Below are 72,089 nucleotides of genomic sequence, written 5' to 3'. Positions count from 1 at the left end.
CTTTGCATACCACTGCACAGAGTTAAACACATATACAATATACATGAGCCTGAGAGTAATAGGGACTATATAGTCACAGTTGCAGTGCAAATAGTTTCCAGAACAGGCATGGCTGTAATGACAAAAATAAACTGACAGTGAGAAACAGACAGCGTGTTCTGGGACACTGCAAATTGATCACAAGTTCTTACCTCTCCCTGTACCTATCTCCTGGTGAGTGAAGCGACAGGCTGCGGGACCCCCACCGGATTACAGATCTCCGGACACATCATGACCCAGATAATGGACTGGCCATTCAGCCAGTCAGTGACTGGGACGGGACATTGTTCCAGCCACTGATTGGCTGAGCGGCCAGTCCATCAACCGGGACAAGCCTTTTCCCACGAGTCGTGACGTCATCACAACTTAGGGGGAAATGCCTTCTGGCGGGGGTCCCGATGCTGGTCCACCGTTCACTGTGGGCATATAATTATTATACTCATTTGCACAGGATCAGTGGTCTGTCTCATCCTCCATGTGGTCTGCCTCATCCTCCATGATTTGTTTTAAGTGTCCTTGTTGTTTTGACCTGTCGTAGGAGAAGACCGCAGCACGTCCACTCTCTGCTCTGAATTTAAAAGAAAGAGTCAGTCTTATAATGGGCTCCTATGGAGCCCAACTCTTTTTTTTTTTAAATCAGAGCGGGGAGAGGACGCGCTGTAGTCTTCTTCCAATCGGTACGTATCTGAGCACTCCGACCTGGACTGATCAAAACCTTTGACATGTCTCTAAGACATTTCAAATGTTTTGTATAATGACAGGTACCCTTTAATTCATAAGTGTGTTGTTTACTTTGGTTTATTATAGGGAATAGCTACCCTATGTAGGTCTTGTACCTATTGGGCTAATCTACCTGCTAAAGGGGGGTCCTACCTACCTACAGTGGGGCTCTAAACACAGGTGGGTCCTTCTTAATTACAGGAGAGACCTATCTTCTTACTTTCCTACCCACTGTAATTGTATAGGGGAGGCCATGGTACTATCTGGGGCACCATAGATGGAAGGGAATAGATGAGGATGGTACTGTATACACGTGCATGAGAAGCCTAAAGTGTCTGTCCGGCAATTTCCTCAGAGATGGAAAACTTCATCTGTGGTGAATGGAAAGGAGAATAATTCTGATCTAAGAAGTTGTTACTTGTAGTAACTGAATGTAACTGCAGTATAATCACTGTAAAGTTGGTATCTGCTACTGTATGCGTTAATATTGGTCTGTGTATAATAAGTGGTTTTGTTCAGTAACAATTTGGTGGTATTATTCACTCACTATGTGGTGGTAATATGCAGTGTCGGACTGGGGTCCCTGGGGCCCACCAGAGGAAATGATCCTTGGGGCCCACCAATATAGAACCAGTGAGACACGACATGCTGACCCGCTCCTTTCCTGGATTCCAATTGGGTTGATTGGTTCCCTTTAAAATGAGTCTTAGTGGTGATAGTGAATCATCAGTCTTATAGATTTCTACATCCAAAAAATCTGTATAATGTTTCCCCAAAAATAAGGGTAAATTGTATCCCCCACTGATTATATTTCCACAAAGGAGAACTTGAGGTACATAACATATACAGTCTCTGGCAGAGTGCCTTCCAATATGGCCAGAGCTGGGTCACTTGTGTTGGAATGGAGGTTGGTTGTAAAATGGAGCCACCCTTTTGGTAGTATTAGTGAACCACGTTGGATGGAAGTCTTTTAGAGTTATCTGGGCCGTCAATAAGCCACCACAGTGTGGATCACAGAATATACTGAGGGTATGTTGAGGAATTGCCCTGCAGTGTACTTTACCTTCAATAGTAAAGGTGATCAATCTTATTCTCCAGACAAAAATAAGCTCCTTGGCTTCACGACTCCCATCTGTCACCCTGTTCCCGTCCTGACTCCTAACAATCTACAGTCTGTGGTCCTCTCTGTTGATATCTTTACCACAGCTACCAACCTCATACTCAGGGAATTCCAGTCACAACTGCCTTTTTACATGGAGCTTAGTAGCACAGCTCCATCCCTTTCTAGGGTTTTTCACTAACGGATGTAATACACTAATCGTGCAACAACTGTATTCTACCAGCTGGTGGTGCTGTTGTCTAACTCCCTGAATGTGATGTGTGTACGTGGTGACCCATCTGTACCTCAGCTCATCTCTATAATACACATTATAACAGCTCCATGTTAATAAACATATACAGATACAATAAAGGCTCCACTCTCTGCTCTGTTCGTAATATACAGTCTGTGCATGGGCCGTATACTACAGACTGGACTTTGGACTCCAGGCATCATCATTCATTATGATGTCGGAAGCTCCAAAACTACGGCAATGACACAGCCATGTCAGTACAGTAGCACAAAGATTTAACTCTTTCCGATCTCACGGCATCGTAATGAACGATGATGCCAGGAGTTCCGAGGTCCAGGCCGTAGTATACGGCCCATGCACAGACTGTATAATACAAACATGGGCTGAGTTATAATGTGAGTGGTTTGGGTGGCCACCCAGGGCCCAAGGCTCCTGGGGTACCCATGGCTATCGAAACCTCATTATCAAACCTCATTATCAAACCACATTATCAAAGTGGCACTGTACATCACTCAAGGGCCCACCAGAGGATCCCCCAATAGGCTCCTGAGTGATGTGCCACAGGAGGCCATCTACTAATGGAGGAGTACTGAGGAAGCCATCTACTAAAAGAGAGAGGAACTACACAGGAAGCCATCAACTAAAGGGGGAACTACTTCCTTCCTGATGTTCTTCTTTGGGTGTTAACCACTTAACCGAGGGCTATTTTTTTTTTAAACTGGTCTTGTTTAATGTGCTAATAACTTTGTGAAACCCATCCAGGTGATTCTGAGATAATAATTCACATTTACAATATGTCTTCTCCATTTCAGCAACATTTTAGTTAAGGTCCTGTTTGTGCTTTTTAGTTCCTTAGCTGTTGTGAGTTTTCTATTGCACAACAGTGACACCTGCTGGGTGAGAGCAGTACTGACAGCCAGGAATCACCAGAATGTGGAATTGTATATTTATTTTCGAACAATCAAGCGACGAGCGAGAGATCGTTCATTGTGATCTTTCAACATGTTCTCAAATCGGCGTTGGTCGTTTGCTAAAAATTCGCAGATCGCTTTGTGTAAATAGTCTTTCACCAATTCACCTTATGTGTGAGATGGGCTTAAGCGATCTTAAAACGATTACAATAATTTTTCCAAACGAAATATCGTTCCGGCTAAACGCTGATCTTTATAAAAAACGAAACTTTCGATTGGGCGAATTATTGGTCCGTGTTAACGCACCATTATGCTGCGTTTAAACGGAAAGATTAGGCTAGGTTCACACTGCGTTTTGGCAATCCGTTTTTTTCATCCATTTCAAACTAATAAAAAAAGGGATGCATTTGTGTGCACCCGTTTTGATCCGTTTTTTCTTTGACTTCCATTGTAAAAAAAAAACGCATCCGTTTTTTTAACGGACACAAAAATAGTGTCAGCTGTTTTTGTGTCCGTTAAAAAAAAACGGATCCGTTTTTTTTTACAATGGTAGTCAATGGAAAAACGGATCAAAATGGATGCACACAAATGCATCCGTTTTTTGCAAAAAACGGATGAAAAAACCGGATTGCAAAAATGCAGTGTGAACCTAGCCTTATCATGCAAATTTGCACGATAACGATCGAATTCGAACGATAATCGTACGTGTAAACGCAGCGAACGATCAAGCGATGGGCGAGAAATCGCTCATTTTGATCTTACAACATGTTCTAAAATCGTTGTTCGCAAAAAATTCGCAGATCGTTTCGTTCACCGATTTTACCTATGTGCAAGATAGGCTTAAGCAATCGCAAAGATTTTTCTGTACGATATATCGTTCTGGCTGATCGTTATAAAAAAAAAATTGTTACTTCGAAATCGTTCATCGTATGGTCGGGCGAATTATAGTTCCATGTAAACGCAGCATAAGCCTGATCTATATACAGCAGGTGGAGGCCATTTATTATGGATGACACCTGCTGCTTAGCCTCATACCCTTCCTTGCCATGAATTACAGGGTGCCAGGGCTTGTTACGGCTGCTAGTCCGGGCATCTTGGCACTCCTAGCTAAAGGCAAGGTATACTAATGGAGACATCAAATTGTGATGCACTGCAACATAGTATTGCACTAAGCATGTCATTTAGAACTGACGGGAGACGGTGTTGGTTATATTATTAGTGGTGGTGACGTCAGCAAGTGCTTTATTGTGGTTGCAGGTAATTATGATTCTGTTCTTCCATTTTTCTATGCAGGGTCCTTGTAAAAGTAATGTATATTGGGTGTAATGTCTTCTACTGACCTCTAGTGGTTATTTGGTAAAATTACAGAGTAAGTAACTGTACTATGTTATACAGCTTTATATGCTCTGAGGGGATAGTCATCAATCCTCTCTCAGTGACGTCTAGAGGTAGTGACTGTAGAGACGTATTCAGAGAGTGTGGAGTCTGCCGAAAGCCTCGGCCATCGGGGCTTATACCCTGGGAAATGTGGCCACAACCCAGGATCAGCTATTCCTATCCATTTTGGTTCCTACAACAATCGTTTACTGCTCAAGTCTACCAAATCAGTAAGCCTGCAAGAATAAGAGTGTGTGACCGAGTGCCGTGGACCAAGGACCTAATGGGCTTGTGGCCGGGCCTGGTCAAATCAAATTCATCTTTATACTATGAATGTAGGTTTTAAATATTATCTCAACATTTTAATCCAATATTCTATGTGATGATTATATGTTAACATTCTATATTACAGCATGTTGACGAAGAATGTTTCGAATGTTATGTCAACCTTCTATGACAACATACTATGCCAACATTGTAAGCCTACATTCTATGTCAATATTCTAAGCCTTTTTTTATGTCACACCATCATAGAGCGCTTTCAGTTGTGCTCTATGGCGGTGTGAGGGGTCGCAGGGGGTTTGGAGCTTTGTCTGATGTTCTCTCTTTCCTTCCAGGATTTGGGGTCATGTGAGGGGTCGCAGAAGGTTATGCGCTGTGTCTGGTGTTCTCTCTTTTCTTCCAGTATTTGGGGTCATGTACGTGGTCGCAGGGGGTTTGCAGCTGTGTCTGATGTTTTCTCTTTCCTTCCAGTGTTTGGGGTCATGTGCGGGGTCGCAGAGGGTTTGGAGCTGTGTCTGATGTTCTCTCTTTCCTTCCAGTGTTTGGGGTCATGTGCGGGGTCGCAGAGGGTTTGGAGCTGTGTCTGATGTTCTCTCTTTCCTTCCAGTGTTTGGGGTCATGTGCGGGGTCGCAGAGGGTTTGCAGCTGTGTCTGATGTTCTCTCTTATTTTCCAGTGTTTGGGGATGTGTGAGGGGTCGCAGAGGGTTTGGAGCTTTGTCTGACGTTCTCTCTTTCCTTCCAGTGTTTGGGGTCATCTCTCAGGGACACTGGCGGAACTACCGCCGTAGCAGCCATAGCGGCTGCTACGGGGCCCCGCTGCATCAGGGGCCCGTGACGCGGGCCCCTGGAGCTGACATATCCTGCAGCACCCGGCGGCTGAGCATGCCTCCCGGGTGCTGTAGCCGGGGGCCGGTCCCGTGCTCCTCCCGACCCGGAGACTCCTTTCCCCAACCATAGAGAAAAGGAGTCACTGGGCCAGGAGGAGCACGGGACCGGTCCACAGCGCTCCTGTCACCCCCTGTCTGATGCGCGGCTGCCGTCTGATGCCGCGTCCTAGCCCCGGCAGCGCGCGTATCATAGAGTTCTGTGTGGGCTTGTGCTGCGGCCCCGACTTCCGGCACAGAGACGTGTGCCGGAAGTCGCGGCTACAGGCCCACACAGAACTCTATGATACGCGCGCTGCCGGGGCTAGGACGCGGCATCAGACGGCAGCCGCGCATCAGACAGGGGGTGACAGGAAGAAGGCTCGACGGGGGAGCGTGTTTTTAGGTGAGTTTTCTTTCTTTTTTTTAAACTTGCTTTTCTCGGGGGAGAAGGGGGCATCTATAAGGAAGGGGGGGGGGAGAAGAGAAGGGGGCATCTATAAGGAAGGGGGGGGGGGGAGAAGAGGAGGGGGCATCTATAAGGAAGGGGGGGGGGGAGAAGAGGAGGGGGCATCTATAAGGAAGGGGGGGGGGAGAAGAGGAGGGGGCATCTATAAGGGGGGGGAGGGGGCATCTATAAGGGGGGGGGAGGGGGCATCTATAAGGGGGGGGAGAAGGGGGCATCTATAAGGAAGGGGGAGAAGGGGGCATCTATAAGGAAGGGGGGAGGAGAGAAGGGGGCATCTATAAGGAAGGGGGGGGGAGAAGAGGAGGGGGCATCTATAAGGAAGGGGGGAGGGGAGAAGAGAAGGGGGCATGGGCATCTATAAGGAAGGGGGGGAGAAGAGGAGGGGGCATCTATAAGGAAGGGGGGAGAAGAGAAGGGGGCATCTATAAGGGGGGGGAGAAGGGGGCATCTATAAGGAAGGGGGGGGGGGAAAGAGGAGGGGGCATCTATAAGGAAGGGGGGAGGGGAGAAGAGAAGGGGGGAGGAGAGAAGGGGGCATCTATAAGGAAGGGGGGGAGGAGAGAAGGGGGCATCTATAAGGAAGGGGGGAGGGGAGAAGAGAAGGGGGCATCTATAAGGAAGGGGGGGGAGAAGAGGAGGGGGCATCTATAAGGAAGGGGGAGAAGAGAAGGGGGGCATGGGCATCTATAAGGAAGGGGGGGAGAAGAGGAGGGGGCATCTATAAGGAAGGGGGGAGAAGAGGAGGGGGCATCTATAAGGAAGGGGGGAGAAGAGGAGGGGGCATCTATAAGGAAGGGGGGAGAAGAGGAGGGGGCATCTATAAGGGGGGGAGAAGGGGGCATCTATAAGGAAGGGGGGAGGGGAGAAGAGAAGGGGGCATGGGCATCTATAAGGAAGGGGGGGAGAAGAGGAGGGGGCATCTATAAGGAAGGGGGGAGAAGAGGAGGGGGCATCTATAAGGAAGGGGGGAGAAGAGAAGGGGGCATCTATAGGGGGGGGAGAAGGGGGCATCTATAAGGAAGGGGGGAGGGGAGAAGAGAAGGGGGCATGGGCATCTATAAGGAAGGGGGGGAGAAGAGGAGGGGGCATCTATAAGGAAGGGGGGAGAAGAGGAGGGGGCATCTATAAGGGGGGGGGAGAAGGGGGCATCTATAAGGAAGGGGGGGAGAAGAGGAGGGGGCATCTATAAGGAAGGGGGGAGAAGAGGAGGGGGCATCTATAAGGAAGGGGGGAGAAGAGAAGGGGGCATCTATAAGGGGGGGGGGGAGAAGGGGGCATCTATAAGGAAGGGGGGAGAAGAGGAGGGGGCATGGGCATCTATAAGGAAGGGGGGAGGAGAGAAGGGGGCATCTATAAGGAAGGGGGGGGGGAGAAGAGGAGGGGGCATCTATAAGGAAGGGGGGGAGAAGAGGAGGGGGCATCTATAAGGAAGGGGGGAGAAGAGAAGGGGGCATCTATAAGGAAGGGGGGGAGAGGAGAAGGGGGCATCTATAAGGAAGGGGGGAGAGGGGGGCATCTATAAGGAAGGGGGGAGAGGGGGGCATCTATAAGGGAGGGGGGAGAGAGAGACCATCTATAAGGAAGGGGGGAGGGGGACATCTGTAAGGAAGGGGGGGGGGAGGGGGGCATCTATAAGGAAGGGGGGGGGAGAGGGCCATCTATAAGGGGGGGACACCATAGGGGGAGAGCAGGCCATCTATAAGGGGAGAACATAGGGGGAGAGGGGGACAACATAGGGGGAGAGGGGGATATAAACGTACAACATTGGGGGAGAGGGGAACATCTATAAGAGGACAATAAAGGGGGAAAGGGGGCCATCTATAAGGGGACAATATAGGGGAAGAGGGGGCCATCTATAGGGGGGGCAACATAGGGGACCATCTATAAGGAGACAACATGGGGGGGCATCTATAAGGGGGACAGCGGAGGGGGGCAACATAAGGAAGCTATCTATAAGGAGGGGCGACAGAGAGGAGGGCCATATACTAAAATGGGATCACATAGAGTCAGCCTACCCACTAAATGTGGGTGTAAAGGGGCCAATACAGATGTGCAGTTGTTAGAGATGAGGATGGTGACAGAGTGAGGAGACTAATATGTCTGTCTGGCAGATTCTGTGGATTCGTGGCTCGGAGAAGTTCTCATAACGGCCCAGGACAGATGGAAAAGAAAATGAAAAGGGAAGAACTCCGATCAGAGAAGACGTCTCCTGTAAGTCACCTGATGTAACTGCACTGTAATGTATATGGTGTATAGAGCCTGTGTAGAGCTGAGTGTGTTGATGGCATAGTGGTCGATCGAGAGGGGGGGGGGCGGGGGGGCCCCAATCAAAAGTTTGCTATGGGGCCCAGCCATTTCTAGTTACGCCCCTGCTCAGGGAGTCCACTATATAACCGGGATGGTCGGTTCTAATCTTTGCTTTCCACCGATTCCGTTATCTGACCGTCATCCGGACAGGATATTTGATATCTATTGTAATGAAGAGCATGTGGCGTCCTATCATGGATTGTTCCAACGCCGGAACACATTCGGGAAACGAGTAGAGTTTGATAAAAACATCTGTGAGATCATGTTGAAGAATGTGTCCTGGGAGGAAGACAAGAAGCTGCTGAAGATCAGGCTGCTGTATAGTAACCATAGTGTCCCCCAAATCCTAGAGCGAGCGTTCAACATCAGCGTCACCGGTGAGTGAGATAGGGGTCCCACATTACAGCATCATCCCTATGACCTGATAGAAACATGGTGGGACAATGACCCATATTGTTACAATGTATCAGTGTGAACAGATCCCTATTAGCGCAGCACAGATCCAATATATTGGAGACGACATGTGCTGATACACTGTAACAACACCAGAAGTATGAGCACCACTGTGTAAGGATAGGCTAGATAGGTGTTGTAGTTCCTCTTTGATGTCACATGGCAGGAGGGTGTCGCTAACCCAATGTCCCTCTCCTCATCAAGGTAATTATCCTCCAGCTAAAGCTGCAATGCCAATGTCAACCTTGGCTCTACCAGTATACCTCAGTGTATGCTGTTCAGCAGTGTTTAGCAGTGTGACACAGTTTAAGGCTGGGTTCACACTATGGGCCACATGTATCATCCGGCGAACGGATGATTTTCGGCGGAAAGTGCCGATTTGCGTATTTATTTATACGCAAATGGCCGATTTGCGAATAAAATATTTGCAAATCGGCACTTTCCGCCGAGTACGCCAGTGGGCGGAAAAGGGGCGGAAAAGGGGCGGAAAGTGGGCGGAACGGAGGGCGCGGACTCAGAGTCCACGCGATTTACCATCCGTTCCGCCAAAATGTACGCCGAAAACCTACTCCAGTCCTCAGCTGACGTAGGTTTTCGGCGGTGCGCAACGGCGCGCACGGGATTTATGTAAAGGCAGTCCGCCTCTACATAAATCTCCGTAGCGCCGGAGCTGCGGGGGCATTTTTACGCCCGGCGTAAAAAACGCCGGACTTAATAAATGCCTCCCTATGTATATTTCAGGCTGTATTTGGTCCTCATGTCAGGTCCTCATAGCAACCAAAACCAGGAGTGGATTAAAAACACAGAAAGGCTCTGTTCACACAATGGTGAAACTGAGTGGATGGCCGCCATATAACAGTAAATAACGGCCATTATTTCAATATAACAGCCGTTGTTCTAAAATAACAGCAAATATTTGCCATTATATGGCGGCCATCCACTCAATTACAACATAATGTGATCAGAGCCTTTCTGTGTTTTCAATCCACTCCTGGTTTTGGTTGCTATGAGGACCTGACATGAGGACCAAATACATCCTGAAATATACGTAGTGTGAACCCAGCCTAACCAGGGGTGATTGGTAATTGGACATTGTTAATCAGGAGGCCAGAGAAATGTTTATGTTTAGTTACATTACAAAGGCTCCTGAAGATAGGATTCAGGTACCTGAAGAAGTCACAGTCACAGTGTCTGCTGGTGCTATCTCTCACAATGCGCAAACGAAGAAGAAGTTTACTCGTGATATTAAGTACAGGATAAGATGACATCGTCATTCTTTTGCGTATTGGGAGAGAAAGCACAAAGAGATCAGAGAACTTGCTTTGATCGAGGACAGAAACTCGGCGTCTCCAGCACCCATGGGAAAATTCTGAAGTGGGAGTCTAAAATCACTATAAAATACCCAGGGTTTGGACACCTTGGAGGACACCTTGAAGGGCATCCTGGGTGGTAGCTTGGAGGTCTCTGAGCTTGGTGTCTCTTAGCACGCCGGATGCTAAGATCTATGGGAGAGATTCCTGGGGAGATCAAACTATTGGATGGATCTGGGCCTGGGGGACTGGAGTTCAGACTTGGTAGATATATTGCTGGCTGTTCATTATTATATTTTTGTATTCTTGTTATGGTAGATGGTTGGTTGTGATAACTGTGTTGGTTCAGTATTATTGATTTAGGGTTATTGTCTGATTATTTCTGTTCATTGTTTCATAATCTGTTTGGATTTGTGATGGGTTATTTGCTGTTGTATCTCTGTGGGATTCGTTATTGTTGATTTGTTGTTTTGTCTGTATGATTTCTGATCATTGCTTTATGTACTGTCTCATATTTGGGGTGGGTTAGTTTGTGCAGGATTTATGATTTTGTTGTTTGGTTATCTTTCATACTGTTCATTTGCCTTTATATATAATATAATTCCTTTTATTTATATGCGCTGTTGTTGTGTACTTTCTTTGCTGACCGTCCCCTAGAATTTACGTGGGAATATTATTATTGCTCAGTATTAGTACGCATTAATATTAATATTGTCAATAATCATATTTCTTACATGGGTATCGGGACACTGCACATTTGGAGATGGATTTTATGTTGTATTATTTCTTATTGATTTAATATCTTTCCAGATGATCCAGTCCTGAACAACACAATATCAGGAGGAAATACTGGGAAAAGTGCAGGTTTGTATAATAAAAGGATGAAGAGATGATAGATAGATGTAGCAGTATAATAGGCTCTGTAAGGTAGCGCCGATCTAGCAGATTGGCTGTAGTTTACATTGCTGATCGGGCCGTGTAATACGACCCTAATTCTAGAAGAACAGTTATTCTGTCTTATTTGCTCTGCTTCTCCACAGGACCCCAGGATTATTTGGCCGAATTTATACTACTCCTAACAAGTCTGGTGATTTGTATTCTCTGTGTAAGTAATCGATTATAGTAGTAGAATATAGGGCATTATAGAGCAGTAGTGGGCAGTGTAAGCTATAAATCAAACACAGGGGTTACATATAACACTTACTAGGACATTCAGCAGGGTCTATGTCTCCCAGTCACTCTCTCCCTCTGCTGTTAACACCACCTTCACCCTCCTCTCCATAGACTTCTTCAGCATGTACCTAATGCCTCAGTAAGCAAGCAGTACACCTCATCTTCTAAGTTGGACTTTTTTTTTGTGTGAATGATGAGTTTTTTCAGGAAAGAAGGTGAAAAGAAGGAGTCTGATAGGTATAGAAAGAAGCATTTTTTTTCTGGTAAGATATATTACAAAAAAATGTAATATTCACATGTCCCATTGATTCATGCAAAGTTTTATATAAAAATGTGGAGATCATTTCATTCTGTTTAAGTTTCTTATTTAAGTTTTATCACATTTACTTATTATTTAGGTTGAAACCTGAATGTGATCCAAGAAGAATTTAACCTCAACAATTCAAAAATTCTGTTCTCCTCTTAAAAGTTGACACAGGAGCCTAAGGAACCAGTTATAGGATTCTATTACTGTGGTGGATTTTGCTGTGCTCGCCCCTTGATTCATTGTTGGTCCGGTCCACCACAAGACCTAGACATCCTACAGCCCAAATTCTGGAGACACATCTGGACCCTTCCTAAACAAACCCTATGAGGTCAAATGGAGAACAGACCAACACAAAACTAACAGGGACGTAAATAATTTTCTGCTCAATTTTTATTTATATTATTATATTTAATATTATAGGGTATCATACTGTGTAGGGTATTATACTGTGCACTATGAACCAGGTCTGTATTTTTACTACAGAGGCCAAAGTCCTCCAGTCCAGCACCATAAGGAGTCAACCTTGGCGTGAAGCACAGTTGACCATTTGGGTAGAGGTCTAAGGGCACAAAGACCTCTTATGTCCAAAATGTCAAATGCAGCATTCCTAAGAGTAAAAAAAAAAAAAAATCAGATGATACAAAAAAAACAAAAAAACAAAATCAAACTTACTTAAAGGGGTACTCTGGATGAAACAAAAAAGTTTTTAATCTGGTGTCAGAAAGTTATATAGATTTGTAAATTATTTAAAAAAAAAACCAAAACAAAAAAAAAACCCTCCAGCATTCCAGTACTTATTAGCCGCTGTATGTCCTACAGGAAGTGGTGTATTCTTTCCAGTCCGACACAGTGCTCTCTGCTGCCACCTCTGTCCAAGTCAGGAACTGTCCAATCCAGTTTATTTATTTTTTTTTAAATTCCTCTGAAATACCCCTTTTAACCCCTTTATGTGTAAGCCATTTTTATTTTTTTTATCTACACCAATTGTTCTTTGTAACAACACTCTTCATATTTCCATTATACATGGTGTGAAACAGAAAAAAAAATATTTGTGAGGTGATTTTTTTTAATGTCAGGGTGGTATGGCTGCTGTGCCATTCACCATAGGATAAATTTGACATTATCCAAAAATCTGCAATTTTGCACTTTGTCTTTTTTGTGCTCATGCCGTTTACAGTGTCAGATCAGGAATTTAAAAGTTTGGGCAATTCTGCATGCAGTGATACCAAATATATATTTTTTAACATTTTTTTTTTTGAAAAATAGGAAAATGGGAATGATTTAATTTTTTTAAGGGATGATTTTTTTATTTTTTAAAAACATTTTATTGAAAAGTTTTTTAGTCCCTTTAGGGGACTTCTACTAGCAATACCTTGATTGCCCATAGAGGATAATCCAGTACCTGTAAACTACATTTATCCATCCCCAGGAGCCATAGAGGTCTTGGGATGTACAGACAGCAGATTGTCTCTCTGCAATCTTGTTATGGGGGGCTGAACCAGACCACTAGACCACCATGAAGGTATGGAAAGGCTATTTAAATTAAGCTGTCACTTTTGGCAGCTGCATCTAAATGGTTAAGTAGCCAGTATGGGCGATCACTCCATGCTGGCTATAAGGGAAGGCCCCCCACCAGATGATAGCATTACCCACCCTTCTTCAGTAAGATTTACAAACTCATATACACTAAGCACATACCTACTGGGGCTAATGTCATACTAAGCCAAGTAATTTATGGGAACTCTCTGTATACTTTGCATTCGTCCAATGCTGACCTCTTATTTGCCCAATAATGATGAAAATTAGTAGAGATGAATCCAGAGATACTTTGTTAACCCATAGGAATGGTAAAAGCCAAGTAGACTTGGATAAATTCTTGAGGAAAAGAAACAACTCTTCCATGACCAAGTGGAGAGCTTGGAAGGTGCCTGCTCTGTGTAATCATGTTCTCTGGAGTGTTTGCTGATTGATCTGTTCCCTATTCATGTACTACCAGAGCACGTCTCCAGATGGAAGATCAGTAGAACCAAAACAACCATCATAATATCTAAATAAAAGGTGGACGGTGACTACAGCCACACTGCAGCTAAGCATAGGAAAAGCGGACAAGAAGATGGAGTTTGTGGGGTGGTACCCAGAGGGAAATGTCATATACTAGTGAGAGAAGGCTAGTAATAGTGCTTCTCCTCATAACCACACACAGGATAGTCCTTCTCCTCATGTACAAATTAAGGGCCCTATTCCACGGGACGATTATCGTTCGCATAATCGTTAACAATAAACGATCTCAAACAACTACTATTGTGAACGGCCTGTAATCGTTCACCCATTTACATGGAAAGATGATCGTTACTTATGATCATACTTGCAGTCGTCTTGTCGTCGCTATTGCTTCTCAAGTACACACACAGGACAGTTCTGCTCCCAATGGACACACAGGACCGTGCTGCTTCTCATATACAAACAAAGGACACTGCTGCTCCTCATGTACAGACAAAGGACAGTGCTCCTCCTCAAGATCTCATAGGATGGCGCAGCTCCTCATTTACACACACAGGGTGATGCTACTCCTCATGTACACACACAACATTGATGCTCCTCACACATGGGAGAGTGCTGCTCCTCATGTACACACATGGGAAAGTGCTGCTCCTCATGTACACATAGAACATTGCTGCTCCTTATGTACACATAGAACATTGCTGCTCCTTATGTACACAAACAGGGCAGTGCTGCTCCTCAAGTACACACATTACGGTGCCGCTCCTCAGGTACACACAGGGCGGTGCAGATCCTCAGGTACACACAGGACGGTGCCTCTCCTCAGGTACTCACAGGACGGTGCCGCTCCTCAGGTACACACAGGACATTGCTGCACCTCATGTACACACAGGGCGGTGCAGATCCTCAGGTACACACAGGACGGTGCCGCTCCTCAGGTACACACAGGACATTGCTGCATCTCATGTACACACAGGGCGGTGCAGATCCTCAGGTACACACAGGACGGTGCCGCTCCTCAGGTACACACAGGGCGGTGCAGATCCTCAGGTTCACACAGGACGGTGCCTCTCCTCAGGTACTCACAGGACACTGCTGCACCTCATGTACACACAGGGCGGTGCAGATCCTCAGGTACACACAGGACGGTGCCGCTCCTCAGGTACACACAGGGTGGTGCAGAACCTCAGGTACACACAGGACGGTGCCTCTCCTCAGGTACTCACAGGATGGTGCCGCTCCTCAGGTACACACAGGACACTGCTGCACCTCATGTACACACAGGGCGGTGCAGATCCTCAGGTACACACAGGACGGTGCCGCTCCTCAGGTACACACAGGGCGGTCCTATTGTGACTCCTATAGCGCACTTATTTTTTCACTTACGGGGTCATATGTGGTGTAATTTTTTGCGTCATGATCTCTAGTTTTTATTAGTAAATTTTTTTTCTATATCAAACGTATTAATTGCTTTTTATAAATTTTTTTATACATAAAATGTCATTAAAAAAAAACAATCTCTGCGTTTTTTTACCGCTTTTTGTTCACACATTCACCGTGCAGGAACAATATTGTTTTTTTTAATAGATCGGACGACTACGCACGCTACGGTATATAATATGTTAATTAACTTTATTAGTTTTTATGTGTTTTATGTATGAAATGGGAAGGGGGGGTGATTTTCACTTTTATTGGGGGACGGGCTTTGGGGCATTGTGTAAAACATTTATTTATTTATTTTTTTATTTTACACTTTTATAGTCCCCTTAGGGAACTATCTTATACATACAATAGATCAGTAACACTTATCCCTGCTATGCCATAGTATTGCAGGGATCAGTGTTATCTGCGATCTTCTGATTCAGCCCGCCTGTGGCAGGCTGAATCAGAGGACCGAGCAGAAGACTGCAAGGAGGTAGGAAGAAGACCTCCGGCAGTCAGGAAAAGCGATCGGGACCCCCGCAGACACGCTGTGGGGGTCCCGATCGCTAAGTGACCGGAGATGCTCCGGTCACTTATACTTAAACGCCGCATTGGCGGCGCGATCGCAGCGTTTAAGGGGTTAATGGCGGGCGGCCGCGAGATCGCGGTCACCCGCCATTGAGTATGAGGGCCTGGCTGCAGATAGCAGCCGGTCCTCATGCACTATGGGGCGGGCTCAGCTCGTGAGCCTGCTCCGTAGCACGGGACCGCGCCAGGGCGTACATTTACGCCCTCCTGCCTTAAAGCCCAGGCAGCGGGGGCGTAAATGTACGCCCGATGTCCTTAAGGGGTTAAGTGGACGAACATCTCACAATGCTGAACCCCTGCTGGCCAAAGTCTAAGAAAAATATGATGGAGACAGCACTTCCAAGTGGAATTTAAAGTTTAATACACACCAGTACAACATTTCAGCATGGAGCCTTTTTCAAGCTTTTTCTTTTCTTTTTCTTTTTAAGTATTAAACAAAACCGTTTACTGTGACATAGTGTAAGGAAAGTATGCTAATAAATAATATGCATCAGTTTTCATTAACAAAACTAGTAGAGTGCCAAGTGTCATGACATTGAGATTTCACATATGATCAGGAAGCTGTAATATTCAGCCACAAGTCACTTTTCCTCCTTAAATTTGCAGTTGATATATGGAACATAATCCAGGAAAAGCCTCCAATCAGTGGCCCAGACCAGTCCCACCGCACATACCGAGCCCTATGTGAACAGGGTTGGAGTTCTTGGCCAGCTGTAAGTAGCGTGGTCCCAGCATTTTGGCGATCATGGCTCCAGTTCTCTCTCAATGTGAACTGGGACCCGTTTTCAAGCTTTTTCAAACCCACTGGTGCTGTAGTTTTTAGTTTAAAAATCCATTTGTTCTCTTTCTATAGGATAAACTGATCCCTTAGCTTAATTACTCTAAATATATTAAAATGTTGCACCGCACAAACTCCAACATTTACTTTCTTGGTCGGAAACCAGCATTACATGTTTCCAACATGGCACAACTGGAAAACTTTGGCCAATTGGGGCAACCTGACATAAGAGCAGAACTGTCTAAAGGGTATATAAAAGAAAGGCTCTTTATCTGTATCTACTTAGAAAGTCCCTGATAAAGGGACACAACATAGGTTTGACCTTTGGACCCTGAGATATCTTGGCATTTTCTCACTCCTGATGACACAGACAGTTGGTGGCCTGTAAATGTAGAAGTGCCAGCTAATATGGTGGAAAATACTCTCTCTGGTTCAAGGAGAACTAAAGAAGTTGAGATGGTGTGTGCCCACTTGGGGACTCCCTGGGAAGCAGATGGGACTGGCAAAATGGATTTGACCATTATAGGGATGGCTTCTTCTCCTGGCAACGGTCTTAGACACAAATCCCCAGGGACTGCATAGACTGATGGGGATCTTTCTCCCACACTTTAGGTTCTGCTACTGGAAAACAATGTTCCAGAGTTAACACACCTGGACGGATGATTGCAGAAGCCCATCATCCATGTGGCCCCCACATGAGGGTGTACGCCACCTCCTCACCGGGTACTAGATTGTGCAAGTAGTCTAGGAGGTAGTTCCTCTTCTCAGCATGCTGACTCACAAAGAATGAACGACTATGCTGGAGATCCCTCACAAAGCCGTGTCCTCTTGGAGGGTTGTCTCCACTTAAGACACTGTTCTCCTGGGTTTGGCCATTCCAGACATCCTTAAATTTCCCACTCCTGATTTTTTTCCCCCTGAACTAGTGTCTATAGCTCAGAGTTAAACTGGGGGAAGTTGGTACTGCTTCAGGAGGGGGTGTCCGGTCTCTTGGACAGTGTTCAGGGCCAAAACATGGCTTTCTTCCAAACTCCTTGTCTGGGTCAGCAACTGGGCCCATAAATGAACTTTGGCCCCTAAGGGTACTTTTATAGGGGCTCAGGCAAGCTTGGTGGCCTTACTGTAACTGATAGACTCCAGTCACTTACTTCAGCATACATGCCACATGTTGCTTTCCAGTGTGATAGTGGTAGATTGTGTGGAACTGTCTCCTTATCCCAGCTGGACTTGTTTGCCTCCTTGTAGCTGGGCAGTGGGGACAAGGGGACCGCTTGCTTGTGAGGTGTCGCACAACGGGTGTTACTTGTCTTTACACCCCTCGCAAAAGCTTGTACTTCAAAGTAGTAGTGGTGATGAAATAGTACCTAAGTTTTACCACTAGATGTCGCTAGTATGTATATTGTATGTTTAAGTATTGCACAGCTGTAGGTAACTAAAGGGTTATTATTTCTGTGATTTGTCCACCAATGAGAGCTCTCTCTCTTCTCTACATATTTCCTTTCTCCTTTCTTTTCTTGCACTCTCTTCTCAACCACTCACAGCACATATTACATATGCTGTAGGAAGTTGTCACATGGGGAGCCACACTTAGTGAGTCTTGGTCTGGTTCCTGTAGCGATAGGACGCAAGCCAGAACAGTCCTGGCTGTAGTCAAGCTGGGCCCTGGCTTATGCCAGGTTCCCTGTCAGGGACAGAAGAACCAGTCTGTAGTCAGTGTCAAGTAGTAGTCAAAGGTGTGGTAGTGAACAGACGCACATGGGAAGCAAGGACACTATCTTCTTAAAAGCAGCACTTACACACACTATGCAGTGCTAAGTACTCTCAGAGAGGACATGTCAGGGATCATCCTAGCCCAGACCGTAAAAAAGTCTAAAGGTGCAGGACAGTATCCTGAAAAAAGAGGAACTGATCCGGATAAAGCAAAGTTGCTAGAAGCCTATGCACTATGGTGTAATCAGAAAACTCTGACCACTCTGCTCATCCCAGGTAAGTATTCCACTTATTCTACTACTAAAGTTCCGGCAGAGCACAGTACTACATTGGGTTGGGACTCTCTCAACCTCCTCCTCTCTACTTCTCTAAACCTCTTCTACCTCTCAGCACGCAATCCAGCCAGCACGGCTGCACTACTCTATAAGCTCTCAGCACAGAACCTGTCACTAAAGTCTAAAGTGTATTATCAAGACAGAAGTCTGCTGTATATCACTTTATCAAGTATTTCTAAATGTAAAGAAGTTATTTAACTGGACTCAGTGGTTATTCTCTAAGCACCTACACAGCCATTGCATCTTCCTTGGGTCATCTCTACTCTCTGTGCGTGACAGTACCGATAGTCAAGATGGATCACAACTCCACTCCGGACCACCAACATAAGCTCCCAAGGGACCCCCCAAAAACCCGGCAGGTTACTGACCACAGGGGAAAGGGTATAGCCAGCCTCACTAAAAAAAAAGCAGGTGTGCCAGCATACCTGTGTGCCCAACCGCCACTGGCCATATTGAAGGGTAACTACAGGGCTAATATAGGGAAAGGATAAAGGAATAGACTGGGGTAGGGCTGCCCCTTCTAGAGGTGAGTGCCCCACTTATTCCTGAGTGAGCAGAATAGCTACACACAATGAATAAGTGATTAAACTAGATTTGCATTTCCAGGGAAATACATAGTGCTTAAAAAGAGGGCTCCTTTACCAGTGACTTCCATTTAACTTTAATCCTGGGTGCCGTCCCTTTAAGAGCGACTTGGGTCTCATCCCTTTAAGAGCGACATGGGTCCCTTTAGAAGCAACCTGGGTCGCTTTAAGAGCGACGTGGGTCCCTTCGCTCTTAAAGGGACCCGATACACTCTTAACGGAACCCAGGTCGCTCTTAAATGGACACATGTAGCTCCTAATGGGACCCATTTTGCTCTTAAAGGGACCCAGATCACTCTTAAAGGGACCAATTTCACTCTTAAAGGGACCCAGGTCGCTCTTAATGGGACCCATTTCGCTCTTAAAGGGACCTAGATCACTCTTAAATGGACTAATTTCACTCTTAAAGGGATCCAGGTTGCTCTCAAATGGACCCATGTCGCTCTTAATGGGACCCATTTCGCTCCTAAAGGGACCCAGAGCACTCTTAAAGGGACCAATTTCACTCTTAAAGGGACCCAGGTCGCTCTTAAAGGGCCCCTGTTGCACTTAAAGGGACCCAAGTGGCTCTTTAAGGGACCCAGGTGGCTCTTAAAGGGACCCAGGTGTCTCTTAAAGGGACCCATTTTGCTCTTAAAGGTACATATTTCGCTCTTAAAGAGCCCCAGGTCGCTTTTAGAGGGACCCAGGTCACTCTTAAAGGGACATATTTCGCTCTTAAAGGGACCCAGGTCGCTCTAAGAGGGACCCAGGTTGCTCTTAAAGGGCCCCAGGTTGCTCTTAAAGGGACATATTTCGCTCTTAAAGGGACCCAGGTCGCTCTTAAAGAGACCAATTTCACTTTTAAAGGGACCAATTTCACTTTTAAAGGGACCCATTTCACTCTTAAAGGGACCCAGGTCGCTCTTAAAAGGACCCATTTTGCTCTTAAAGGGACATATTTTGCTCTTAAAGGGACCCATTTTGCTCATAAAGGGACCCAGGTCGCTATAAAGGGACACAGGTCGCTCTTAAAGGGACATATTTTGCTCTTAAAGGGACCCAGGTTGCTCTTAAAGGGACATATTTTGCTCTTGAAGGGACATATTTTGCTCTTAAAAGGACTCAGGTCGCTCTTAAAAGGACCCATTTCGCTCTTAAAGGGACGAAGGTCGATCTTAAAGGGACCCAGTTCGCTCTTAAATGAACCCAGTCCGCTCTTAAAGGGAAAAAATTAGCTCTTAAAGGGACCCATTTTGCTCTTAAAGGGAAATATTTCGCTCTTAATAGGACCCAGGTCACTCTTAAAGGGACCCAGGATGCTACTAAAGGGACCCACTTCACTCTTAAAGGGACCCATTTAGCTCTTAAAGGTACCCATTTCGCTCTTAAAGGGACCCAGGTCGCTCTTAAAGGTACCCATTTCGCTCTTAAAGGGACCCATTTTGCTCTTAAAGGGACATATTTTGCTCTTAAAGGGACACAGGTCGCTCTTAAAGGGACCCATTTCGCTCTTAAAGGGACCCATTTCACTCTTAAAGGGGCCCAGATCGCTCTTAAAGGGACCCAGGTCGCTATTAAAGGAACTCAGATCGCTGTTAAAGGGACCCAGGTTGCTCTTAAAGGGACCCATTTCGCTCTTAAAGGGACCCATTTTGCTCTTAAAGGGACCCATTTCGCTCTTAAAGGGACCCAGGTCGCTCTTAAAGGGACCCATTTCGCTCTTAAAGGGACCCAGGTCGCTCTTAAAGGGACATATTTTGCTCTTGAAGGGACCCATTTTGCTCTTAAAAGGACCCAGGTTGCTCTTAAGGGGACCCAGGTCGCTCTTAAGGGGACCCAGGTCGCTCTTAAGGGGACCCATTTCGCTCTTAAAGGGACCCAGATCCCACTTAAAGGGACCCAGTTCACTCTTAAAGGGACCCAGTTCGCTCTTAAAGGGACCCAGATCGCTCTTAAAAGGACCCAGTTTGCTCTTAAAGGGACCCAGATCGCTCTTAAAGGCACCTATTTGGCTCTTAAAGGGACCCAGGTCACTCTTAAAGGGACCCATTTTGCTCTTAAAGGGACATATTTCACTCTTAAAGGGACCCAGTTCGCTCTTAAAGGGACCCAGTTCGCTCTTAAAGGGACCTAGGTCGCTCTAAAAGGGACCAATTTCACTCGTAAAGGGACCAATTTCACGCTTAAAGGGACCCATTTTGCTCTTAAAGGGACCCAGATCGCTCTTAAAGGGACCCAGGTCGCTATTAAAGGAACCCAGATCGCTCTTAAAGAGACCCAGGTCGCTCTTAAAGGGAACAGGTTGCTCTTAAAGGGACCCATTTTGCTCTTAAAGGGACCCAGGTCGCTCTTAAAAGGACCCAGGTCGCTCTTAACCCCTTAAGGACCGGGCCTGAAATGGCCTTAAGGACCGGAGCAAATTTTATGAATATGACCTGTGTCACTTTATTCATTAATAACTTCGGGATGCTTTTACCTATCCAGCTGATTCTGAGAATGTTTTCTTGTGACATATTGTTCTTTACATTTCTAGTAAAATGGAGACGATACTTATAACGCATCTTTATGAAAAAACCCAAAATAGCATGAAAAATTGTGAAAAAATGCATTTTTCCAACTTTAAAACTTTTCTGCTTATACAGAAAATGGTTAATTATATATTAAATAGCATTAGCAACATGTCTACTTTATGTTGGCGGCATTTATTAAACTTTCTTTCATTTTTTTTAGACAATAGAAAGCGTAAAACATTAGCAGCAAATTTCCAAATTTTCTGGAAAATTTCAAAATCAGATATTTTTATGGACCTGTTCAGGTGGGTTAAAGTGTATTTGAGGGGACTGTGTGTCAGAAAGCCCCACAAAGCACCCCATTTCAGAAACTGCACCCCCCACACTCTGCAAAAGCACATCCAGAAAGTTTTTTTAACCCTTTAGGGGAGTCTCAGAAATAAAAGCTAAGTGTGTAAGAAATTTGAAAATTTTAATTTTCTGTGCTGAGATTTTATTGTAATCCAATATTTTTTATAAGTATAAACCTATTACCAGAGAAATGCACCCCAATAATTATTGCCCCGTTTCTGCAGTTTATAGAAATACCCCATATGTGGCCCTATTGCGCTATTTGACGCAACCACAAGCCTCAGATATAAAGAAGCGCCTAGTAAATTTCAATGGCTCCGATATATTTGGTCATTTCTGACTGTACCACTTCAGGTTGGCAGAGGCTCTGGGGTGCCAAAACCTAAAAAACACCCCTAAAGGGATGCCATTTAGAAAACTACACCCCTCAAGGAATGTAACAAGGGGTGCGGTGAGCATCTGGACCCCACAGGTGCTTCACTTATTTTCCGAGCAATGTGGCGTGGACCCATTTCGCTCTTAATAGGACCCAGGTCACTCTTAAAGGGACCCAGGACGCTGCTAAAGGGACCCACTTCACTCTTAAAGGGACCCATTTAGCTCTTAAAGGTACCCATTTCGCTCTTAAAGGGACCCAGGTCGCTCTTAAAGGTACCCATTTTGCTCTTAAAGGGACCCATTTTGCTCTTAAAGGGACATATTTTGCTCTTAAAGGGACACAGGTCGCTCTTAAAGGGACCCATTTCGCTCTTAAAGGGACCCATTTCACTCTTAAAGGGGACCAGATAGCTCTTAAAGGGACCCAGGTCGCTATTAAAGGAACTCAGATCGCTGTTAAAGGAACCCAGATCGCTGTTAAAGGGACCCAGGTTGCTCTTAAAGGGACCCATTTCGCTCTTAAAGGGACCCATTTTGCTCTTAAAGGGACCCATTTCGCTCTTAAAGGGACCCAGGTCGCTCTTAAAGGGACCCATTTCGCTCTTAAAGGGACCCAAGTCGCTCTTAAAGGGACATATTTCGCTCTTTAAGGGACCCATTTTGCTCTTAAAAGGACCCAGGTCGCTCTTAAAGGGACCCAGGTCACTCTTAAGGGGACCCAGGTCGCTCTTAAGGGGACCCATTTCGCTCTTAAAGGGACCCAGATCCCACTTAACCTCTTAAGGACATATGACGTACCGGTACGTCATATGTCCGCACTAGCACTTCAAAGCGGGGCCGCGCGGCGGCCCCGCTTTGAAGTGCCGCGATCCCGGGTGCCGCGAGTAGCCCGGGACCGCTGCTATTAGCGGGCACGGTCTGATCGCCGTGCCCGCTAATTAGCTAATCGGAGGCAGCTGTCAAAGTTGACAGCTGCCTCCGATTACCGGAGGCAACGTTTCCCTGGGGTCTAGTGGGGGAGATCGCTTGTCCCGGAGGAGCGATCTCCGTTACTGATGCCGGCCGGGGACGCGTCCAAGATGGCGCCGTCCTCGGCTCGGCACTCGTTCGTTTTCGGCTGCAGCAGCCGAAAGCAAACGAGTGCCGATCTCATGGATCTCTGCAGCATATCTATGCTGCAGAGATCTCAATGAGAGATCCAAGTGTATATACTAGAAGTCCCCCAGGGGGGCTTCTAGTATATGTGTAAAAAAAAAAAATAAAGTGTTGTTAATAGTAAAAATCCCCCTCCCCTAATAAAAGTCTGAATCACCCCCCTTTTCCCAGGTTTTAAATAAAAGTAAACAAATAAATAAATAAATAAACATGTTTGCTATCGCCGCGTGCGTAATCGCCCGAACTATTAATTAATCACATTCCTGATCTCGTACGGTAAACGGCGTCAGCGCAAAAAAAATCCCAAAGTGCAAAATTGCGCATTTTTGGTCGCATCAAATCCAGAAAAAATGTAATAAAAAGCGATCAAAAAGACGTATATGGGCAATCAAGGTACCGATAGAAAGTACACATCATGGCGCAAAAAATGACACCTCGCACAGCCCCATAGACCAAAGGATAAAAGCGCTATAAGCCTGGGAATGGAGCGATTTTAAGGAACGTATATTGGTTAACAACGGTTTGAATTTTTTACAGGCCATCAGATACAATATAAGTTATACATGTTATATATCGTTTTAATCGTAACGACTTGAGGAACATGCATAACAAGTCAGTTTTACCCCAGGGCGAATGGCGTAAAAACACATTTCCCCCAAATAAAAGAAATGCGTTTTTTTTTTCAATTTCACCACACTTTGAATTTTTTTCTGGTTTCGCAGTGTACTTTATGCAAAAATTCAGCCTGTAATTGCAAAGTACAATTAGTGACGCAAAAAATAAGGGCTCATGTGGGTTTCTAGGTGGAAAAATGCAAGTGCTATGACCTTTTAAACACAAGGAGGAAAAACCGAAAACGTAAAAACGAAAATGGGCCATGTCCTTAAAGGGTTAAAGGGACCCAGTTCGCTCTAAAAGGGACCCAGTTCGCTCTTAAAGGGACCCAGTTCGCTCTTAAAAGGACCCAGTTTGCTCTTAAAGGGACCCAGATCGCTCTTAAAGGCACCTATTTGGCTCTTAAAGGGACCCAGGTAACTCTTAAAGGGACCCATTTTGCTCTTAAAGGGACATATTTCACTCTTAAAGGGACCCAGTTCGCTCTTAAAGGGACCCAGTTCGCTCTTAAAGGGAACCAGGTCGCTCTAAAAGGGACCAATTTCACTCGTAAAGGGACCAATTACACGCTTAAAGGGGCCCATTTTGCTCTTAAAGGGACCCAGGTCGTCTTAAAAGGATCCATTTTGCTCTTAAAGGGACCCAGATCGCCCTTAAAGGGACCCAGGTCGCTATTAAAGGAACCCAGATCGCTCTTAAAGAGACCCAGGTCGCTCTTAAAGGGAACAGGTTGCTCTTAAAGGGACCCATTTTGCTCTTAAAGGGACCCAGGTCGCTCTTAAAAGGACCCAGGTCGCTCTTAACCCCTTAAGGACCGGGCCTGAAATGGCCTTAAGGACCGGAGCAAATTTTATGAATATGACCTGTGTCACTTTATTCATTAATAACTTCGGGATGCTTTTACCTATCCAGCTGATTCTGAGAATGTTTTCTTGTGACATATTGTACTTTACATTTCTAGTAAATTGGAGTCGATACTTATAATGAATCTTTATGAAAAAACCCAAAATAGCGTGAAAAATTGTGAAAATATGCATTTTTCCAACTTTAAAACTTTTCTGCTTATACAGAAAATGGTTAATTATATATTAAATAGCATTAGCAACATGTCTACTTTATGTTGGCGGCATTTATTAAACTTTCTTTCATTTTTTTTTAGACAATAGAAAGCGTAAAACATTAGCAGCAAATTTCCAAATTTTCTGGAAAATTTCAAAATCAGATATTTTTATGGACCTGTTCAGGTTTAAAGTGTATTTGAGGGGACTGTGTGTCAGAAAGCCCCACAAAGCACCCCATTTCAGAAACTGCACCCCCCAAACTCTGCAAAAGCACATCCAGAAAGTTTTTTTAACCCTTTAGGGGAGTCACAGAAATAAAAGCTAAGTGTGTAAGAAATTTGAAAATTTTAATTTTCTGTGCTGAGATTTTATTGTAATCCAATATTTTTTATAAGTATAAACCTATTACCAGAGAAATGCACCCCAATAATTATTGCCCCGTTTCTGCAGTTTATAGAAATACCCCATATGTGGCCCTATTGCGCTATTTGACGCAACCACAAGCCTCAGATATAAAGAAGTGCCTAGTGAATTTCAATGGCTCCGTTATATTTGGTCATTTCTGACTGTACCACTTCAGGTTGGCAGAGGCTCTGCGGTGCCAAAACCTAAAAAACACCCCTAAAGGGACACCATTTAGAAAACTACACCCCTGAAGGAATGTAACAAGGGGTGCGGTGGGCATCTGGACCCCACAGGTGCTTCACTTATTTTCCGAGCAATGTGGCGGGAAAAAAGACAAAAGTATTTTTTACACTAAAACGTTGTAGCCTTCAATTTTTCATTTTCACAAAGGGATAAAAGAAAAACAAAACAAAACATGTAGCGCAGTTTCTCCCGAGTTTAGAAATACCTCACATGTGGACATAAAGTGCCAAGCGGGCGCAGAACGAGCTTCCAAAGGGAAGGAGCGCCAATTGGCTTTTGAAAGAGGGATTTCACTGGAATGGATTTCAAGGGCCACATCGTATTTACAGATCCCTCGTGCTGCCAAAACACTGGAAACCCCCCACAAGTGACCCCATTCTGGAAACTACACCCTTTAAGGAATCTAACAAGCGGTGCAGTGAGCATATGGACCCCACTGGTGACGGGCAAAAATGTGGAACAATGTGATGTGAAAGGGAAAATTTTCATTTTTTCACTTTCACGGCACAAATGTGCCCGTCTTCAAGGGGTCCATATCCTCATTGCACCCCTTGTTAGATTCCTTGAGGGGTGTAGTTTCCAGAATGGGGTCACTTGTGGGGGGTTTCCACTGTCTTGGCAGCACGAGGGCTCTGTAAATGCGACATGGCGTTCATCATCCATTCTAGCCAAATCCAACCTCCAAAATCCAAATGGCGCTCCTTCCCTTTGGAGGCTTGCCCTGCGCCCACATGGCGCTTTATGTCCACATGCAGGGTATTTACGGACTCGGGGGAAATTGCTCTACACATTTTTTTTTTCTCATTTAACCCCTTGTGAAAATGATTAATTCAAGGCTAGACCAACATTATAGTGTAAAAAATGTAATATTTCATGTTCTTGCCACATTGTTCCACATTTGTGTCCGTCACCAGTGGGGTCCATATGCTCACTCCACCCTTTTTTACATTCCTTGAGGGGTGTAGTTTTCATAATGGGGTCACTTGTGGGGGGTTTCATCTGGGGTGGCAACACAGGGGCCTTTTAAATGCAACATGGCCCCTCGAAATCCATTCCAGCCAAATCCAGCCTCAAAAAACCAAATGGCGCTCCTTCCCTTTGGAGGCTTACCCTGCACCCGCATGGCGCTTTATGTCCACATGAGGGGTATTTCTGTACTCAGGGGAAATTGCTCTACACATTTTGTGTTTTTTTTATCTTTTAGCCCCTTGTGAAAATGAAAAAATCATGACAAGATCAATGATTTAGAGTAAAAATAAATAAAAAAAATTGCACTAAATGTTGGTCTAGCCTTGATTTTTTTTCCATTTCCACAAGAGGTTAAAAAAGAAAAAAAAAGAAAAATGTGTAGGGTAATTTCCCCTTAGTATGAAAATACCCCACATGTGGACATAATGTGCCATATGGGCACAGGGCAAGCCACCAAAGGGACAGAGCACCATTTAGAGGCTGGAATGGAGGATGGAGGCCATGTCGCAATTTCAAAGCTCCTGTGCTGCCAGGACAGTAGAAACCCCCCACAAGTGACCCCATTCTGGAAATTACACCCCATAAGGATTCTAACGAGGGGTGCAGTGAGCATATGGACCCCACTGGTGACAGGCACATGTGTAGCACATGTGCCGGGAAAATAAAAAATACAATTTTTTTTTAATTTTCACGTCCCAAATGTGGCCGTCACCAGGGGGCCATATACTGCTGCCCCCCTTGTTAGATTCCTTATGGGGTGTAGTTTCCAGAATGGGGTCACTTGTGGGGGGTTTCTACTGCCCTGGCAGCACAGAGGGTTTATAATTGCATCATGGCATCCTCTAATGGGAATGGCGGCCATACCTATTTAGTTGGAGAAAAGGGACAATTCTAATTTATTTGGGGGAATTAGGCCAATTATTAGTTTATAAGGTTGAAAATGACAGGTGTCCATCAAATTCAACCTGTGTTGATCCAGAGGAAGGCAAAAAACCCTCGTAAGGCAGACAACAGTAGCCTCATCACAGGGAAAATATTCCTTCCCGACTCCATAATGGCGATCAGAATAATCCCCGGATCAACGTGACCCCTGAAATAGGAATAAGGGACAGAATTTAGATAATGTAGAACTCCAATGACGTGTGATATGCCTTGAAGCAATCCAGTATGCAGAGGTGATCAGGACAGGCGTCACACTGGAAAATGGCGTCCTTCCTGATCCCCATGTTACGCCACACTCTGCACTTCTTCTGGGGTCTCCCTTTCTCCAGTGTGGGGGACGTCACCTGGAAAATGTTGCCCTGGTGCGATACGGGGTTCCTCACATCCAGAAGCGCTGGGTCCGCTCCATGGCTACTAAATATTAGGGCTCTATTACTGCTTCTGATATTTTCGGATCGTGCTGCAAGCTACAGTAGCTCAGGCAGCGAGGGACCGGAAGAGGGGGTGCTGGTATAAAAGTTATCCCCGTACAGGTGGTAACCTTTATCCAGCAGTGGGAAGATCAGTTCCCAAACGATCTTCTCACTAATTCCGAGGATGGGGGGGGGGGCATTGTGGGGGCTGGATTTGGGTGTCCCTTCCTTCATACACTCTAAGGGTACGTGCACACTGCGGAATGGCGAAGGATAACCCTTTGTGCATTCCGCAGCTGGCACCCACCGGCGGACTGATGCGGGCGCACGTCTCTGTCCGTGTCATAGACTCCATTCTATGCATGGGCGGATTCCGCTCTCCGTCCAACGTATTCATTCTTTGGACGGACGATGGAATCCGCCCGTGCATAACATGGAGTCTATGACACGGGTGGAGACACGCGCCTGCATCAGTCCGCCGGTGGGTGCCAGCTGCGGAATGCACAAAGGGTTATCCTTCGCCATTCCGCAGTGTGCACGTACCCTAAATCTGTAAGTGTACCCTGAAATACTCTCACAGAGTTCGTAGAATTTCACGCCATACCGTCATCTCTTATTGGGATGGTACTGGCGGAAAAGACGTGTCTAGGAGTCAGCGTACGCTACGCTACCCCCAGACACGTCACTGGAGGATGAGGATGAATGGAGGAATGAAGGATCCCCCCATTCATCCTCACTGGCTGTTTCGGTGTCGGAGGCAATAATAACGTATGTGTCCGATATCGAAAACACGCTGGGGGCCACTTTTATATAGGGATTGGTATATGGGGTATGTAGTGGTGTAGTGTCAAACTTTATTCAATGTAGTGTAGTGTGGTGTAATGTAGTGTTTTTTATGTGTTTTTTTACAGTAAGTATAAAAAAAAAACCTACGCCAAAAATGGTGTTGCTGATAAATGCCGCACTTATGTGCGGCACTTATCAGCAGACCGTGGCGGTAGGATATAGAAAAAAAACACCCTACGCCAAAAAGGAGGAGTTGATCAACACTCAGCGGCGATAGGGTGCGGAAAATAGAAAAAAAAAATTGGAAAAAAAAAACCTTTATTAACCATACTGAACATCCCTATAGCTGCTGATAAGTGTATTACACTTACAGAGAGCAAGATCCGAAAAAAGACGACGCTGGAGCCAAAAAAAGCCGAAAAAAGCCGAACGGGACGTCACGGAAGGAGCCGAAGACCCGACCAGAAGACGAGGACGCCGCGAACCCGGAAGACGCCGATCAGGACCCCGGGACTGGTGAGTAATGTACAAATACCTGCTATGGACCCCTCAGCTACCTAGCTGAGGGGTCCGGAGCAGGTATTTATAACCTTTGGGGACTTTGATCGCCGTTCACGGCGATCGGGCCGGTGGCACCGTGATCACCATTACTTTTTACATTAATGGCGGTCGGTGCCGTCCTCGGACAGCACCGACCGCCATTTTTTCCGGGTCTTCAGGTCACCGATGGCCCGGAGAGGTTCCTATCGCCGCTATTGGCTGATCTGAACTGATAAGCCAATAGCGGCGATCGTCGGCATGGGGGGGTTAACAACCCCCCATGCCGACAGGGAGAGATGGCCTGCAGTGTATTTCTGCAGGCCATCTCTCCCGATCGCATGCGGTACCGGTACGTCATGGGTCCTTAAGAGGTTAAAGGAACCCAGGTCACTCTAGCGACATGGGTCTCTTTAAGAGCGACATGGGTCCCATACCTTCTGGAGCGACTTGGGTCCCTTTAAGAGCAACATGTGTCCTGTCCGTTTAAGAGCAACTTGGGTCCCGTCCCTTTAAGAGCGACTTGGATTACTTTAAGAGCTACATGGGACCCTTTAAGAGCGACTTGGGTCCCATCCCTTTGAGAGCGACTTGGGTACCGCCCCTTTACCTTCCATAAATTACATCTTCTATTGGCCAATAGTGGACATGTGACTGTGGATGGTGTGATACATTGCCTGACGAGACCTTAGAGTTCCTATTGGCTGCTATATTTCAGCTTTTTGCATATGTGCTGTGATTGGCTGTCAGCGGTTAGACTGCGGCCATTATTTGCAATGGGCCATTATTTTCTATGGGAAATAAGGGGTCTTTAAACAATAATTTCTTAAAAACGACAAATCCGATCGAAATGAAAAATAGATAGCATACCTCACACCGCCGAGGGCTTTGAAACGCAGTTTGAACGGAGTCTGTGCGCAAAGCGGTTTGGGCTGTATTACGCACAGAAAAATGGCTGGAAAAAGAAGAAGAAACGGAAGAAGAAGGAGAAGAATACGGATTACAATATAGTGCTTTTCAAGCACTATAATAAGGATATATTAGCCAGAACTCCTCATGCAAATATCACTACAAGATTAGCTGAGATTTAACCATCTCCTTCATTGCTCTGGAGATTCTGCAGGCCATGGCAGCACATTTAGGCCACAATTTCAATGTTGAGTAGTGTAGTTGGGTGCCCTAGTAGGTCAGCAGGTTCCGCAGATGATAGGCAGCTACGACCATTAGATAGGTCTCATCTAACTACTTCATCAGTGTCTTAACTCCAACTTTAAGTCCAGTTAACTTTAAGTTAACGTTCTGGTGTCCTGGAAATACAACCTGAGAAGCCTCTTTGGAAATCAGGGATCTAGGCAATAGCTCAGTCCCCCCATCACTTGTCCTCTTTTGAATTTAAATTTGATCAAAGAAAACATGTACTATGAACTTGGGTTTCTCCATATTCAGTCTCCAAATATATTTATATGTTATTTGGCTTCCTATGATAATCTTTGTACAGGACTGTGGTTTATGTTGATATTACCTTGGAAAAGTACCTAGAAAAGAATAATCTGTACAACTCAAGGATATCTAAACATAATATTTCTGTTTCTTTAACTTGTTCTACAATTATATACAGTAAATGAGTTCCGTCATTAGGGATCAGACCAGAATAATGTGTGATGAGATCAGACAGTGTAACATATGTCCCATCATCCTGTATAAGAAGAGGAGAGATGAGAGCAGTCACCATAATGTCACTGATCCTATGAGCTGATGGCTTCTCTGTGTCACTGCTCTTCTTAGAATAGTTTATACTTCTTCTTTATTATTCTATTCCTGAGGGAAGGAGATGTTTGGGTTTCTTCTACTGTGGGTTCTTCCAGTTTTTTTTTCAACACATTTATTCTGTGATCTGAAGATAAGAGAAGTTGAAGATGATTTAGAGAAATGTTACCAGGATGGAGACCTCATCATTGGGGGGCTGCTAACAATCAAACACTTTGCATTGCCAATGGAAACAATTTATGATATAGGTAACAAAAGTGTTACCTGTGTGGAGTAAGTGATAAAATTCTTATACTTATTATTTATTTCCACTGAGTTATGATTATGATTGCTTTTTTTAGTTTTACTGAATTATGTAAGAATGTGTTTTTACAAGAAAATTGTACTTTGTAATGACACCCTTCATATCATCTTATCAATCTGTCAATCAAATACATATAATTGGTATCTCTTAATTTCTTACTACTTTAAAAAAGATATTTTGAGATATTTGAATTTTTATGGGCTGCATTATGACCAAAAAGCCATCAGGTATTATTTCTTTAAAAATCTTTAAATAGTTTGGGATCAATAAGGTCATGTTTTATTAGATTATATATTTCTATATGTGAGGATATCGAATATGTTAGTTTTTTAGGTTTAGAAAAAAAATGCCAGTGCTTGTTACATTTAAAAAAAAAAACTGCTAAGGACACAAAAAAAAAGTAGACAATTAAAGGGGTTTTCCAGTTTAAGGCTATGTTCACACTATGTAAAAGTACGGCCAATGTTGCCATTGGCAACAACAGCCGTACTTTCTGCGCAGTGGAACATTGCCTATTTCTCTATGGGATCCAGGCAGGAGCATATACACATTGTATACACTCCGGACGGGATCCCGTGCGGCGCCGCAAACAACTGCCCTGTCAGTTCACATAATGAAGCGAGCGGCTCCGGCCGCTTGCTTCATTGTGAGCTATGGGGAGTTCGGATGCGGGCGCGCGCTGATGCGCCAACATCAGAACACTGCGGCCCGAAAGATCATCTGGCCGGTACTGCAGTACCGGCCGGGATGATCTTTAAAGAGACTGCCCGGGTCACGGAACGGCCAGACTCTTACAGTGTGTGAACATAGCCTAAAACTTTTTTCTCCCTTTCTGTCCTTTCCCTAAAGTTTAAAATACCACCCATGTTGCTTATAAACCTGGCAACATTGTACGCTACTGGTAGACAAAAGGGGCCACATTTCTCTAAAGAGGGAAATTTTAAAACTCTCCCTAATTCCTCCCTGTAGCAGAAAGGACTACAGGTCCTGCAAAAATCAAACCCTCTTTGAGCTCTGTAGATGGAAAAATAAAAGTCACTCATGACCCGGAGTTAAATTTTTACTGTTATTCGGGGTTATTACTGTTTTTCAGGGTTGGCAGTTGCTGACCGGCACAGTGTTGTTTAGCTCATGTGTATCAGAGACCTGCACGTGGTACATGAGGCAATATGGTTTAATCAAAATTTATACTAACTTCTGATGTTGGGTTTTAATGTAGCTGATAGGCTTTCGTATCAACCATGGATGCGATGTGCAGCGATTTCTGTCTTCCAGGCTTGTGCATATTCTAAGTAGTTTAGAATGGTTTTAGAACAAGCCATATGACGTTAACTGGCAGATGACTAACAGATTTAACTTCACCCAGAAGAGCTGTGGACAACGGTAGATCATTTGTGTACAGTGACTCATTGTAAGTTCAGTGATACACCCAGTGTTGGACTGGGGTACCTGGGGCCTACCAGAGGAAATGATCCTTGGGACCCACAATAAAGAATCACTGAGACACAACATGCTGACCTGGTCCTTTCCTGAATTCATTTGTATCTGTGACAAATCTCAGAACACCCTACATTTATACAGCTCTCATGGTATGCTGGGAGTTGTAGTTTCTAAGTGGACAACCCTTTAATAAATCACTGTGTGCAGAGGCTCCTGGTAACTGCAATCTGGGGGTCGCAACCATCAGCCCTGAAGGTCCGGCAATACATCTGTCTACAGCGGCAGTTATTAAAGGATCATCTCCTTGCTTCACTACAACTCCCAGCATATCCTGAGGGCTGCAGACTGTCATCCCCCTTATAAATGCCTCCATGTTATCCCTCTTATAGATGCCCCCCTGTTAGCCCCCTAATAGATGCCCCCTGTTATCCCCCATATAGATGCCCCCTGTTATCCCCCTTATAGATGGCTCCATGTTATCCCCCTTATAGATGCCCCCTGTTATCCCCCTTATACATGCCTTCCCGTTATTCCCCTTATAGATGCTCCCTAATATCCCCCTTATAGATTTCCTCTGATACCCCCCTTATAGATGCTCCCCACACACAGAGCTTACTGATGCGTGTGCCGGCTGGGTGCGGCCCCCCCCCCCCCAGGGAGGGCAGCATCAACTGGGGGCCGTAATGCCTCTTGTGACCGCAAGCAAGACATTGCTTGTGGTCACAAGAGCGATTGGGTAGAGGGGGCAGTGCGGCAAGGGGGAGGCCCGCTGCAACACTGTATAACTGTCAGGGGTTCCTGCTGCCCGACAGTCAGTGTGCCGCATCAGCGTGGGGACCCACGCCCAGTCTGACGCTGGATACACCAATGTCCACAGCTCTCCTGGGTGAAGTTAAATAAGGAAAGAGTATGTTGAAGCAATAATAAAGTTTTGTCATAGGCCAGTTCCTATTACTCTCTTCTGAGAAGATCTGCCACAGAGGTTGAAAGGGAACTGCACCTAGGTGTTGGTGATATGGATGGATCTTGTTGTTTCCCCCAGGGCCAGGGCCAATGGCCACCAAGCAGAGATGGTGCAGATTCATTATGGTATAGAGTAACCCTTTAACTTTTAATAGGCAATTGAAAGAATCCATTTTAAAGTTTTCCTATAAACACCTGCAAAGAGAACAGTTTGTTGACTGCAATAGTGATAAGATACAAGACAAGATACAATAAGACTTCTGCTATTGTAAATTTGTATTTGAATCCTTAGAAATGGGGGTCCATTTCAATTTTTTTTCTCTATGTTGAACTTAATGGACATCTGTTACGTGTAGAAGGTAAAACTAACAACAATCAGGAAGGGGACAAATCCTTTTTCAATGTTTTGTATAAAATTACGTGAATAAGAACTGAGCAGGAATATCTAGTTGAACATAGGATGTGTACTGAATAGATGAAGACCAAATCACTAGTCTATTACTCACCTGTATATACATTTATCTATTTATAGCTTACATCTTCAGGGGTTCCTACATTCTCTGATCTTTTTCTCTGCCATTGAAAATATAAACCAAAGTCCTGACATTTTACCCAATATCACCCTGGGATATGATGTTTATGACTCCTGTTTAGAGGAGAGCGTGGCGGTCCAACATGTTTTACATATTCTTTCCGGTCCTGATAAGGTCATTCCAAATTATTCCTGTACAAGCCGCGGCCAGCTGGCCGGTGTCATTGGGGATCACCACTCATCTACCACTATTCCGGCAGCACAGATCCTTGGACTATATGGATATCCTCAGGTACTGGATACTTTAGACCAGTGTTTCTTAATCTTTCGAGACCAAGTATCCCCAAGTAATAAGATGTACACAACTCAGATGTATGATTAATTACTGGGTATGTCAAGTATTCCGTATTTTTTGTTAACGGACAGAGAACATATGTCAGCTGATGGGAATACAGCTTTTATTCACGTGCACAAATCAGATGTACGATTAATTACTGGGCAAAAAACATGTGAGCAGACCAAAATACAGTTTTGGGCACTATGTATAAATTGGCAAATCCAATATGCAGCCTGCAATACCAAAGCTAAGTACTGCTGTGACTGCAATTCTATGGACAGGAAAATGCTTGTTGCAAAAATGCTAGTCTAACCTTGCTAAACACCCCACTAATCTCACTAATCTCACTACCTATCTCAGTAATTTCAATAATCTCACTACCTATCTCAGTAATTTCACTAATCGCACTAACTATCTGTCTAATCAAAATGGCAGCATGCATGGTAACAATGAGAAACTGAGAGAGCACTCTATCCAGCACAGTGAGTGAGTTGAAAAAGGCATCCAGAAGTGAGTTTTATATGATGGTTATGTGATTTTAGCACCAAATGAGACCCCTTCACCTCAGCAATGATGTTTCTGACACTTCTATGTGCTCTGCACTGATTGGCTAGCAGAAAGGTGCTCGAACTTGAACTTGAACGCTAACTCGAACGGACAGTAAAATGTTCGGTCTGGTTTGAGTTTGAGAAAAACAAGATGTTCGTCTTGAACCTAAATTTTCTCGAACAGTTCCATCAACACTATTTGGGATCAGGTATCAAACATTCGTAGTAGTTTAGAATGGTTTTAGAAAAAGCCATCTGATGTTACCTGGAAGATGACTGACGGAGTTAACTTCACCCAGAAGAGCTGTGGACAATGGTAGATCATTTGTGTATAGGGACTTATTGTATGTCAGTGATACAACAATGTCCACAGCTCTCCTGGGTGAAGTTAACTCTGTTAATAAGGAAAGAGTATGTTGAAACAATAATAAAGTTTTGTCGTAGGCCAGTTCCTATAACTCTCTTCTGAGGAGATCTGCCACAGAGGTTAAAGGGGAACTGCACCTAGATGTTGGTGATATGGATGGATCTTGTTGTTTCCCCCATGGCCAGTTCCATTATATTCTTGTCTGAGGTAATCACAAGGACACCCTTAGTGTTGGTGAGGTTCAGTAGAAATCAGCCAAGAGGGAGACAAGACACTATGATTCAGTAGCAAATTTACATTAGGTACAAGGGTTTAAAGTCTTTTATCTGTGAAGTACCTTAAAAATGGCCACCAGGCAGAGACGGAGCAGATTTCTCTCTGAAAAATAAAAAAAATATAATTTGTATACAATATAATAGCAGCACAGGTTAATATTCACATATAACATGCAATAGGCATAAATATCACAATAAATAGAAACATAAATGAGGAACTCTGTACCACATCCATTATGGAACAGAGTAACGCTTTAACTTTTAATAGGCAATTGACAAAGTCCATTTTAAAGTTTTCCTATAAACACCTGTAAAGAAAAGAGTTTGTTGACTGCGATAGTGATGACAAGATACAATAAGACTTTGGCTGTTGTTAATTTGTATATTGTCCTTGAATCCTTAGAAATGGGGGTCCATTTCAATTTTATTTCTCTATGTTAAACTTAATGGACATCTGTTGCGTGTAGAAGGTAAAACTAACAACAATCAGGAAGGGGACAAATCCTTTTTCAATGTTTTGTATAAGACAACGTGAATAAGAACTGAACAGGAATATCTAGTTGAACATAGGATGTGTACTGAATAGATGGAGACCAAATCACTAGTCTATTACTCACCTTTATATACATTTATCTATTTATAGCTTACATCTTCAGGGGTTCCTACATTCTCTGATCTTTTTCTCTGCCATTGAAAATATAAACCAAAGTCCTGACATTTTACCCAATATCACCCTAGGATATGATGTTTATGACTCCTGCTTAGAGGAGAGCGTGGTCGGTCCAACATGTTTTACATATTCTGTCCGGCCCCGATAAGGTCATTCCAAATTATTCCTGTACAAGCCGCGCCCAGCTGGCCACTCATCTACCACTATTCCAGCAGCACAGATCCTTGGACTATATGGATATCCTCAGGTACTGGATACTTTAGACCAGAGTTTCTCAATCCTTTGAGGCCAAGTATCCCCAAGTTATAAGATGCTTCAGCCCTATACGATTACTCCCAAGAAAGTGATCAGGTATAAGCGTTAACTAAATAAGGCTAAGCTCAAAAAAAAAAATCGCTTCTCGGCCTTTTGGCTAAGATCAAGTGTAGTATCTGTTCTTATCAGTTTAATATCTGATACGTCCCCTATCTGGGGACCATATATTAAATGGATTTTAAGAACAGGAAGATGGAAAAAGAGCTTGCTCTGTCCTCTCCAGGCATTGACCTGGTATTCCAGTGCCTCCAGGTTAAGTGCACCAAAAAAAATAAAATAAATAAATAAATAATAATACAAAAAAAATAAAATAAATAAGGCTAAGCTCACACTGCTGTTTAATGTCTCCAGATCTACTGCCTCAAATCCACAATTATAATCAGGTTTGCAACCGCCTATTATTTACAATTATAATTAATGTCTCTGCTGCCTCTTATTCATCACTATGACCAGGTTCAGAACCACCTCTTATTCACAATTATAAACTCGGTTACAACCGCTCCTTACCCACAATTATAATAATGTTCACAACCGCCTCTTATTCAGAACTACAATCAGGGTCTCAACCGGATCTTATTTACAATTGTATGTAGGGTCACAACTGCCTCTTATCCACAATTATAATGAGGTTCACAACCGTCTCTTATCCACAATTATTATCAGGTTCACAACCGTCTCTTATTCACAATTATAATCAGGGTCACAACCACCTCTCACCCACAATTATAATCAGGGTCACAACCACCTCTCACCCACAATTATAATCAGGGTCACAACCGCCTCTTATCCACAATTATAATGAGGTTCACAACCGCCTCTTATCCACAATTATAATGAGGTTCACAACCGTCTCTTATCCACAATTATTATCAGGTTCACAACCGTCTCTTATTCACAATTATAATCAGGGTCACAACCACCTCTCACCCACAATTATAATCAGGGTCACAACCACCTCTCACCCACAATTATAATCAGGGTCACAACCACCTCTCACCCACAATTATAATCAGGGTCACAACCGCCTCTTATCCACAATTATAATGAGGTTCACAACCGCCTCTTATCCACAATTATAATGAGGTTCACAAACGCCTCTTATGCACAATTATAATCAGGGTCACAACCGCCTCTCACCCACAATTATTATCAGGTTCAGAACCGTCTCTTATTCACAATTATAATCAGGGTCACAACCACCTTTCACCCACAATTATAATCAGGGTCACAACCACCTCTCACCCACAATTATAATCAGGGTCACAACCACCTTTCACCCACAATTATAATCAGGGTCACAACCACCTCTCACCCACAATTATAATCAGGTCACAACCGCCTCTCACCCACAATTATAATCAGGTTCACAACCGCCTCTTATTTACAATTATAATCAGGGTCACAACTGCCTCTTATTAACAGTTATAATGAGGATTACAACCACCTCTTATCCACAGGTTTAAAAAGGCTCTTATCCACCTCTTTAAACCACCTCTTATTCACGATTTGAATGAGGGTCACAACAGACTCTAGCTGACAGTTTTTCCAGAGGTCACCACCAGGCTTTCTCCTCCAATCATAAGGAGGGTCGCCACTAGGCTCTTGTACAACATTTTTACAGCATGTGCATGAGCCCTCCTTTATGTGTAATGAAAGGTGTATTGGATTACCTATGTCCTTTCAATTTGTGCCCCCCCCCCCCCCTTGCAGTTGCTGCAATGGCTTGATGAGTCTACGAGTCCATCCTTCAAAATTTAAAATGATGGATCTGTCCATGTCACACACACGCAATGACCATTACTGGTGAGTGCAGTTTGAGTTTCCCTTGTCTAGGGCATATATGGTTGTCAGAGATGACGGGAACTAAGGTGAGAGATAGGGCTGTAGGGGGATATTTTTTTCCTTTCTTTTTTGGTTTCTCTACAAGTAAATGTACAGGAAAGAGTCTTTTCTAACATTTTCCCCACTTTAAAATTAATTCTATCTTGGTGTGGGTGCAATATTGTCAGTATGTAAAACTGGCCTAATTCAGGGAGCTGGGTCTTTCTCCCCCTATTATGCCAATTCCTTTTCCATGTTGTCTTCATCACTTTCTGAGGTTTTCAGGTTACCAGACGCCCTCCCTTCTGCCGAATAGGAGGCCCCTGAAAAAAATGGTGTTCATAACTCGAATCAAGCATCGAAAAATAATCTGAGTAACAAGAATTCAATCATTTTTGTACTCGCTCATCAATTGTACTGTACATCTAAGGATTCTTCCTTTATAAAATAACCAGAAACATTTCATTTCCTTCTGTTTCCCAGATCAGCTATGGAGCCACCGACCACTCACTATCTGATAGACGCCTCTATCCACATGTTTTCCGCACCGTCCAAAGTCACCACGTCCACATTATGGTAATAACCAAACTGCTGAAGCACTTTGACTGGACCTGGGTTGGGATTTTGGTATCGGATGATGATGCCGGAGACAATGAACTGCAGATACTGAGGAAGTACATGAGAGAGGACGGGATCTGTGCCGCCTACATCATAAAGCTTACACAGCAGAATTCTAGGAATAATGACCACATTTTACATATTTTAGACAATCCACAAGTCAGCGTCCTTATAATATGCGGGACCTCTTCTAATAATATTTATCCTTTACTAAGGGAATATGTACTTGAATTATTAGACAAAACTTTCATCCTCTCACCATCCTGGGCTTTCGGCCCCTACGTTACAGATTATAAGTATCCTGGATTTAATGGAAGTCTAGCCGTAGACTTTTCATCCCAAACTTTACTAGAATTTGAAGATTTTGCTGTAAACTACAGGAAACTTCCCAATATATACAATGATGAGGCTTCTTGGATCCAATCAGATTTCATAGCAGGACAGGAGGATGAGGATGTGTTATCTTTTTACAATTTTACTTATAATAGGTATAACGCCAGTGAGAAGTTTACGATGTCAAGTCGGAGGAACTACCTCTTATCAGGGGTCGCTCCAAGACTGTATTATGCTGTAGAAATCCTGGCGAAATCTCTACATGAAATGTTCTTATATATAATGGACAAATATCAGGAAAATTCCATACCTGGACTCATACACTATACATGGAGGTTACAGCATTACATACAGAGGATGAAGTCCTCACCGGATCCAATGAGACCTTCATATTACTTCACTGACCAAGGAGAAGCTGTACATGCATATAAGATAATAAACTGGGTATTTAGAAAGGACGGATATAATGACATACATAAGGTGGAAGTAGGAAACTTTACACCATGGGATGCGAGTGGTCAGCAGCTTTACATGGATCCCCAGTCTATAACTTGGAAACCCATAGAGGTAGGTGCTATATAATACAAGTGGTTACGTAAAGCTTAGGTCTGTCCCTAAACAATATTTTAAATTATTTTATAACCTAATATTGCTGATTGTAAGTTTATTCTGTTTCTTTTCCGAATGAAACAGGTATTCACGTATGTCTTAAAGGTGTCTACGCTGTAATGGTTCTCTTATATACCAGACAGCCCCATTTGGTTTCATCCATCCTCAAACTTTACTCCAACAGCCCTCTGCCTTGTTCAGGTGACCTTTAGCAAATGGCAGACGAGCAGCAATGTTCTTCTCATGGTTTTCGCCTTGCATTCTGGCCCTTTGCTGTTCAGTGCCCTTTATGAGGAAGCCCTTAAAGGGAACCTGTCACCCCCCGTGCCTGGGTGACAGGCTCCCGACCCCCCGTTAGAGCCCCATATACTTACCTAATCCCGCCGGGTCCCGCTTCTGGAGGTGGTCGGGTGACGGAGATCTCAGCCGCTGCAGCCCGGCGCGCGCGCTGAGAGATGAGTCCAACACCCATAGAGAATGACAGGAGAGTCCAGCGCTCCGTCATTCTCTATGAGCGTTGGACTCATCTCTCAGCGCGCGCGCCGGGCTGCAGCGGCTGAGATCTCCGTCACCCGACCACCTCCAGAAGCGGGACCCGGCGGGATTAGGTAAGTATATGGGGCTCTAACGGGGGGTCGGGAGCCTGTCACCCCGGCACGGGGGGTGACAGGTTCCCTTTAAGTTGCTTAGAGGTGACATTGGGTTACTTTGTGACCTGGCAGTGGATTATACACCTTGTTCTTGGTGTTATTTTTGTTGGTTAACAACCTCGGGGTTTGGAAAGTTATTAGAGATAGCTGCCCTTAAACCAATGCAAAACCAATTGTACTTTGCAATGACATACTTAAAGGAGAAGGTCGGCATTTTCTAAAAAGTCAGCAGCCTGCGGGGGGGGGGATTGATTTTAAGTATGTATTTACCTCTTCCCATGCCTGTGGTGAATGGCTGGAGCGACCCTGGGACCCCCCCCCCCCAACCCCCCCCCCCCCCCCCCCCCCCCCCCGGAAGTCATTTTGTTGTTATAATGTCAAGACTCAGGGGAATATGCCTTTCCCAGTTGATTATCTGTACTTTCTATTGGTAGCTTGCTTGCGTACATGAAACTTTTTGATCGCGTTTTATTCCAATTTTTTCCGGATTTAATTTGACTAAAAATCAGCAATTTTACACTTTTTGCGCTTATGGGGGGAGATTTAGCAAACATGGTGTAAAGTGAAACTGGCTCAGTTGCCCCTAGCAACCAATCAGATTCCACCTTTCATTCTCCAAAGAGTCTGTGAGGAATGAAAAGTGGAATCTGATTGGTTGCTAGGGGCAACTGAGCCAGTTTCACTTTACACCATGTTTGCTAAATCTCCCCCATTATGTTTACTGCAGGAGATCAGGAATGCAATAATTTAGCTTCCACACTACGATAGCAAATATGTTTTTTTTATTATTATTTTTTTTAAATAGGAAAAGGGGGATGATTTTAACTTGTATTATGTGAAGGGTTTCTGTACACTTCTAGGAGCAATGTGATGATTGCTCATAAAGATCAGCACCTGTACGTCACTGTGGTCCAGCCTGGCAAGTATGATGAATTGCCCCTTTGCAATCTGGCCACTAGACCACCATGGATCCAGCTTTAACAGCCTTTAAATGCCACTGTCAGCATTTGAATGGTTAATTAGTTGGCACAGCGTGACCCCTCTCTGTACCCCTTTTGGCACCCATTAGCGTATGGGTATGTCATGGGTCTCTGGGAGTTAGATAACTAACACTATTTGCAAATGGTAACCAAGAGCCTCATTATTTTTGTGCGAATTTTTTTTAGCAGTTGGGGGGAGGGGGGTGCTTTTAACTATTTTCATGTCTGTAGTGGGTTTGTATTTTGCCATTGCAGTGAGCTGTTGCATTTTTCTGTGTTTCTGTGTTTGCAATTTCAGCCATCGCAACGTGCTCCTGCCTAGTGTGAATGGTGTTCTAGGAGAGCTGACCAAATTTGTCTTTTTTTCTGTGTTCCAGATGGGGGCAGTGTCTGCCTCTACTTGGTCGTGCACTCCACCTATCCCACCCAGGTTGTGCAATTATTTTTGCAGGTATAAGATGGATCTTGCATGCCCAGAGCATAGGCGTATTACATGCCACGGAGAGGGGAGAGGCCATAGTACAGTGTATAACTGCCCCGGTATGAAGCCACCTTATCGTGGTGGGGTGGTTTACACTGTTTGCAAATAGAAACCAAGAGCCTCATTATTTTTGTGGGAATTTTTTTAGCAGTTGGGGGGGGCTGCTTTTAACTATTTTCATGTCTGTAGTGGGTCTGCATCTTGCCATTGCGGTGAGCTGTTGCATTTTTTTGTGTTTTTGTGAGTTAGATAACTTGCCTGACGTCACTCTGGAATGTCGGCCAGCTTAACACGCCCCTTTAAGGTGATTGGATGCCCACTTGACATGGCTCTGGAATCCCGCCTTCCACATTGTGGGAGAGGGGATTCCAGATGTGGACGATCCTTCATAATTTTTGTCTTATATGTTTATTTAGTCTTCATTCTTTATGTGTCATCCTTAGAAAGGTTCTTGTATTTTCCCTCAGATCCCAGTATCCCGCTGCTCAGATCATTGTTTACCTGGAAGTTGGAAAAAGGCGAGGCCAACATCCATCCATACCTGCTGCTATGACTGCGTCCCATGTTCAGAAGGAGAGATGTCCAACACAACTGGTACATGGTAACATGAGGAGTAACACTGCCAATAAGTAGTAATACACGAGGAGTAATACTACCAATGATTATCTAGACTGGTGTTTATTATCTCCCCTCCTCAAACCCACCCAAAAAGTCATGTTTTTAGGATTATTCATTCAAACCCTAAACAAACAATTAGTCTTTAGACTGTTAACTATAAATTAATTTAGACTCCAGAGTAAACCACTTATTCAGACCCTTCACCACATTTCTAAATTAACAGAACTGTTAAGCTACTGTACCTTAGGTCAGATCTCTAAACTTAGAACATCTTTCACCTTAGAATTGTATAAAGAGTACCTATCATTAAAATTAACTCATATCTTATATCTAGCCTATTTGTAATTTACTTCAATTTACTGGAGGATGAGAATCCCTCCCCCACCCCTTACCCTCATCCCCTCCTCTCCCTTTACCCTTTTTTTTCCTCCTCTCTCTTCCTCTCTCATCTCCTCCCCAGCTCCTCTCTCATCTCCTCTCTCATCTCTTACCTTGTTCCCCTTTGCTTTTTTCTCTGTTCTGCTTCTGTTTTACTCTTGGTCCTTTTGACCTCTCTTGTTGGTCTCAAGTTGTTTCCCCCGGAGATTTCGGGGACCCTGGACCTATCTGTTTCTTTACATTTTAAAAAACACTGAGGAACATGGGTGGATCTGATGATGCCTGGTGTGTCATGTTTACAGGTTGCTGTCCATGTTCTTTTTCATTGTGCACTTTCTTTCGACATTGTATTGAACTGTGCATTGGATTTAAATGCTGTTTCTGTGTGAAACTCAAAGTAATAACATTGACCACTGGGTGTCACTATTTTTAGCTCCACTACCAGTTGTCAATGACTGCACATCAATAATTATAGCAATTGTGATGGTAAGGGTGGGTGAGTCAAAGCTCTGCTTCCATGCTATTAATGGCAGTGCAGGGAGCGAGCAGGAAGCACCAGTGAGTAAGGGTCCTATTCCACGGGCCGAGGAGGGCCCGATCAATGATGTAAACTGGGCCTATTCCACTGCCCGATGATAGTTGAGCAAGAGCTGCATGGACATCGTTACCGATGTCCTTGCAGCCCTTGCAGCATCATACATTACCTGTCCAGGCTTCTTCTCCAAGCTGTCTTCATCCCCGGGTCCCGCGCGCTCTATCTTCAGAATGGCCGGTCAGCTGACAGGCCACACTCAGCCAATCACAGGCCGCGGCGGTCCCGGCCTGTGATTGGCGGAGGGCTCCGTCAGCTGACCCGACATTCTGAAGATAGAGAGCGCATGACCCGGGGATGAAGACAGCGCGGAGAAGAAGCCTGGACAGGTAATGTATGATGCTGCTGCTTGTCAAATCGTCGGTCGCCCGCCACGCACCGCTATTCAACCGTACTGATGCGCGTGGTGGAACGATGATTTTAGGTCTGGCCCTAAATGAATGATCAGCCGATGACACGATCATCAGCTGATCGTTCTCTCTATTTCACTGAATCGGCCGAATCGGGCCAAATGGGGCCGATCCGGCCGATTATCGTTACTGTGGAATAGGGCCCTAAGAGAGGCATCAACGCATCCACATTACATAAGCTCCTGAACTAATTCTATATACTTTGTGTATGTGAGTGTCATATAATTTCATTTGTTTTTTACAGTATAGATACATTTTTGCCTGCTTGCTAATGTTGAGCTAGGCCGCAAGTGACAACTGGGCGACTATCCCTGCCCTACTATGGTGGCTGTATTATGCCATGCTTAGGCAGGGAGAGGAACGTCCAAATGACTAGTTGCCGCCTCTCTCCTGGCCTCACATGGCATAACAAAGCTACTTTTTAACCTTAATAAACCTACTGCTGCAGCCGCGGCTGTTATGTTGTGGGAGCAGGACGGTAGCTCTATACTGTGCTGCCAGGAACCATATCAGCACAATCGTGCTGACTGGTTCCCTTTAAGGCCCAGAACGTATGCTGGTGGAAGGGGTAAGACCCCAAACCAGATATCATTACTGTAATTCATCAGTAGCCCAGAACCAGTATATTTTACACTCTCTTGCTCAACCTCCTAAATATAAAAAGCAGATTCCTTAAATTGAATAGAAAACACACACATACACCCTCGGCCTAAATTGATCTGAGCCCAAAATAGAATTCTGAGTTAATTTAGACTCAGGACCAGACAAGGTCGGAGAAGTCCGACCTCCATTTTTGTACATTAAACAATAAACATGGGTACTTACATTATGGTCATGTCCAGTATTACATCATTACTAAAGGGGTTTCTTGTTAGAATTAAATTGAGAATTGGAGATTAAGGTTCCGGAAAACCCATGGATATGCATATTGGGAAAAGATGTTCAGGTAGTAGGACTGGATCACCGCTTCAGGATCCCTGCCTGGTTCCGGGATCTCTGGCGCTGCAGATGTCATGGCCCAACTGATGGACTGGCCGCTCTGCTAGTCAGTGACTGGGACAGGGCGCCGCTTCAATCAGTTATTGGATAAGTGGGCTGTCCATCAGCCAGGATGGGCATTTTTCCCTAAGTTGTAACGTCATAACAACTCGGGGGAACATGCCTTCCAGCGGGGGTCCTTAAGCCAGTTAGCTGGCACATAGCGGGCAGACATCACTCCTTCTCACTATCTACTATTGTTGAGGTGTTGGATTCCTCTAGGTCGTTGCACCAGCCAGGTGAGCTGAATGAACTCTTGCTGCTTAGCGGGCAGACACCCTAGCGGACATGCCAGAGACACTAAATATCAGACTTTGCACTATATTTCTAAATGAACTTTCAGTCCAGAATTCTAGACAGTATACTGATTTTAAATTGTAACATTTTATGAAATATTCCTGCAGATTCTGAGAACTGTATTCAATGTCCAAGTGATGAATGGCCAAATGAGAAGAGAGACGGATGTCTGCCCAAAGTCCTGGACTTCATCTCTTACCACAATGACACAATGGCTTCTGTATTCTCCTGTGTCTCGCTCTTCGGATGTCTTGTGACCGGCTCCATACTGGGAATATTTATCTCCTACCGGGACACTCCTATTGTTAGAGCTAATAACCGGAACCTGAGTTATCTCCTCCTGGTCTCCATCCTCCTCAGCTTCCTCTCTGTCTTCTTGTTTCTTGGCCGTCCCAGTGATGTCACTTGTAGATTACGTGAAACCAGTTTTGGAATCTTCTTCTCAGTTGCCGTCTCCTCACTTCTCGCCAAGACTGTGATGGTTTGTGTTGCTTTTAGGTCCACCAAGCCTGGAAGCCCCTGGAGGAAATGGTTGAGTGTGAAGCTGCCCTATACCATAGTGTTGTTGTGTTCATCCATTCAGGTTATAATCTGTGTTATCTGGTTGTCTATATCGCCACCATTCCAGGACCTGGACACTCACTCTTATCCTGGGAAGATCCTCATTCAGTGTAATGAAGGGTCAGATATCTGGTTCTACTCCATGTTGGGTTACTTGTGGTTCCTGGCAGCGGTGAGCTTTGTTCTGGCTTTCATGGTGAGGACATTACCGGACACTTTTAATGAGGCCAAGTACATCACCTTCAGCATGCTGGTGTTCTGCAGTGTCTGGATCGCCATGATCCCGGCTTATCTGACCACCAGAGGCAAGAACATGGTGGCTGTGGAGGTCTTTGCAGTGATGGCGTCCAGTGCTGGACTGTTAGGATGTGTGTTTATCCCCAAATGTTTTATTATTTTATTTAACTCTGAAATGAATAAAAAACCTGATCTGCTGGAAAAAAGGAAGGAATGACTACAAAATATTATCCCTTACCCCAATGATAGTCACAAGGATAGTAGGCAGCACAGCTTGGAGCTTAACGTATAGTTGGGTGTCAGCCAGAGGACCCTGACCATGGGTCAATGTAGATATCCAAACGAATTTCAACGGCTCTCACAAAGATTTCAAATCAACGTGCAATTTATTACATGATCAAAAATTGAAGCAACGTTTCGACTGTCTCTCACAGTCTTTTTCAAGCACGTTGATTTGAAATCTTTGGGAGTGCCATTGGAATTCGTTTGGTTACCCCAATGATAGTGATTATCTCTGAACATTACAGATTTTGAAATCATATTATGGTCATACTAAAGCTTCTTAACTGGTTTTCATAATAGTGAATCATACATCAATGTGTAACCAATACAGGTAGTGTGACTCAGGGTCAGGTATGCTTGTGGTTTTTTCTTAAGTCACACATGAATGGAGTGGACACAGGGACTTCTGAGGTGCTCCCCTAAACAATTGCAAAGTTGTCAGTGAAGCTCTGTACTAGAGTGATGGTACAAGTCGCCTGGGCACATTTTTTATACTTTGGCTGGCTGGTGCCTTTTGGGGTGCCCAAGATGGTGTATCTGCAGATAATACCATACACAGGGAGAAAAGGGTGTAAGTAATACTTTACTAAGACACTTTAAATACTTCCAACACAATCCATGTGGAGGGATAGTGCTGAAAGAGTACTTGGGTGTTACTAGGTGTTTCTGCCGTGAGGTGGTTTGCGTGCATGGATTTGCCTTTTAGAAAGTAAAAGAAAGATGAGAAAGATGTTTCTGGGCAGCTTTTGGTCTCTAGACCTGGCCGTAAACTTCCATATGAGTCCTAGAATACTGTCCTCACAGCCCTTGCATAGCAATTCTCTCTACAAACTAGACTGAAGTTTTCCTTATAGAAGTGTTCAGACTTGCCTACGTTGTAGCCGGCTATGCTCCCTGTAGTCAGATATGCCACACACAGCCACGAAGGCCCCCTGAAGGCAAGTAGGTCCCATGCAACCAGATATGCCTCCTGTGGCCAGGTATGTCCCCACATAGTAAGATATGCCCCCTTTGCCAAGTCATGCCCCCTTTGGGCAGTCATGCCCCCCTGTAGTCAGTAATAAGGCCTTCTTTTAGCCAATGATAATGCCCCCGTCCACAGTAACAATGCCACATGTAGCCAGATACCAATTCTCTAAATGGTCAGGCAATTAACAAGCAATAAAGAACAATAACAATAACAATAACAATAGGAGGAGAGGAAGGAAAGCTGGACAGGGAGTTCTGAACAGTGTCTCACTGTCAAAGCTTGGTCTTATATAGGGGAGGGGTTGTAGGGGCAAAGAAGAGAGAAGGGGAGAGGGAGTTTGTACATTGTCCATATGTCCCTTTGATTATGGAAAGAGTTAAGTTGGTAGAATGTAGTAACATATCCAGAGGCGCATGTAGCATCTTGTTTTCTCTTGTACCCATGTATTCTTTGCTCTGTATCATTTTATGAAGTATTCCTGGGACTCTAAGAACTGCATGAAATGTCCAAGTGATGAATGGCCAAATGAGAAGAGAGACGGATGTCTGCCCAAAGTCCTGGACTTCATATCGTACCACAATGACACAATGGCTTCTGTATTCTCCTGTGTCTCGCTCTTCGGAATGTCTTGTGCTTGATATTGGGAATATTTATCTCCTACCGGGACACTCCTATTGTTAAAACTAATAACTGGAACCTGAGTTATTTTCTTGTGTTCACCATCATCCTCAGCTTCCTCTCTGTCTTCTTGTCTTGTGGTTTTCCCAGTGATATCACTTGAAGATGAAACCAGTTTACACCCAAGTTCCAAAAGCATACCGATAGGGTAATATGCTTATTCTGAAATTGACCCAAATGTTCATGTACTTAGGTGTGTACTGTATATTAGAACCTGGAGACAGGGGTGAATGTAAGTGATGATAATCTTTGTTCAGGGCTGTGGTATATTTTCATGGTATTAAATCATTAGCAAGGAAATCTGTATAACACAAGGACGGCTGAACATGAAATTTCTGTTTCTCCATCTTGTTCTGCATCTAATTGGATGATTCAGGCCACAGGCCCCTGGGAGCAGTTTCAGAATAATGTGTGATGAGATCAGACAATGTAAAATATATCCCATCATACTGTATAAAAAGAGGAGAGATAAGAGCAGTCACCATAATTTCCCTGATCCTATAAGCTGCTGTTCTGTGTCACTGTTCTCGCTGCTTCCATTCATCATATGATACTTAGAATATTATTTGCTTATTCTTTATCATCCCATTCTTATGAGGAGATGTTTGGGTTTCTTCTACTGTGGGTTCTTCCATGGTTTCTTTCAACACATTTATTCTGTGATCTTAAGATAAACAATGTTATAGATTATCTAGAAAATTGTTACCAGAATGGAGACCTCATCATCGGGGGGCTACTCACAATGAACCAAGTGGCAGAATATGAAATACGCCTAGACAGAGGATACACAAGCATACATTGTTTGCAGTAAATCTTTGTATCCTATATATTTTTTTCTGTAAGGAAGGAGTGAGAATAGTGTGACGTTTTCAGGCAAAGCTTTTGATGTGGTAAAACCATATCCATCATTGTACCCACTTGACCACAATGTTAGGATACATCTTACACAATATATAAGGTACATTATACCATCTTTATTATAGTTTTGTATATGACTCATGATGACTAGCACAAGAGGAGTTAAGAGATACATTGTGCTTGTGACCATTGTAGATTAGAAAAAAAAATACCTTCCTGAACCCATAACATACAGTTACAGCACGAGTCTGGCCAGGCCCACATCATGGGGGCCTTTTGTTTTGGCTGCTTTTAACAGAAGGTACATGTCAGTAATGACCCACATTATAAATCACACTGATGCTGCTCATTTAAGTATTTAAACGCCACAATCAATAATGATCGCGACTAGAGATGAGTGAAAACGATTCGATTGAGTAGGTATTCGATCGAATATTGCGGTATTCGAAAGATTCAAATTCAATCGAGTAGTGCGGCGAATACGGGGGAAACATTCAAAAGCACTCCCATTGCAGTTGGTGCTGACCATGCAGGGAGGCCTGCCGTTTAACACCACTAAGGGCACCTGATATATACTGTTTCAGTAGCCCAGTAAAAGGCACGTAATACATATTGTTCCAGTAGCCCAGAAAAAGGCACGTCATACATACTGTTCCAGTAACGTTCGTACAGTATTACGCGTGATACGCGCAAATAACATGACGCTCTGCGGACACACATTGGAATCATGTATGTAACACTGTGCAAGAAATACAAACGAAATGTGTGAACATTGCCATAAATATTCGTAAAGTGTTCGCAAATCACAGATCATTGAAATACTTATATGAAATGATTGCTTATAGTAGCCCTTCAAGAAAATGTAAAAAATTAAAAGGTAAAAAAAATCCTTCTTTTCCTATTTTTCAAATAAAAATATATAAAAAATGAAAAACCTTATTAAAGCAGCCAGTCACAAAAAAATTTGTACACATATTGTAATAACTATGTCTGTTACATGGATATATGCACAATATAAAAATAATAAAACAACAAGATTATATCATTTCTGATCCTGCCCAGTTAGTGGCGTAACCATACAAAAATATTTCCAAAAAGTCCAAAATTGCTGGAAAGCTTATAAGAAGAAACGATATGCAAAATAGCTCTCATCGGTTAATTATAAAAAGGGTATGTGTTTAAGTCTATGTTCACACTACGTAAAACTACGGCCGTAGTTCTCGCCGCAGAACAACGGCCGTGGTTTTACGTTGTGTGACATTGCCTTATGTTGAATGGGATCCCGGGCGGAGCGTACACACATCGTACGCGCTCCGGCCGGGAGCCCATGCGGCGCCGGAACAAAACTGACAGGTCAGTGAATTCCGGCCGCAGAAAGACGTGTCAGTGCACACAGTGAAGCGAGCGGCTCCAGCCGCTTGCTTCGCTGTGTGCTATGGGAAGCTCTGATGCGGGCGCGCGCTAATGAGATGATCCGGCCAGAGACCAGCCATTCCGTGACCCGGCCGGGGTCACGGAACGGCCGGTCTAATACAACGTGTGAACATGGCCTAAAGGTATATTTCCTTTAAGGACAACTATTATCTCTTTGACCTATGTGGATTGCTTATAGTAATCAATACAATTCTTACATTGCATTGATCAGTTAAATCAGTACCCTGCTGGCAGAGCTTACCTACAAGTACTATCAGTCACTTGTCTGTATAAAACCAACATGGTCACAATTAATTAGGGGAGGTAGAATAGACAATAAGATCTTTGCATAAGGTTTGTTTATTTGTTTGTTTGTTCGGCAGACGTCTTTTTTGACGTCCATCATTTTGAGGCTAAATAGCGTCCATCATTTTGAAATCAAGGTGTCAAGAATGTGCAGTAGCCAGGTGTGAACTGGGCCTGTTCTTGCCTTTGTGTGACACACCCGCTTGCTTTTCAGCTTCCGGCAAAGCAGGAGTTACACTGAGCTCTGCTAGACTTGATTGCTGCAGTCTGGAACCTTGAGGATCAGAGCGCCGGTCAGGACTGGACTCTTGATCCTCATAAAAGAAAGCTCAGCCAGTCTCTCATCTAAGGGTATTAAGGTTCATACCCTAATCCCAGCTCCCTCTGTCTATTCCTGCGATCCCCGTACCTAATTCCTCTGCTCGATTATCCTGTTATCTGACCTCCTGCCTGACCTCCCCCCTGATTATCCGTTTGTTTACTGATTTTGTACTGCGTTGCCGTTTAGTTTTGACTTTGGCGTGTTGACTCTCCTTTTATGTTTGTCAGTCTCATTCTGTGTTACACTTACACCAGAGCAGGGACCGCCTTCGTGGTTGTCCGTGGCTGCCTAGAGCCATTTAAGGCAAGTAGGTAGGGACAGTGGGTGGGTTTAGGCCTAGGGCTCACTGTCGTGTCTTATATTACCTCCCTGTCCTGACACGCAGACTTCATTGCAAAATAACAGACGTTATTTGGACTCAAAATGACGGATGTAAAAAAACGGCCGAAAAAAGATGTGTAAATCTAGTCGAATCCTGAAAAATTTTGTAATACTCATTTGTAAAGCGATCAGGTTTTGTTAGGTTTTGGGCTAGTTTCATACACGTCAGTTTTTTTTAGAAAATTGCTCATTTGGTTTGGGAATGGTGGGATCATCATTTAAATGATAAAGACTAGCAGAATAATATCATAGAAACATAAAACACTGTCAGCAGAAAAATACCACCTGGCCGCAAAAATTGCCACAACCATTAATCCATAGGGGACACAGCAATTTTTCATTTTTGAATTTTGGTTTTCATTTGTCCTTAAAAAAAAGTCAGGGTTATATTTTGTGAAACTAAATTGACTTTGTAATGACAACTTTTATTTTACCATAAAATGCACGTCGAGATAAAAATTCTTTGTCAGGTAAAAATAAAAGAAAATGCATTTTTTGTAATATTTGGAGCTTCCATTTTACACAATGCAATTTACGGTTCAACTGGCACAATATCTTCATTTTCTAGGTTGTTACGATTACAAAGATATCCAATTTGTATAGGTTTCATTTTTTAACCTAAAATAAATTAAAAACACTCTCCAAAAAAGCAATTTTATTTTTTTCAGCAAAAAAAAAAAAATCACAATTTTGGATTTTTTTTTCATCTATGCCATTCACCGTATGCGATCAATAATGTTATATATTAATGTTTTGGACAATTACGCAAGCAGAAATACTGTATCATATATGTTTATTTTGTTTTCACTTTATTTGGAACAGAGGGAAGGGGCGGGTGGTGATAAGGGTGATTTTAACCCCTTAAGGACTGGGCCTGAAATGGCCTTAAAGGACAACTCCCGCGGGACCCCCCCTCCCCCCCAAAAAAACACACACACACACACACACAGACACCATACTCACCATCCCTCCGGTGACGATCGCCACTCCATTTGCCCGCCGTCCGCCTCACCGTCACCTGCGTCCGCCGTCCAGCGATGTCTCTGACTTCCGGGTCCTGGGGATGGAAGGGATTGGCTTGAGCGCATAACATGGCTTCCAGCAACCTCAGCCAATCAGGGCTGAGCAAGCTGGAAGCGATGTGATGCGCTCCAGCCAATGTGCATGTGCACCAGCAGACTTTTCCGTCCCATTCACTCTCTATGAAGATGCCGAGGAGGAAGAAGACCCGGGAGAAGAGGACCGTGACGATCGTAATAGGTAATGTATACATTCTTTAACTTCCGGGGGGGGGGGGGGGGGGGGGGGTCGGGGGTCCGAAAGTGGGGGAAGGGGGCCAGACCGGGTATTTAAACACATTACAAAGTTATATAACTTTGTAATGTGCGTTAAATAGGCTAAAAATTGTTTTCGTGGGAGTTGTCCTTTAAGGACAGGGCCAGTTGTCACTTTTGCATTTTCATTTTTTCCTTCTCGCCTTCTAAGACCCATAACTCTTTCATTTTTCCACCTACAGGGCCACGTGAGGGCTTGATTTTTTCAGGAGCAGGTGTACTTTGTAATGGAATCTTGGGGGCTTTCATGTTTACATAATGCACTTTACAGTAAAAAAATGTATAGGTCAGTCGGACGATTACGCACGCTACGGGGGTCCCGATGGCTAAGTGACCGGAGATACTTATGGGGTTAATGGCGGGTGGCCACGCGATCGCGGCAGCCTGCCATTGAGGGTGAAGGCCTGGCTACAGATAGCAGCCGGTCCTTACCGGCTATGGAGCAAGCTCAGCTCGTGAGGCTGCTCCATAGCCCAAGACCACGGCAGGGTGTACATTTACGCCCTCCTTCGTCAAGGCACAGGCATTGGGGGTGTAAATGTATGCCCATGGTCATTAAGGGGTTAAATTCGTTTTTTTTTCTTTTTAATGCAACAAAAATGTATTGTTCTCTAATTACGCACATTATTAGTCCCCATAGGAGACTATTATAAAGAATCCTTTGATTCCTTATACTGATCATAGCTTTCTTATAAGAAAGCTGTGATAATTGTTATCAGCAATCGACTAATAGAGGTCGCAGGAGAAGGATCGCACCACAAAGCCCACATACAGAAGTGTAAGGCTTGCAGCCAATGGGTTCTAGGACGATCAGGCACTGGGTGGGCAGGGGCATTGCGGGATCACCATAGGACCACCATGTAAAGCACCTTAGAGCCGGGTTTTAGACTTGAACACTGGATCTAAAAGATTAATTAATGCTACTTGATGATCGAGCCGCAATTGACTTACTGTAGAGTTACCTACCTCATCTAGTGGAAATTTGTTCCAAGTATCTACTACTCTTGATACTACCTGATATTCAGATAGACAAATCCTTCCCAAAAGTGCATTATTTTATATTTGGAAACATTGAAGTGCAGTTTACATTGTTTGGACCACTGATCTAGTAAAGCGAAATCATTTTCCATATTACTGACACCTCTAGGAATATCAACCCTTACTCTCCAAACCTTCTCCTATGTAACTAATCTTACTCACCCAACCTTCTCCTATGTAACTAATCTTACCCACCCAACCTTCTCCTATGTCACTATCCTTACCTACCAAACCTTCTCCTATGTCACTAACCTTACCTACCAAACCTTCTCCTATTTAACTATCCTTACCTACCAAACCTTCTCCTATGTCACTATCCTTACCTACCAAACCTTCTCCTATGTCCCTATCCTTACCTACCAAACCTTCTCCTATGTCACTATCCTTACCTACCAAACCTTCTCCTATGTCACTATCCTTACCTACCAAACCTTCTCCTATGTCACTAACCTTACCTACCAAACCTTCTCCTATGTCACTAACCTTACCTACCAAACCTTCTCCTATTTAACTATCCTTACCTACCAAACCTTCTCCTATGTCACTATCCTTACCTACCAAACCTTCTCCTATGTCACTATCCTTACCTACCAAACCTTCTCCTATGTCACTAACCTTACCTACCAAACCTTCTCCTATGTCACTATCCTTACCTACCAAACCTTCTCCTATGTCACTATCCTTACCTACCAAACCTTCTCCTATGTCACTATCCTTATCTACCAACCCTTCTCCTATGTCACTATCCTTACCTACCAAACCTTCTATGTCACTATCCTTACCTACCAAACCTTCTCCTATGTCACTATCCTTACCTACCAAACCTTCTCCTATGTCACTAACCTTACCTACCAAACCTTCTCCTATGTCACTAACCTTACCTACCAAACCTTCTCCTATTTAACTATCCTTACCTACCAAACCTTCTCCTATGTCACTATCCTTATCTACCAACCCTTCTCCTATGTCACTATCCTTACCTACCAAACCTTCTATGTCACTATCCTTACCTACCAAACCTTCTCCTATATCACTATCCTTACCTACCAAACCTTCTCCTATATCACTATCTTTACCTACCAAACCTTCTCCTATGTCACTATCCTTACCTGCTAAACCTTCTCCTATGTGACTATTCTTAGCTACCAAACCTTTTCCTATGTCACTATTAGGGGTGAGCGAACCGAAAAGTAACAAACCAGATTCGTTACGAACTTTGCAAAAAGTTAGTTACGAATCTGGTAAAAATAACAACGGTGACGCAAAATTGTACTTTTTTCACAGAAAATACCAGGATACAAGGAATTATTACGCTTATAATCCCTTGTTTCCTGGTTTTCTGTGAATATCAAGATGTGTGACGTCACCCCTGTTAGGGTGAGACCTTAAAGGGGTAGTGCGGCGGTAAAGAATTATTGACAGAATAACACACATTACAAAGTTATACAACTTTGTAATGTATGTTATGTCTGTGAATGGCCCCCTTTCCCGTGTCCCACCCCCCCCACCCGTGTACCCGGAAGTGTGGTGCGCTATACATACCTGTCACGTGACAACTCGTCTCCGATCTTCAGCCTGCGATGTCGTCTTCGGACGGCCGGACCCAATCCCTCCGAGCGTCCTGAGTGCCGGCCGCCTTCTTCATCAGATGCACAGCACAGTTTGGCTCAGCCAATCGCGGCTGAGCAGCCGATGACGCGGCCGCGTCATCGGTTGCTCAGCCGCGATTGGCTGAGCACAGTTATGCTCAGCCAATCGCGGCTGAGCAGCCGATGATGCGGTAGAGGGGGACCAGCACTCAGGACGCTCGGAGGGATTTGGCCCGGCCGTCCGAAGATGACATCGCAGTCTGAAGATCGGAGATGAGTCGGCACGTGACAGGTATGTATAGCGCACCACACTTCCGGGTACACGGGTGGGGGGGGGTGGGACACGGGGAAGGGGGCCATTCACAGACATAACATACATTACAAGGCTGCGTTCACACTACGTATATTTCAGTCAGTATATTTCAGTCAGTATAGCAACCAAAACCAGGAGTGGATTAAAAACACAGAAAGGCTCTGTTCACACAATGGTGAAATTGAGTGGATGGCCGCCATATAACAGTAAATAACTGCCATTATTTCAATACAACAGCCGTTGTTCTAAAATAACAGCAAATATTTGCCGTTAAATGGCGGCCATCCACTCAATTTCAACATTGTGAGAACAGATCCTTTCTGTGTTTTTAATACACTCCTGGTTTTGGTTGCAATACTGACTGAAATGTACTGACTGAAATATACATATACTGACTGAAATATACGTAGTGTGAACGCAGCCTCAAAGTTGTATAACTTTGTAATGTGTGTTATTCTGTCAATAATTCTTTACCGCCGCACTACCCCTTTAAATTAGTCTCCTCAGATATACCTGGGTGCTGCCTAATCAAAAATGTAATGTGACAGCTGTCTATGAGTATTAAAGGGGTTATCCAGCGCTACAAAAACATGGCCACTTTCCTCCTACTGTTGTCTCTAGTTTGGGTGGGGTTTTGAAACTCAGTTCCATTGAAGTAAATGGAGCTTAATTTCAAACTGCACCTGAACTGGAGACAACAGTAGGGGGAAAAGTGGCCATGTTTTTGTAGCGCTGGATAACCCCTTTAACCAAGACACATGAAAGCAACTTCAGTGTTCAAGCTTATCAAATTTATTAAGAGAAGTCTAGCCGCGGATGCAGAAAGTCCTGTGAGAACAGAGCTCCTGCTGGCACCGGCTCAAACCTGCACATATCAGCTACAGACTGCCGCAAAAATTTGCACTGAGCTGCAAGAACTATCAGTGCTACTACAGAGATGCGCGAACACAAGAAAAAGAAGAACGCAACCAAGATACAGACCTTTATTCCGGCAATGGAGGGAAAACAAGATGGCGCCGCTCCCTCATACATGCGGCAAGAAGGACAACAGCAACAGAGCCAGCAGCTCAACTCACCGCAACGGTCACCAGCCCAGACCTCGATGTCCTCATCGGAGGTGAGTGCAGAAATCACGTCAGCAACGATTCTTAGACTGCCACCGTCCCCGAGAAGCAATGCCTCTGAGACCAGGCACAAAGATGGCGCAGCAGCCGACTCAGCCTCCTGCTCACCGGCCTCCCAAACGGGGAATTTACTAGACCTGGACTTCCCCTCTCTGCCACCCACCCCGATGTCCTGGAAAATGGACACTCTCAGCACACCTAGGAGAGCCAGCCTTCACCCCACACCCCAAGGGGCAGCTGAATCTCCCATTACTTTAACCACCATGAAATCCTTACTGCAGGAACTCAAGGAATCCATGCAGCAGCACATTGACCAAGCGATAGCAGGGGTGCAGAAAGACATAAATGGAATAGGGGTGCGCACCTCCCACATTGAAAATAAAATGTCTGAGATGACCAACGCTCACAATGATGTGGCTGACATAGTCATTGCATTGGAAGATGAAATAGACACCCTCAAAATAAAAATGGCCGACATAGAAGACCGTTCGTGGCGCAACAATCTTTGCTTCAGAGGCATTCCCGAAGTGGTCAAGCCGGACCAACTCAAAGAATATCTAATTGATTTCTTCTCTGCTTTGCTACCCAATGCCACTGATAATGATTTTATCATCGACAGAGCCCACAGGCTCCCTAAACCCAGATCCCTGCCTGCCACTGTCCCTCGTGACATTATTGCGAGGATACACTTCTTTCATACAAAAGAAAGAATCATGGATGCTTCCAGATCCCGCAATGATCTACCTGATCGCTTTAATAGCATTCAAATATTTCTTGACCCGTCTGCCGCAACTATAAACCGCAGACGTGAATTTGCCGACAGCACAAGAGTCTTCAGAAACCACAATATCCAGTATAGATGGCGTTTCCCCGTAAAGCTAATAATTACAAGGAACGGCAGTAAAATTGTTGCCAACTCCCCTGATGAAGCCGCACACCTGTGCAAGGAATGACAACTAATGGAGCAAGAACCGGAGCACCAGCCCAACAAAAGGGCACAACCCTGCAGACTCTCACCCGACTGGCATAAAGTCACCTATGGCAAAAAAAGTTAAACCAGGGTAGAACAACAGGCACCATCGCAGATCAACACAGGATAAGACTTGAACTCTCATGAATCAAACAAGTAGGGCTCGATACTCATTGCCTTTTGGAACATGCCTTTTCTTATTTTTCCTTTTTAGAAGGCAGTTAAGTTCACCATTTTAGCCGATATGGCATGTAGTGATGAAATTAGGTCACTTGCCACCCCCCGCTGAAGGGTCTCCTACCCTCTGCCCATTGGACCCTGTAAGATGTTTCTCAGTTTGTTGTTTATTGTTGATTTTATTTTGTGGCGCTCAGTCTCTCTTTGGCAACTAGCAGCGGCTAACACCTATTTACAAGTAGGATACCATGGTACTTAATTGTCTTTCAATTAACGCCAAGGGTCTCAATTCACCTTTTAAGAGGTCCTTGCTGTTAAAAGAAATACTGACATCCAAGTCAGACATTTGTAGTGTGCAAGAAACACACCTCAACAAAGACGACCTACATAGGTTGAAATTTTAAGCATTTCCCCATGTAATCTCTGCGCCTGCAGTGAAAAAGAGAGGCGGAGTATCCATTCTCTTCAGGGACACTGCGGCAACCACAATTACTCACACTGAAATAGACGAGAAGGGCAGGTTTCTTATTATCATTTGTTCGCTGAATAACATATCATTTGTTACACCTTAGTAACACTTTATGCTCCCAATACTAAGCAACACAGATTTATATGAAAAGTACTATCTAAAGCCCAGGGTATTAAACAAGGCCCATTAATTATCATGGGTGACTTTAACCTCCCAATCTGGCCATCCATGGACACCACATCAACAATCAAACCCCCCGAACCCACCCCCCTTGCTAAAACTTTGCACGTACATAACATACAAAATCCATGGCGAGTTGCCCATCCCAGTGAAAAAGATTTCACTTTTTCTTCTAACCCACACAGGGTTTATACAAGGATTGATTACTTCCTGGTTGAGGCTAAATTTCTCCCCATGGTTATAGACACCAAAATAAGTATAATCACCTGGACAGACCATTCAGTTTATGCGACAGCCCAACACGGTATGGAGACTGAACAACTTTGTACTACAATTGCCGCAATACACTGATGATACCCGCAAAGCCCTGACAGAATTTTTCTCTACTAACGATAACTTGGAGGTGTCTGATACAACGCTCTGTTGCGCCCAAAAGGCGACCATGAGGGGACACTTCATACGACAAACCTCTCACTTTAAAAAAACAACAACGCAAGAAGTGATACATACTGTATACAACAACAACTCACACAACTTCATAGGCTAAACAAGAATCTCTTTAATGCAGAAAGGGCTAAGGAAATATCAATCCTTACTTCCCGTCTATCAGAATTAAAAGCACACAAATATGAAATGGCAATGCGTAGGTTGCGCATGAATTATTACTGGCATGGTAATAAATCCGGAGCTCTCCTGGCAAGAACTCTCAGGGCCAAAGAGGCTAAGATGAGACTCCCGTTCTTATACAATTCTAAAAAAGAAAAAAATCCTTGATCCCTCAGGCATTTCAGAGGTTTTTGCGGAATATTATAAAACTTTATAACCTGAAAGAAGACATAAACGCCCCACAACCCCAACTATCACATATCACGAATTTCCTACATAGTCTTAAAGGGAACCAATCACACTAAAATTGGCTATAAAGCTAAGGAAACGTGCTGGTAGATCAGCCAGCACGCTTCCTAACCATCCCCCTGTCCCCTCCGTCATATGTACATAGAGCCTGCAAAGTTAGTTTATTAGTCTCCCGGGCTCTATGCAAATTACCTTGTAAGTAGTCACGGTGGGCGGGCGGCTTCTTCAAGTAGTCACGGTGGGCGGGTGTCTTCTTCAAGTAGTCACTGTCCTGGGCCGGCTCCGGCGCTGTAATCACGCCCCTCTGGGCGTGTGTAGAAAGCGCCGCATGGTGACGTCATTAGGGGGGGCCGACGTCTTTACTAAGCTGCGCATGCGCAGTGCAGCCGGAGAAGACGCTGCGGTACTGCGCCTGCGCGGCGTAGTACAGCAGCGGCTTCACCCACAGTACTTAGTAAAGACGTCACCATGCGGCGCTTTCTACACACGCCCAGAGGGGTGTGATTACAGCGCCGGAGCCGGCCCAGGACAGTGACTACTTGAAGAAGACACCCGCCCACCGTGACTACTTGAAGAAGCCGCCCGCCCACCGTGACTACTTACAAGGTAATTTGCATAGAGCCCGGGAGACTAATAAACTAACTTTGCGGGCTCTATGTACATGGGATGGAGGGGACAGGGGGATGGTTAGGAAGCGTGCTGGCTGATCTACCAGCACGTTTCCTTATCTTTATAGCCAATTTTAGTGTGATTGGTTCCCTTTAACCTCCCCAAACTAGCGCCACAACTCGTCGAATCTGCAGCCGAGCCAATAACACTAGACGAAGTATTACTAGCCATTAAACACCTCAAACTTAATAAATCCCCAGGCCCGACGGGTTTCTGAACTAATTTTACAAAAAATATAGCCAGACTCTAGCCCCATATTTAGTCCGAACATTCAATCATGCTATCCGAACAGGCTCATTCCCTCCCGAAATGTTGCAGGCCCTAATAGTCACTCTCCCTAAACCAGGCAAACCCCCTGAGGTCCCCAACAACTTCAGACCCATTTCCCTGTTAAACAACAATTTGAAATTGTACGCCAAAATCATATCAAACTGTCTAGCAGCTATGATACCAACAGTAATTGCCAATGATCAGGTAGGGTTCGTTCAGGGACGTCAAACCCTGGATGAAACTCGTCGCTTCATCAACATAGTGGCCCACGTGGAAGCCCGGCGAATGCTTTCTCTGCTCCTTGCGCTGGATGTGGAGAAGGGTACATTGGGGGTATTTGAGGGAGGTCCTAATAGCCTTTGGTCTGACCGGCGATATATTGAAGGCAGTAATGGCTTTATATACATTGCCCTCAGCAAGAGTTTACACATCCGGAGTACTGTCTAAGGGGTTTGCCATAACGAACGGGACAAGGCAGGGCTGCCCCCTGTCGCCCCTAATTTTTGCTCTCATGATGGAGCCCTTAGCTCAAGCTATTAGAAGCTCGCCCATAATAAAAGGTATTACAATTGGAAAAGAAGAGCATCAGATTGGCCTTTTTGCCGATGATGTAATGTTATCATTGACTGACCTCGAAACCTCCTTACAAGAAGTGACTTATATCCTGTCTCACTTCAGTTCTCTTAGCTACTATAAAGTCAACACCACTAAATCTTTAATTCTAAACATGGGGATCCCTGCGGACACACAGACCCATCTTAAAGCCAAATTCCCATACCAATGGTCAGACGGTCACATCCCATACCTGGGTATACAACTAACTTTTCCATCATCCAAACTGCTACTAACTAATTGGTTATCCCTGTGTAAAATTTATCAATGAGATATTAATTCATACTCATCCTTCCCTATATCATGGTTAGGTAGGATTGCTTCAGTAAAAATGTTGATCCTCCCTAAAATATTGTATTATTTCAGAAATTTTCCAATCCCAATCCCCAACAATAGGATTACTCAACTCCAAAGACTAATTATGGGTTATGTATGGAGACAACAAAAAGCTAGAGTAAGGGCCCTATTCCACTGGATGATTATCGTTTGCATAATCGTTAACGATTAACGATCTCAAACGACCGCTATTGCGAAAGTCCTGAAAACGTTCACTCATTTCCATAGAACGATAATTGTTACTTATGATCGTGATTGCGATTTTCTTCGCTATTTATTCGCTATTGCGTTCGTATCTATTGTGAACGACCGAACGATGTCTTATTCAATGCGAACGATTTGCAAACGTTTTGCGAACGAGCAACGATAAAAATAGGTCCAGGTCTTATAAAGCAATCAACGATTTCTCGTTCGGTCGTTAATCGTTAACTGCATTTCAAACGAACGATTATCGTTTAGATTCGAACGATTTAACGATAATCTGAACGATAATCGTCCGGTGGAATAGGGCCCTATCACTCCAAACCGTATGTTTGCCCCTGGCCAAAGGGGGTCTAGGTTGTCCTGATCTTAAAAAATACTATCAAGCTGCCATTCTGGACCAATTAAAAGCCTGGTGGCACCAGGATTCCTCCAAAAGATGGGTAACCATGGAAACGCAATTTTGTAAGGTTCAAGGACTGAGAGAGCTACTATGGGTGGCACGTCTACCTAACAAAACAGTGAGCAACCCATCTCCGACGGTTAAAGCCGCCCTACAGATCTGGAACAATCCTACAGTAAAATCTCACATATTACCAACAAGACACAAGGATATGCCTCTATCCACACTGCAAAACTACATTCCTAACATTAGTTTCGCTAATGGTTTAACCTCATGGTTACAAATATGATGACAAATCTATTCACACCTTTGAGCACCTAACAAAAGAATATTCCCTGTCTCACAAAGATTTTTACAAATATCTACGCCTCAGGCACTTTATATCCACACTAACCCCATTGGAGGATCCTCCAGTGACCCCATATGAAATTTACTTTAATAATCCCACCCTCACAACAAAAGGAGTATCCAAAGCATATGCATAATTGACTGGTGACTTGCCACCCATCAAAGCGATCTCTAAATGGGAACAGGAACTAAAGGCCCTATTCCACGGAACGATTATCGTTCGTATTCGGCCGATATCGGCCGCTACGGACGATAATCGGCCGGTGGAATAGAGTGCAACGATCAGCCGACATCGTTCATGTCGGCTGATCGTTGCAGTCGCTTGTTTTTCAACATGTTGAAAAACAAGCGACTGATATAGCAGCGATCTGCTGCCGTTGCTCCGTTGAATAGGGTTGAATAGCGTCGGCAGCAGATGCTGCTATATCCTATGGGCTGCCCGGACGATCTAGCGATCCCCCGGGCAGCCCCCCTGCAGCTCCCCGCCGCCCCTCCCGCACTCACCCGCTCGCTGCAGCCGTGCTGAATAGCGGCGGCAGCGAGTGGGGAACGAGGAGCAAACGAGCGCTGAGAGTGCTCGTTTGCTCCTCTGACGACCAGTGGAATAGGGGCATTAATATAGCTCCCACCCCACGTCAATGGTCCCATACTTTCTCGATCACTTCTTCGGTATCCCACTGTGCCAACCATGTGGAAGCCACCCGCAAACTCTTGTACAGGTGGTATCTCACACCCCATCACTTATCCAAAATATACCCCTCTAGCTCTAACTTATGTTGGAGGTGCAGCCGATCAGTAGGAACCCTCCTCCATGTGTGGTGGACCTTCGACATAATTAAACCATTATGGGAACAGGTCTACAACTTAAGGCCCTATTAAACCAAAAGATGTCTGACAGATTATCTTAAAGATTTTTTCAGCCAAAGCCAGGAATGGATTTGAAAAGAGGAGGAATCTCAGTCTTATCTTTACGACCTGTTCTCTGTTTACAGTCCATTCCTGACTTTGGCTGAAAAAATCTGTCAGATAATCTGTCAGACATCTTTTGGTGTAATAGGGCCCTTAGTCCAAACAGTGTAGGGATATACCCCCCCTTGGGGTCCGGCTGTGGCACTGCTACACCTAGAACTAGAGGATTTGCCCACTTCCGACATAACGGCACTCATTCACATCCTCATAGTTACTAAAACCAAAATTGCTGCCTGTTGGAAAAGCACTAAGATCCCTTCTATTCCAGAAATCATAGCCGGAGTGACAGCTAACTGCAATATGGAACAATTAGTGGCGAGTAAGGGGTTCAAAAGAGCCAAATCTCAGGAAAACTGGGCAAAATGGACGAATTTTAGGGAAAGTCAATAATGACAAACCGTCCTCCTGTTTCGTTTTGTTTTGTTCTGTTCTCTTACATTATGTTCTGCTATGATATGTTAAGACATGACATAACACAAGCTGGTGTGCGAATTTCTTGTGCGAATTACATGTGCAAATTTCATGTGCGAATTTCATGTTCTACTTATGACACTGGCATCACAAGATGCGTATATCCAAATGATTCTGCACCTAATATAGTTCTGAGGTGTAGCGGTGCCCTGTCTACAGTTTGATTGGTTTAGTTAAGTTGTTTCTTTTCCTTTTATTTTTTTTTCTTCTTTTTTCCCTTTTCTAAGCTGAGTTACCTGCTTGGACCTCTAAGGTCTATTGTCTACCCCCTTTTGATGAGCAGTCACTGCAAATGGTTAAGACTCTCACCATACTGTTGGACAATCTATGCTCCGCGAGAATTGCATATATATGTGTACCGCAATTGTCCCCATCATTTCTACTCTGTAAAACCTGAACCACAAGGAATGTATAATTGTTAAAAATTGTTGAAATTCAATAAAATACTTGTTATAAAAAAGAAAAAATTACTAAGGGAAAATCAGTTCATATCTTTACAATAAGGTTCAAAAAATATTAGAACCCCGTTTAGCCGCAACAACAAAAAGTTTTGTTTTTTTTAAAAAGTTAAAAAAAAAAGTGCCATCACTGTCCGAAAAAAAAAAGAAGTCCCATCAGCTGTCCCATCACTGTACAGTTGTGCAGAAAAATGTTGGCGACTCATTGGGATTCTTGGTGTCCAAGACCGTGCACCCCAGTGCTGATGTCTGGTTCTTTAATTATGGGCAAGGGCAGTACATGTCTGTTAGTGCCCATTGGGTCAACATTCCCCCAGAAGACCACCAGAAAGTTAGCCCATTCTTGCCACTGTCGCCTCCCCGATGCTTTAGGGGCCAGTTCTGCAAAAGCTCTGCCTCCACCAGCTTGCAACCATCCACCGCTTTGACTGCAGTCCTACCTGCCCCAGTGTCTTACCAACGATGTCAGGCCCGGCGCTCTTAGGCTGTCCTCCATTTTGTGAGCCTGGGTGAATGGAGCCAAAGTAGGCAGGAGCTCCTCCAGACCATCAGGGAGGAGATATATGAATGGCTGACCCAAGGTCAACTAATGGTGGGAAGTGTTGTAGCCCACAAAGGGAGGAACCTTTTCTCTGCAGTGCAGCAGGGAGGGCTGAGTCATACACCTTGTATGGCACATGTGATAAACCTCATAGTGCACAGGTTTCTTTGAACATGTTGTGCCAATTGTTGATCCCTTTTGAGGACGCGGCTCTGTGAGCAGGCATCAACGACATCATCCCACTCGTCCGTGTTCTGGAAAGTGCGGTGAACAACATTATCAGCGAGGATTCCCAGGCCACCACTGCAAGGCTGAACATCCTCCTCCTCCTCCATACTCCACACTGGGTCCAATACAGTACTATTACTGCTGCTGGTTCCACTGTCAAATGTCTGTTTTCCACCCTACTGGGTCCAAGGAACTTTGGCTAATTTTTTTTCACTATTTTTGCACTTTGATTTTTTCCACTTTTTTCATTGTAATAGCAACTGCAACTAAACGAAGCTATACCCTATCAGACTCCCACTATTGTAGCTGCAATTATTCAGCCATTATTGCAAGGTTCGTTTTAGGTTTGGTTCATACGAATCCGAACTTCACGAAAGTTTGCCAGAACAAACCAAACTTTTCAAAAGTTTGGTCATCCCTAGTCAATATCCTTACCTGCCAAACCTTCTCCTATGTGACTATTCTTACCTACCAAACCTTCTCCTATGTCACTATCCTTACCTATGAATCAAGTGATTGTGCCAACATGTACTTTTTTGATGCATTGTATATCATAACACTAATAAGAAATCAGCAGGTTAGGGTCCTGTTACACTGAGCGATTTTTATCGATTAACGACTAACGATAAACGATCGTAAATGTGATTGTTTATCGTTAACCTGAAATCGTTCACCATATTACACAGAACGATAATCGTTAGTTATGATAGTTATCATGATCGTTATTGCGATCGTTAATATGATCGTTTATTCCTTCTGAACCCAGAAAAACAATGAACAATGTGCTATTACACTGAACAATTAGTGAAAAAATGCAGAACTTGAGCGAACGAACGTGGAATTACAGTGAACTATTAGCGAACGATTTTAGGTTCAGATCTATATCAATGATCAACGACATATGAATGATTTTTCATTCGTTGCCTGCACTTACACAGAACGATTATCATTTAAATTTTTTGCATGATAATCGTTCTGTGTAATAGGGCCCTTACACTATGTTATGTTCCTTAGGTAGTGTAGAGAGTAAATGGACACTAAACAGGTCGCTATTTAGTTTCTAATCTGCATGTACATTTATCTATTCATAGACCAGATTTTCAGGGATTTCTACATTCTCTGATATTTTTCTTTGCCATTGATAATATTAATCAGAATCCTGATATATTACCTAATATCACCCTGGGATATCAAATATATGACTCCTGCTTAGATCAACGAGTGGCGGTAGAGCGTGTGTTACATCTTCTCTCCGGCCCGGATAAGGTGATACCGAATTACTCTTGCACAAGCCGCAGCAACTTGGCCGGTATCATTGGAGATCAACATTCATCTATCACTATTCCTGCAGTACAAGTCCTTGGACTATATGGATATCCTAAGGTAGTTGATTCCCCTTGAAGTGCATTGAAAATAGTATATGAGTTAAGATGTAGCTCAATTTTACTCATCTAGTTATTACGAACATAAAACTAATTACAATAGGGTCACTTTCATCTAATGAAAACTAAAAATTTTTGTATTTTTGCAAAGAAAATTGGATAAAACTCTTTTCACCTGTAAATGTCACTTTGGAGACACCATCACGTGTCTAGCTCTCATGTCAGTGAGCTAGCCAGACCTTCTAATGGGAAGGAACACCCAAGCCAAAAGGGGTCTCCAGTCAAGGAAACCATCTTCCAACAAACTAGTCAAAAATGACAGGACCTGGGAAATATCCAAACAAGGTATCCATTCACAGACAGCTGTTTTGGGGTAACTGCCCTCATCATTGTGGAGCAGGATTCTGGCTAGTGGGAGCAAAGACTAGTAAGAGCAATAAAAAGAATGATGGTTGACCTCAGGGAGTCCTGTCATTTTTGACTGTGGGTTGTTGGAAGGTGGACGTCCCATGAGCTCCTGTGTTACAAAATGTATGTTATATATGGCATTTTGAATTGCCTTGGACCAGAAACAGTCAGTTTTCTTTTGTTTCGCAGATCAGCTATGGAGCCACCGACCACTCACTAACTGATAGACGCCTCTATCCACATGTTTTCCGCACCGTTCAAAGTCACCACAGCCACAATATGGTAATAACCAAACTGGTGAAGCACTTTGGCTGGACCTGGGTTGGGATTTTAGTATCAGATGATGATGCCGGAGAGAATGAACTGCAGATACTGACAAAGTACATGAGAGAGGACGGGATCTGTGCCGCCTTCACCATAAAATTAAAAGAGTATGCCCACCATGATGAGAGGACTTAACATGTTATAAACCATTCACACGTCAGTATCATTATAATTTGTGGCTCCTTCTCTACTCATGGCTATCTTTTTCTAGCTGCCTATTACTTTTCTGTATTAAGTGAGAAAACCTTTCGCCATCCTGGGCTTTCTGTTCTGCCGTTATAAAGTACAGATATGAAGGATTTAATGGAAGTCTAGCCGTGGACTTCTTATCGCAACCTTTTCTAGGACTGGAGGATTTTTGGACAGAACGACAGAAAACTCCCTAATATACACCCCGTTGATTACTTTTGGGTACACGCAGGTTCGATAGCAGCAAATGAGGATGAAGATGTATTATATTCATTTTATTTAACATATAATAACACCAGTGGAAATTCTACGATGCCAGGTCTGAGGAATCACGTCTCATCGGGACCTTTCCAGGACTGTATTATGCTGTAGAAGTCCTGGCGAAAGCTCTACATGACATGTTCCTATTTATAAAGAAAAAATACAAGGAAAATTCAATCCCTGGACTTCTAAACTATACACGGAAGATACAGCGCTACATACAGAGGATAAAGTCTTCACCGGATGAGACCTTCATATTATTTCAATGATCAAGGAGAAGCTGTACATGCATATAGGATAATAAACTGGCTATACACAGTTGAGGGTATAGAAATGTACACACGTAAGGTGGAAGTAGGAAATGTCAGTGGTCAGCAGCTTTACATGGATCCCCAGTCTATAACATGGACACACACTCAGGAGGTAGGGAGCACTATATAATGTACAGTATATGGTCATGTATAACCTCTTATAGTTAATTTTTTTTTAATTGGTATCATTCTGATATATTCATTACTTAGATAGACCATCATATCAGTAACATATAAACTAAAAAAACCCACTAAAGACTTAAATAGGCGCTGCCACAAAAACTAACTTTAGTTAACTAAAGTTATTGATCAGAGCGGGTATCGCTGCTGTCACATGCTCTGATCAATAGATATAGTTGGGGAAAGATCGTGGCAAAGCAATCCATTCTCCGTTTCAGAATGTCAAAATTTCCCATAGACTTCTAAATTGTGGTTTATTTCATAAAAAAAAAAAATAATACAAAATCCAATGGTTTAACTCCTTAAGTTTCAAGTAGAAGTTGGAAATTTGTTCTTTTGGATTCGTACTCAGCGACTCACAGATGACATGATCGGAGTTGTTCAGTTTTGTTTTCCATCCAGCCCGAGTCATGACTCTTTCCCTCCTCTGGTTCTTACAGTAAGTAGGTCCCCTCTGTGCCCCTATATAGTATTAGGGCCCCTCTGTGCTTCCATTTAGTAAGTAGATAGCATCTTCCAGGTAACAACCATTACTTAACCCCTACCTCTCCCCAGTAGTTAGTATCTCCTGGTAGTTAGCCGCCCAGTAAAACATATTTGCCATGTAGATTCCCCCTCCGTAGGTAGCCCCCCCCCCACCCCATGTAAGCATACCTCCTACAGGTAATCCCACAGTTGGTAGCCCCATACCCCCCTTGTAGACATCCTCCTGGTAGTAAGGCCCCACAAAGAGAGAAACCCCCAATTCAGGTTTCCCACTTCCATATTCTATTACCTCCTTTCTACTTCCCTCATTACTTATATCATACATGTGTACTTAAGTCTTTATCATGATAGTAAAGATTCTTTTCCTTCAGGTCCCAGTATCCCGCTGCTCCAACCATTGTTTACCTGGAAGCTGGAAAAAGGCGAGAGAAACCATCCATACCTGCTGCTATGACTGCATCCTCTGTTCTGAAGGAGAGATATCCAACATAACCGGTATTAGTATAAGTAATGGTTCTATCTTATCAGGGCCGGGCACCTGTGCCTCTAGGTTGGCCCATTCTGACAGTGCTGTGGAGGGCGCATGGCCAATATGTCTATATGTGGGCGGAGATATGGCACCATGACCATTAAGCCCTGCCCCTTTGGCACTGTCCACAACAATAACATGCATTTTTGAGGGGAGAGACCACCAAGAAATCCTTTATACTGTAAGATATGAAATTTCCAGCTTAAAGGGGTACTCCGGTCTGGGTGTATTTTTTACCAATGGCGCAGGTGCCTTACCTCCCCGGTTCCAGCACCGGGTCGTGGATTGCGGCACCCCGTACCCCCGTCCCGTGGCCCCTTCCTGGTGTGAGCTGCTGCATGAGACGTGACGTCTCAAGGCAGCTCAGCCACGTCTCATGTGGCAGCTCACACCAGGAAGCAGCCGCGGGACGGGGGTACGGGGCGCCCAGATCCGGGACCCGGCGCTGGAAGCGGGGAGGTAAGTCACCTGCACCATTTATAACCACCCCCTCCCCGGCCATTGGTAAAAAATACCCCCGGGCCGGAGTACCCCTTTAAGAATGGTGCTAAGAACTCCCTATATGGAAGGAGGGAGACAATATCACTTTAAGCCTTCACAATCAATAATGTGGTCTTTCAGAGTCACCACAGTCACTGTTTAGACAGGATGATGTGTGGTCGGTAACAGTGACTTCATTGTCCGCACAAATGAGTCAGTCAGCATTTGGTCATTCGTCAGCGGATTACTGCTTTTCTATTGGGAAGGAGGAGTCTTAGGATTTTGCCCATTAACCGTGATAAAAAAAAAAGCCTTTAGAAGAAGAGACTTTAATTAAATCTGTTGTGACGCCAGAGCGGGGAACAAGGAGCAACCAAGGCTTACTGTCAGGCTTTGTAAAATCACAGTATACTTTTCACAGAATAGATAACTTAAGGTACACTGTAGTGCTTGACCTTTTGTGCTTGAAGGAGGTGCCTGAGAGTGACAAGAGGAGGAGGTTGTTGTTGTAGCGGTACTCTACAAGAACCTGAAGATATACTTTGTAATGAAGTGTTTACTTGTAGTTATGTATAGACGTTGGTCTGACCACCCTTACTTAACTTAAGTCTGACCACCCTTACTTAACTTAAGTCTGACCAGTACTTAAAGCCCCAGCCATGGTTATCTGGGTGTAGCTAAGTGTCCGGGGTCGTCCAAGTTACCTGCACTGTGAGATGCGTAGACCTTCTTTACAATAACTTTGTCCTATCCAGGCTAGTTCCTCTTGTGTTCAGGATACTGCCCTGCTCCTTTTAGATGTGTTCACAGCGTGGGTCGGGGTATTCCTTGGTTACCTCTCCCCCTCCCTAGCACTGCATTGTAGGTGTAGTGTCAGTAGTGAAAGAACTGTTTGTATCTTGCTGCATCTGCTCACTGCTATGTCTAGACTAAGTCTGCACTGTTTTCAATAGGGGTCCTGGCATCAGCCAGGCCCTGGCTTAACTACTGCAGGAACAATGGCTTTCTGTTTCTCCCCTCTCTGAGAATCTGGGGAGAATTAACTAACACTTCCTCCACCATGAACTCCTCCTACAGGGGCCTGTAGTGTGCCTCTCTGTTAGTGGTGAGCATGAGTGTGTGCAGAAGAAATGAGCAAAGTGATAGGTTAGAAGACAGCACCTCTTGTTGGTCAATAATAAACACATGGCATAAGAAAATCTGTAACCCAATTCTGACTTAAGCTGTGCAATACATAAGCATATAAAATACTGACACCTAGTGGCAAAACTGTAGAACACTTCATCACCACTTTTAACCTGAAAGAGAAAAGACTTTTTCAAGAGGTGCATAGAAGAGAAAACACCAGTGGTGGGACATCACACAACTGTCTGTCTGATGGTCTGTCTGCTTTAGACTTCCAAATGGCTAAACCATTTGACACCAAATTTGACAGGCAGATACATTGGATGCCCAGATAGGTTAGAGCAAAGGTCCCTTCCTTGCCAGATGTACAGAAGAGGAGGGGGATAGGAAATCAGTGGGACGTAACCCTAATCCGACGCCCAACCCTAACCCCAAAACTAAACGTTCAGATTAGGGTCTGAGGTCCGGCAGGGTCTGATTTTGTCTGCTAGGAAGCCCAGAGTGGAGCAGCCAATCAAATCCGGCTGGGGCGGGGCTTGCCTGGAGAGCTGAGTGTGCGCACCCAGCGAGGTCCCTTTACGGTATGGGATTTAGACACTACCGAACTAGAATGAATAATCAAGGAAATGCACACAACAGAGGAACAGTGTGTATGTAGCTAAACCTACTGTTAAAGGGAACCAATCACACACAAATTGGCCATAAAGATAAGGAAACGTGCTGGTACATCAGCCAGCACGCTTCCTAAACATCCCCCTGTCCCCTCCGTCCCATGAACATTCAGCCCGCAAAGTTAGTTTAATAGTGTCCCGCGCTGTATGCAAATTACCATCTAAGTAGTCAAGGTGGGCGGGCGGCTGGTCAAGTAGTCCCGGTGGGCGGGGGCTTCGTCATGTAGTCACAGGCTCCTGGGCCGCCTCCGGTGCTGTAATCACGCCCCTTCGGGCGTGTTGTAAAGCGGCTCCTGGTGACGTCACTCGGGGGGCCGGCATTGCACGTCGGCCACGCCGACGTCTTTACCAAGCTGCGCATGCGCAGTACAGTGGGTGAAGCCGCTGCTGTACTACGCCGCGCAAGCGCAGTACAGCAGCGTCTTCTCAGACTGCACTGCGCATGCGCAGCTTAGTAAAGACGTCGGCGTGGCCGACGTGCAATGCCGCCCCCCCCCGAGTGACGTCA

The 72,089-nt window shown here is 44.3% G+C and overlaps 1 protein-coding gene, 1 non-coding gene and 1 pseudogene across 2 annotated transcripts; 2 read left to right on the top strand and 1 right to left on the bottom strand.

Moving 5' to 3' along the window:
* Nucleotides 1-16,156: 16,156 nt before the first annotated feature.
* On the bottom strand, nt 16,157-16,322 carry LOC138796664 (cytochrome b-c1 complex subunit 10 pseudogene; annotated as a pseudogene).
* Nucleotides 16,323-36,924: 20,602 nt separating this feature from the next.
* LOC138797948 (U2 spliceosomal RNA) lies at nt 36,925-37,115 on the top strand. The gene has a single exon (XR_011364037.1). It is a non-coding gene; the product is annotated as a U2 spliceosomal RNA (small nuclear RNA).
* Nucleotides 37,116-38,700: 1,585 nt separating this feature from the next.
* LOC138796454 (vomeronasal type-2 receptor 26-like) lies at nt 38,701-46,687 on the top strand. The gene is made up of 4 exons (XM_069976059.1): nt 38,701-38,715; nt 39,152-40,186; nt 42,783-42,933; nt 45,780-46,687. Exons 1-4 carry the CDS (start codon nt 38,701-38,703, stop codon nt 46,685-46,687), a joined length of 2,109 nt encoding a protein of 702 aa, XP_069832160.1.
* Nucleotides 46,688-72,089: the final 25,402 nt, after the last annotated feature.

Source organism: Dendropsophus ebraccatus, chromosome 7 (assembly GCF_027789765.1).
Source record: "Dendropsophus ebraccatus isolate aDenEbr1 chromosome 7, aDenEbr1.pat, whole genome shotgun sequence".
Classification (NCBI taxonomy): domain Eukaryota; kingdom Metazoa; phylum Chordata; class Amphibia; order Anura; family Hylidae; genus Dendropsophus; species Dendropsophus ebraccatus.
The sequence above is the reverse complement of the archived record's forward strand: the minus strand, read 5'-3'. Positions and strand labels throughout refer to the sequence as shown.

Excerpts from the sequence above, each read along its gene's own strand:
- LOC138796454 (XM_069976059.1), top strand. Across the intron at positions 40,187-42,782 it reads TAACTTGGAAACCCATAGAG|AAAGGTTCTTGTATTTTCCC; the intron begins GTAGGTGCTATA and ends TGTCATCCTTAG. Across the intron at positions 42,934-45,779 it reads AGAGATGTCCAACACAACTG|ATTCTGAGAACTGTATTCAA; the intron begins GTACATGGTAAC and ends ATATTCCTGCAG.